The sequence below is a fragment of the Serinus canaria genome, chromosome 1, assembly GCF_022539315.1.
Source record: "Serinus canaria isolate serCan28SL12 chromosome 1, serCan2020, whole genome shotgun sequence".
NCBI classification, from domain to species: Eukaryota; Metazoa; Chordata; class Aves; order Passeriformes; family Fringillidae; genus Serinus; species Serinus canaria.
The window spans coordinates 11,429,816-11,501,904 of record NC_066313.1 but is presented as its reverse complement, the minus strand read 5'-3'; the positions used below and the strand labels follow the sequence as shown (position 1 = coordinate 11,501,904).

The 72,089-nt window shown below is 40.8% G+C and overlaps 1 protein-coding gene and 1 long non-coding RNA gene across 3 annotated transcripts in view; one reads left to right on the top strand and one right to left on the bottom strand.

Moving 5' to 3' along the window:
* Positions 1-9,554, top strand: part of LOC127059812 (uncharacterized) — a 54,450-nt gene extending 44,896 nt beyond the window's left edge. The window contains exons 6-8 of the long non-coding RNA XR_007777975.1: positions 1,566-4,047; positions 4,172-4,242; positions 8,865-9,554. This is a non-coding gene — a long non-coding RNA (uncharacterized LOC127059812). The remainder of the gene's footprint in view (positions 1-1,565; positions 4,048-4,171; positions 4,243-8,864) is intronic.
* Positions 9,555-17,912: 8,358 nt separating this feature from the next.
* On the bottom strand, positions 17,913-50,192 carry CXADR (CXADR Ig-like cell adhesion molecule). Of its 2 annotated transcripts, XM_030234041.2 has the most exons (8): positions 50,103-50,192; positions 34,389-34,558; positions 33,505-33,709; positions 32,980-33,135; positions 31,859-31,981; positions 31,439-31,577; positions 30,904-31,090; positions 17,913-18,495 (listed from the first exon to the last, which is right to left on the bottom strand). In XM_030234041.2, the coding sequence occupies exons 1-8, from the start codon at positions 50,149-50,151 to the stop codon at positions 18,454-18,456; spliced, it is 1,071 nt and encodes a 356-aa protein (XP_030089901.2). In that variant the 5' UTR covers positions 50,152-50,192; the 3' UTR covers positions 17,913-18,453. The 2 variants fall into 2 exon arrangements, with proteins under 2 accessions (XP_030089901.2, XP_030089899.2); XM_030234039.2 differs by lacking the exon at positions 17,913-18,495 and having other exon boundaries at positions 26,590-31,090.
* Positions 50,193-72,089: the final 21,897 nt, after the last annotated feature.

Below are 72,089 nucleotides of genomic sequence, written 5' to 3'. Positions count from 1 at the left end.
TATAGATTCGTCAGGTTGTCGTCTGTAATCCTTTCTTAAGCCTCTGAGGTCCTTCAGAGAAAAGGAGTCAGTATTGGCTCCAGAACCTGTGCCCCTTGATGTGGCCTCTGATTTTGGTGAGGGTCCTTCTCCGGCATCATCATCATCATCATCCTCCACCTTTCGATCGGTCTTGCTTTTACACTTCCCACCTCTTGTATTAGCTGCAACAGCCATGGGTTGAGGCCTATTGTCTGATTCAGCTGCTAGCCTGGAGCCTGGGATGTTAGCTGCAGCCTGGGTCACTGGGATAGTAACCAACTTATCTCCCTGTTCCCTTTCTGCTATCTGCTGCTCCACAGTATCTAACAGAGTACGGTAAACAAACGCCAAGGCCCAGCTCACTGCAGTGATCCTTTCCTCCTTAGTATTACCATGGCACTTCTCCCTCAAATACTTTGCCACCTCGACTGGGTTCTGAATTTGATCAGATGGGAAGTCCCAGTCTATAGGATCAGAAAATTCCTTTAAAGCCTGGCCCATATCCTCCCATTTCCCACTCCAGTCAAGATTTTTCCTGCTTTGTTTTACTCCCGAATCAGGAGTCTCTCTAACCCCTCTAGAAATCTCAGCTTTCATTTTATATACACTCCAGACAGTATAGAAAAGGCTTAGTAAATTAAATGCCAGAAAGATGGTTTCTTTTAAACTCAGGGGAAATTCAATATTTTCTAATAGAGATGTCAACAATTCGGAGGAGAAGAAGGAAGACGAAAGCTGAAAAGCCCCTTCTTCTTCTTCTCCCCAAACAAACTGAGTACACAGCCATGACAACAATCTATACATTCCTGAAACAAAGTCCAGCATTTTAAACCCCCGACAAATCATCACACATAAGGCCAGCCCAATGACTATTCTGGTTAATGCCCCCCGCCTACAAAAATAACTTATTAGGGATAACACCAGAGCTATTTTTGAGTAAGGAAATAACCCTAGGGACCACAAAGGTATTAAAACTTCAAAAACCCCTAGGGACCAGAAATACCGGCAGGTTTTCACCCCAAATGACATTATGAATTACCAATATGCCCACAAAACAACCAAAACCAAAATATTATTGTTATAGGTTTTTTTCCACTGTCTTTGGCCTCCATTTCCCGGCCAATGCACCAAGAAGTTAACTGTCCTGGTTTAGGACAAATTAGGGGAAATCTCCAAAAGGGAGTCCCCTAAAAAACAAACCTCCAACCACCCCTCCCCCAATACCGGGTTCGGGAAGGAATTCCTCGGAGGAGCAAAGTGGAAAATAAAACCTATTTAATGACAAGTAACAAAGGAACACTCCCCAACACAAGAAAAGAAAAAAAAAGATACCAGGCAGTGCTGTGGAGGGTCCTGAGCTTCTCTCGCAGACTCCGGGGGGTCCTGGACGTCCCAGGTCAGGTCCGGAGCCGGTACAGTATCTTCAGGGGAGGGTAAGAAAGAGGGAATGAAAGAAAAGGAGGAAAAAAAGAACAGCGCAAAAAGCAAGCAAGCCAAGCTAAGCAGCAGCAGCAAGCAAGCTAAAAGCAAAAGCCCAGGCCCAGGTGCCCGGTCACCCTCACCCCCTCCCTCCCCGCCCCGCCACGGCAAGACGGCCGGGGTGGGGGGGGGAGAAAGGCGCAGATGCCAGACACAACACACGATATTGGGATAAAGGCTGTCACCCCACGACAAGGAGAATTTCACATATTACCAAAGGGCACAATGTCTTGCAAGGTCAAATCCTGTATTGTTTATGACAACTTTTCGCCTTTCTTTTCAAGCATAGTCTCAAACTCTAGCAACTCTAAAATCTGATAAATTTTTAATATGATCGGCTCTGACTGCATACCTTGTCAATTAAGTAGTGCAGCAATGTTCCTGTCCTCATTGATTCTGGAGTATCACAGGATTCTCAGCAAGCAGCTAGTGCAATGATCACAAACATAACCTCACTCTGGAGTGAAAATTAAGGTGGAATAAATTTAAGAGATCCATTTCTGTTAAAATAAATTTTTGAAAGCTACATTGGAATACGTCTACTGCCACAATGTCTTTTTTGAGCACACAAATAAACTAGAGCCTGCTTCTATACCAGGATACATTCCTAGCCAGAACCACCGAAGTCTGAAACCTTGTCTGTATGAATCCCAAGCTAACATGAATAGCTTAGCTTTTCTAGGACTTCACAAAAGTTTTCGGCTGTGTTTTTATTTATTTAATGACACACACACACAAAATAAAAGCCTGGAACATGGCATTAAAGACAATCTATAATTAAGTTGGCTTGACACAACATGCCAGAATAATTCACGTGATCTGTGGTATGGTCTTGTTCTCCAGGGCTTCTTGCTATTCATGACTACATACAATTAGATTGTGTGGAGTTTGGTCATGTGTCTGGCTCACTTAGAGGGTATGTGTTGCTTTGGTGGCTATTTAACATGCTGTTTGATCTCTTTCCAAAAAAAAAGAAAAGAAAAAAAAAATAGAGTACACTGAGACATTGCAATGAGGTGCATTTAAGACACTAAGAAATTCCTAGGTCAGGCATTCCTAGGAGTTGATGGTTTCTGGAAGAGAGCAGATCCAGCTGCAATTATTCTACCTGCAGTGAGAACTGCTTTACAGGCTTGAACGTGCCTGTTCCCCAGCAGTCCCTGAAGCTTTAGTGTGGGAAGGAGTGGTGTGGCCCAGTAAAGTGAAGGATCTGAATGATAACAATCATCTTCCTCTGAGAACAAAGGACATGGTTGCCTCAGTGAAGGTTTCCATGTGCTTTCACACAGGTCTCAGGAGGCTCACATGATGATGGTGTTGTTCACCTTTAAAACTGCAAATCCACCTCTGCAACAAAAGTGGAGAAGGGATATTTGGGAGAGCAGAGAGAGGGGTGCTTCCTCTCAAACCACAAGGCTGGTGGAGATGCTGGATCCCAGTTATCATCTGTTTTGCCTGGTAATCCTCCTTGCAACACTAAATGCCCAGGAAAGAAGCCAGGAAAGCTGCAAACATGTCCTGACACTTCCCAGAAACAGCTTCAGTGCTTTGACCTACCTGATTCTGTTCTGAGCCAGTGCTGGTATTTTGCCACAAACAATGCCAGTTAAAATACATTCCAAGCTCTACCACACAGACAAATGAAGAAAACAAAACAAAACTTTGTGTGAAGTTGTATCCATTTCATGGAAGCTGTTTTTCTCCACCTAAAAAACCCAGAGCAATCAGAAAGTATTTCAAAGCTCAATGAATATGTGTTTGCATACATGTGACAAATATTTTGCAACTGTGTAATTGTCAGTTGTGGAAATCAAAAGTGAAATTCCCAAAGCAAGATTATGCCTGAGCTTGATTTGTCAAATGTTGGATTTCATGGTCTTGGAGCTCTTTTCCAACCTATGTGATTCTCTAATGCTATGAATCTATGCTTTCATGGCAAAGGAGAGATGTGCAGCACAGGTCCCCACTCAGTTTGAAGGGCACTCCCATCACTCTAAGAGTACCCCACGCTCTCTAGATTGTACCAGCCAAAATCAGAGGACCCAGTGTCAGACCAGGGCCTTGTTGATAGGAGACATTCATCTTGCAGCAGCTTTCCCCTGCAGCTTTCCCCAGCAGTTCTACCAGCTGTCCTAATTGTTTAAAAGGATCAAGTGTGCAGTTAAAATGGTATCAGTGAATTCAATGAAGAATTTCAATTCTTACTCTCCATCTAATAATTCAACACTTGCTTGCAAAACCTTCCATTGCAAGCTGAGAGCTGCAGTGCAGCCATGTGCGGTGTCCCTGATAAAGTCAGCAAGACAAAAGCTCTCTCTGGTGGTGCATTTCAGTCGGTGCAGTTTCCTTTCCCTTCCATTCCAAGCAGGCCGAGCAGCTCCGTGCTGTCCCTCCCTTTCCTGATGGACCCACCCCAAGCTGTACCAGGATTAGTGGCAGCACCAAACAGGGAGTAGGACATCGTCCTGCTTGCACAGAGCTGAATACACCTGGGATAAGACAAGACAGTACAGAGAGCGAGCTGGAAACTATATCTAAAGCTGTGAGGTCAGAAAATTTCCATGTATTGGCATTTACGAGTGTTTCTTACATGTCCAAACACATCCAGGAGCTCAGGAAACAGAATCTACCTCAGACTTTAATGATTTTATTGTTATTATTATTTTTACAGGTAAAATTTCTTGCCACAGCAAAATATAAACTGTCTGCATTTTTAGTCCCAGAGAGAGCTTGGAGCAGCAGGTATGCTTACATTCAAATCCAATTTCTGTGCGTAGCACTGAATGCTGAGCAGCTATCACTATATTCACTTGCCTCTTCCAAGGTGGAAACATAACAAGTAAGCTAATGCCCTGGGAATGAAAAGAGGCAGAATAGCCATTGCTTCTATAATTTGCTGCTGATTTCTCTGAGTGCAGTTCACAACAGTAGAAGATTTATGTTTAGTATGGATAGTGTTGGGCAGCTAGCAATTAATTATAAGGCAATATGCCTTCCTGTCCTTTCACATGATGTCATTAGGCACATTTTGGGGGAGTGTGTCCTAAATGAAAAAAAACCCCTGACTTCTACAAGATAAAAAATGCATTCTCCAAGGAATCCTTCAGTCTCCAAGTCAAAAGCTAAGGCAGAGACTGTGTTGTTTCTTTACATGCATATAATATTCACATCTGTCAACAACAGTCCACTTAGGTTTGAACACCAGAAAAAAAATCAGATGTCACACAAGCAGTCATATTATGGCTGTCTGCTTATAAGGCATTTGTGTGTATTCAGCACAGGTTTGCCATTCACCATATTGTGTGAATGATGGATTTCAGTGAATTGCCTTCTCATTCCAATGACCTATTTGTACCTTTTGGCACACACATCAAAGGAAGTCAGGGGAGCTTGGAGCCAAAAACATCTGGATAATGCTCCAAAATTCATCTGATTGCTAGTAGGCTGCTGTATACATCATTGTCTTTTGTACAGGTAGATACATATGTATGTACTTATATGTACATATAAAATGTGTATGTAGATTGGATTTTTGCTTTCTGTATCATGAACTAACCCATGACTGGGAAAATCACATGCAGAATTTCAGACCTGTGACTTCAGTAGAACCGTTGATAGGTAAAAACAAAACATTTGCTTAGGTACTTGATTAAGCTTAAGGTCAGGGTTAGGTTTATTACTGGCACCTAGGGAACTTGGAATGGTGTGCAGGGACAGGAAGATTTAATAAGAAAACTTTTTATTTCATAAGAAATAGTTGCACATGCCAACATTAAAGAGCCTTTAGCACTTTGTCATGTTTTGGAAGAATTTGAAGACAAACAAATATTTTTGGTAAGAATCTGGTGTTGATTCCATCTCTGTCATAGACAGGTTTCCAGCCTGCCACATGAGGAAAACTCATTCAGTCTTACTTGTTATCCTTCTAAAGTGTGCTATTCCTGTTTGATTAACAATGGTCCACACAGGTGGACTTAGAACACCCCTAAAACAACCAAGAAACTTGTGTTATCAGAGTCCTAACAATTCTTACAAGCCTGAATTTCCATGTGTTTGAAGAAGTTTTTCTTTATTTAAATGGTAGGTTCTGATGTTTGCTTTATGGCAGAGGATCATTGAGTGCTCCAGGAGCAGCATGCTGCAGATGACTGAGAGCACAGAGAGCTGTATTACATACATAAAAGACAGGAGGCATTTATAATGCTTCTTGCAGAAACATACCTGAACATCTTTGTCACAGCCCTGGTGGACAAGGAGGCTTTCAGTGGTGGTTTTACACAGGCAGGCTAGAACATGTATCTGGCATGGCTGGCAAGGGCTGTTTTTTAAAGGAGGATTCCTCCAGCTGATGTAATGCACCGTGCCAAACTTGACCTCATTCCATCCCAGCAGTTTAGAGGTCCAAGTCTCCCTGTCAGTTTTCATAGTACTTTATTCATTGCTGAAACTAGTGTCTCACCTAGGACAGTGGGCACCAGGGAAACAACATTTTCATCCATTTCAAAAGAAGATTCAAGAGTAATTGCAACATTTTATTGTTGTGGCTTACTTCTAGCCTGCTGCAGAGTCCAAAGGAGAGAGTGAGGTGATGATACAGGGAAGGAAACCTCTGGCAGAACTACCAGTCTGGCACTGAATCCGAAGCAGTGTGCTGACCTTTGTTAGGTGCAGACACCAAGCTTCCCAGCACTGGTTCAGGCTTGATCTGAACATAGAAACAGTGGTGCAAAGTCACTGCTCACCAGTGACTCCTGAAATTTTAGCTCACACTTCTCCCCAGTGTGTCAAGGGGTGGGGGCAGAGCTGGGACTATGGTCTGGAGCTGTTACTGTCTAAATACAAGAGAAAATAGTGCTGCTGGATCTGGGCTTGCCTTCATAAAAGCTTAAGTAAAGCTGCCTAGATCTCAAGTTTTAGCATGTGTTTTTTGCTGCCATCACAGTAAGAGTTGGCTTCTTCTTCTCTTCTTACACAGGGTGCTGTCATCTTATTGCAAAAGTTCCATGCCTCTTGGTGGTTTCTCATGGGCTCCTCGCAGCACTAACTCCTTCTTCCTCATAGCAGAGCCAACAACTCCATCTCTCTTCACAGCACAACTGACAAACCCCAACTCTCTCCTCAACCAGCTAACCTACTCTTTTGTAGCACTTGTCTTCTTATTGGACACAGCTGTGGCCTATTAAGGGCAGGTCTGTCCCTAATCTTTGGGGATTAGTACAGCTGCAACTCCTCAGGTGTGAGACTACCTTCTGCACTATCTTTATTTTCTTACATTCTATCCCCCCACAACAGGAGTTTCATATTGTCCAGGAAATTTGAGCTTTTCATCAAAAACTGCTTTCCATGCATACAGAAACAGATATCATTTCACACACAGAATATGCACAATTTCCCTCTTTTCAGTGCATGATGTCTAAGTAAGTTCTTGTCCTTCACTTCTCTTCCAAGCCCTTTACAGCCACCCCACAAACTGGTTCTGGATAGATGGTGCTTCTTAAGCCAACAAGCCAACTTTGTGACTTGGGAAATTCAGCCAAGAATGGCTTTGTCTTTACTAATAAATGACCAGAACCCAGCTAAACAGGGAGGCAGCAAAATGGTTGATTATTGGTTGATTAATGGTTGATTAATAATGAACTCACAGCTACAGCATGATGGAGTTAAACATTAACCTGAAGAAAGGGGGCCTTGTGTTTGTAAATGGATTAGTGCTGTATATATTCACCTTATACCCATCCTGTGAAACTGAAAAGCAGAATAATTTAGCAATGTGTACTATCAGTAAAATGGTATTAAAGCTTTTCTTCAAGAGCAGCCCTGGGAGGTGCTGGTGGGTGAGAGGCTGGACATGCCCCGGCCATTGGGAGCCCAGAGCCCCCCGAGTGCTGGGCTCATCCAGAGCCCTGTGGGCAGCAGGGCAGGGAGGGGATTCTGCCCCTCTGCCCCCTCTGCTGAGACCCCACCTGCAGGGCTGCATCCAGCTCTGGGCTCCCAGCACAGCAAGGACAGGGACCTGCTGGAGCCAGGCCAGAGGAGGCACCAAGGTGATCAGAGGGATGGAGCAGCTCTGCTGGGAGGAAAGGCTGAGAGAATTTGGATTGTTCAGGCTGGAACAGAGAAGGTTTTGGGATGACCTAATTGCAGCCTTCCAGTGCCTGAAGGGAGCACACAAGAAAGATGGAGAGAGACTATTTACAAGGGCCTGGGGTGACAAGACAAGAGGGAATGGCTTTAAACTGAGACAGAGTTGGTTTAGATGAGATTAGGATGAAATTATTTACTATGAGGGTGGTGAGGCACTGGCTCAGGTTGCCCAGAGAAGCTGTGGCTGCCCCATCCCTGGGAGTGTTCAAGGTCAGGTTGGAAGGAGCTTTGAGCAACCTGGCCTAGTGTAAGGTGTCCCTGCCCTTGGCAGGGGGTTGGAACCAGATGATCTTTGAGGTCTCTTCCAACTCAGGCCATTCTATGATTCTATAATTCAAGCATCACTAAAACATCACATTCTTAAACTAGAGAAGCAGAAGAACTAAACCATGGCCAGACGGAATTGTCTCCTCCCTGTCTCACAAATCAAGGTTTAAGCTGAAATGGACATTCGAGACAGAACCTTAGACCAGTGTTTAAACCTGCACCTGCTATCAACCAAAATGCAGCTTGAGCTGCTTCCTACCAAGCCTCCCCACTCTCCTGAAAATCTGGCAATTAAGTTTGCTTAGTGGTATTGTCACATAGTCTGCCTTCTAGACACAAACACTGTCAAAATACTGTTAATTAGTGTATGACAATACATTGATAAACTAATGTTCCTTTAAAAAAAAACCAAACTAAATGAAAAGCAATGAATTGGTTCAGGTTGGAGCTGTCTGCTGCATTGTACAAAGTGCCTGCTTCACTGGACAACTAATCCAAAGTAATCCTCTTTTGAGATCACTGATTCACCATCTGATTTGTACTCTGATTTGCACCAGGAATGCCTGCTGCGGCAAATTATTCCAAAGTGGCAGATTATATTATTTTTCACTGCCTACACTTTGATCTCCAGAAACTGAGACAGCACAGACTTTCCAACAGCTGATGAAATAAAAATGACAAAAAAAGTATGATCCACACATTTTTATGAAGTCTCCTACTGGGGATAAACCTAAAATAAATGTATTTTGGCACTCATAACTCAACTATCTGTGAAGGGAAGGTTCATAAATTAAAAGCTTTGCTTTTAGCTTTTCCATAATCCTATCCTCCAGCTTCCCATTTCCTCTTTCTACCTAATGACTCACAATTCTGTCAACCTCTGCCAACGTATCTATACGTTGACTAGTTCTGTCAACTAATGCCTACGTATACTTTCTCTTTTGCTCCCACAGCTGTTGTTGCTGGAAGAATTCTGACCTGGTGAATGCTCTGGACTTTGATACAGGAAGCCTGGATTGAGATTATTTTTCTGTTGCAGGGCCTGTTGTTGATCTGTGGTATCTCTCTGGACTAATTGCTGACTTGGTTCCCCCTCTGTAAAATAAAGACAACCATCTGCCCACTCCCTCACCTCTCATTAGCATTTAGTTTTATTTATTATTTAGCTTACAAGATCTATGTGGTAGGACAGGTTTCTTACTGTTTGCCTGTAGTGTCTAACATAGTGAGGCCAGTCTGGGTCAGAATATTAGACTCAAGCCTACCACAAAAATAGCAATATTATTTGCTAGTGATAAGAGTAAGTGTTTTTAATACTTTAATGAAGTTAACACCTGAAAGAAGAACATTATTAGATTTTTTTTCCATACTACATCTCTGTTTACTAATTATACCATAAATGTTAACAACAATTCATGTGTTAATATGTGTGTGTGTTGTGTTTTTGTATTTGAAATACTGTGGGGTTTTTTGGGGTTCTATGGGATTGTTTTACTTTTGTATGATTGTTCTGTTATTCTTAATCAAGTATTTCACCCCCCAAATTGCCCTTTCAATAATTAATTCCAGCAGTTCAAGTCTAAAGGGAAATGAAGTCAAGTATCATGAGGTACAGTGAGACTGCAGAATCTAGCACTTTCTTCAAAGTTGTATGTGCCACTTCATTATCATGAATGTATAAAGTCATTAATAAGAAGTTTTGCCCTGTGTTTTCTTTCTCTTCAGTTACATAGATTAAGTTAGCATTAACTAAATCCATAAAATAAAACAGGATTGCAAACTGGGAATAGAGAAGCACAGAGGAGATAAAAGGACAGAAATACATTAATATTTCAGAAAGTTTTGGATTCATGGCTATGACACTTTGCCATATCTTGTGAACACACAGGGTGATGGTCTCTGGGTGAGGTACAGCAACAATATCAACAGTCATTTGAAAAACATTGCTAATTAGCTTGAGGCTGATTTTATGAAGCCTGTCAGATTTCTTAGGTAGGTGTATGATATATCCAGCAGAACTGATAATTGGCAAGAAGTAATTAACTGCATTTCTCTCTTTGGTGCCTGCCAAAAACATTTTAACTTCCAAATAGCAACAGTTCCAATGAATATAAACAAATGCAAACTTGTCGTGGCAGGTTGAGCTGCTTATGTAGTGAATCTGATGGAAATAGATGTTTTCATAATGCACCCAGGTTTGATTGACAGAAACTTCCACAGAAAATCACAGCACATCCTTTGCATTGATTTTAATGAAGCTGCAGTTTTCATTCTTAGCTACATCTTGTTTCCTGGGCAACAATGGTTTGGATTTGGCTTTCTTTGTTTCTCAGTTCTAGTCAAATTAAACGGGGAAAGAAAAGAAAACCAAACCAGCAGCATGGAACTCAGCAAAAAGTGCTGTGCTTTTCTAGCCCCATCTCCCATAGGTTCACTGCCTACCCAAATTGTGCCCCAACAGAAACAAAAAAGAAACAAAACTGCTCTTGCTGCACAAGTTTAGAGGCACAGAGCTTCAGCAGATGCATCTATGGTATATGTTGGCTCTAGCAATGAAGGTGCTTGACAGGGAAAATAGTAAAAAAAAGAGAAAGAGAGACAGGAAGGTAAAGAGGAGAAAGTGGCCAGCAGGAAAGCAGCAGCAGGGTGCATGAGGCTTGGGAGGCTGTGTCTCATGCAGCAGTTGGCTGTGATGAGGGTGATGAGGCCTTTTTGCCATACTCTTCCAGCAGCACAACACACCAGTTCCCAGCAGCCCAGCACCCCTGACCAGCAGCCACATCTGGGTCTGCAGTGCATGCTGAGGTTACCTGGCCGGGGGGGACTGAGTGAGTGGCATAAAGAAGTTTCACACAGGGTTTCCAATGTTCTCCAGTGGCACGAGCCTTTCCTCTGCTCAGACAGAAGTCAAACTGACAAGCTAAAGACAACCCCAGTCTGAGCTGTGGTTTTGCTTTATAAATCTTATTTTTCAGGGCTTGTATACCAGAACCATGTTGTCATGCCTTGGTTGTTCACTATGAAGACAGGAACTGGAAACTAAGCAAAATAACTGTGTTCTTTCTTTTTTCTTTTTTTTTCTTTCTTTTTTTTTTTTTTTTTTCTGGAGGGGAGAGTTCAAATGCAGATTTTCTGAAAGTGTCTGTTCAACATAACATGCTGTTTGGAAATTATGCGCTTATACCCCAATGGAAGCTCTCTACTGAGAAATATGTTAAGCTTAATATTACTTTTCCCATCAGAACACATTAATTGCACAGAGAGAAAATCAGCCATACTCAAATGCACGGCTTGTGCATTCCTATGAATTTCTACTGTGCCTTAAAAACAAGTAACAAACATAAAGTGTATTTCCTGCAGTGCTCATTGCTGGATAGAATTCATGCCAATTACAGGGTTATGTTAACATCTCTAGGAAAGCATGAATAATATCAAAACTTGGAAACCCTTTTATTTGGTTAAATATTAACTCACATCCTTCACACTTTAGATAAAGGAAATAATAGTTTGACATCTAGTTGCTGTTACATTAAGTATCCAGCCCTATTTCAGTAGTATGTAAATATTAACATGGTATTAAAGCAAAGTCATGTAGGAAAATTGGGAAAACACCTCAGAGAGTGCATAATTTAAAATTATACACACAAAAAATTTGTAATATATGTATATGACATCTAAAATCCAATGATAAACAGTATATCCAAAGACATTTCAAAAATAGAATGAAGAGCAGGAACTTTAGCAGAAACGGTCAGACAAGCAATCCAAACTGCTTAAGATTTCAACAGTAAAATCCTTTTGTTAAATCCATTTTTCCCTGCTCAGCTATTGTTTTATTGCTGATTCCTATTACAAGCCTCTCTTCAGCGATGCCCTCTTGAATTCTCGCTGTTTCTGAGCACGCACATTCCCCACACATGAATCACCTCACAGCAGGACAAACCTAATCCCTGTTCTTCCGCATGGAAGCACAGCGCCGAGCCAGAGCATTCGGGACCAACACTGCTCAACACATCCTTCATCTTCTTCCATACATTTCCTCCCTCCAGGCAACCCACTGACATGCCAAAATATGGCTTTTTAGTGTAATACAACAGGACAACAATTTACTTGTGTACAATGCCTTTTATGAATAGTAATAGCATTGTCTTAGGTCAAGAAACAGGCTTACTTTCCAACTAAAAGGATCAGTGGAGTTGATCCTGAGTGGATTCTGACCCCTAGGAAGCAGGGAAAGTGGTTCTGAATCTCCTTTTCCCCTTGGTCCCCTGAAGCTCCATGCTGTGTCAGCCATTATCCTGCTACTCAAGGTAAAAAAAGCAAAACATGAGTTTTCCATCCATTTACAGCAGTAGTCAGGGAGTCTGGGAAAGGTGAAAACCCTCACTTTTGGAGAAAACTCTGACATCACATGTCTCCAAATTTTTTAGAGAAAGACTAAACCAATACCATTTTATCTTCTTATCAGCAGTGTAAAAAGTCATGTGTAATGATTGTCACTACTACAAATACTTCATGTTACAAATACAGATTTTTTGATAGCATTTCCATTTCTTGTTAGCATACAAGCTAGGCCAAGAGCAGCTCCTGCAGAGATCTGCACCACAGTCATTGGAATGTGTCTTGTGACATCAAGATGGACTCGTTGCTTACCACACCTTTGCTCTGCCCAAGTGCTTCCCAACAGCATCTCCTCCTCTTCTGTATCCAGATGGAAAAGCTGAAGGTATTACCTACCTACCTACCTACCTACCTACCTACCTACCTACCTACCTACCTACCTACCTACCTACCTACCTACCTACCCTTCTGCTGACAGATCATTCTGCTGGCATAGTAGAAACTGTATACACACACATCAAATTAACCCCAGTAAAAGCCTATCCAAGCTCATTTAATCCTTCCCCATTGTTGTACTGAAGCCAAAGCAGAGGCCCTAGAATGACAGACAGCCATCAGACACTAACACTGGTCACTGAAATAGAGCATTGAGAGATGATAAAGGATTCCTCTTTCTTTGAGAAAAAAAAAACAAAAAAAACAAAAAAAAAAAAAAAACAAAACAACAAAATTCAACCCCCAGAAATTTGATATAGTAGGACATCTGCTATGTCCTAGGAAAGTAACCATCCCACCTCCCCAGCCTCCTGCAGCACATGGTCCAGGGCAAGAGAATAAGAGCTTGGAACTGGCAATTCACACTTCTCACAAAAGGCCAAGATTTTGATCTGGGGGAGAGGCAGAGAACATGGAGTCCATGGCAGAGGGCATGGTGTCCATGGTTTGGAACTGCCTGCTTGAAGCTAATCCAGGGCACAACTGCTCTGGACCAATGCTTTGCATGTGGAGGGATTATGACAGGGAATACTCACTGTTAAAGACAGTTATCTTCTAAAATTTTGCTCTAAGGTTTGAAACTAACTTAGCTACTTCTAAATGCACCACTTCATAGAGAAATTCCTGATTAAAATTATAAAAACATGTATGAAATTATGGATCTTAAAGTGTGAAACTTTTTTGTCTGTCATAGACTAGGATTTGGTGTGTTAGTGCTCCCTTTCCCAGTTTCAGCAACTCACTCCTTTGAGGAGTCCTGCAAGGCTTCCATGCTTCTCATCTCCATGTTAGTGCGCGACATAAGATTTATTAGAATTTCCACCTTCTTTTCTGTTAACCTCAGAAGCAGGACTATTGGAGCTTATGGAGAAGTTTGACTTCAGATAAGAGGAGAAAGGTCAGAAAAACATTTGTGAAGGGAACACAGTCCCTCTGTAAGGACAGCAAATTCTTATTGCATTAATAATGACTCAGTCATGAGGACAGAGAGAGGACATTGTCAAGTTAGATACTCAGAAAAGGTAAAATGCAGAAGTGACTCAGTGTTAATGAAAACAGCAGTAATCCCATTATTATGTATTTGCCAGCCCAAACTTTCATGGCTTATGTTGTGATAATTGTAGTTAATGTCGTTTACTTTGTAGCAGGCAAATTATTCATAAAGAACATGGTACATACAGCTCATTGTAAATATTTTTGCATATTCAGTTTCAGCTCACATCTAGCTGCCTCCTGAGCATGAATGCAGCCTGCACTGTATTGTAAAAGCAAGCCACTCAAAATAAATTACTTGAGATTTTTAATGTATCCTATTTTCCTGTAAACAATGAAAGTCATGTGAGGAATAGAAATGAACTGGAATGCAAGACACTAAAGTTGCAGCCATGCTATGTTAACAGTGTTGTTAAAACCCAGTGAGCGGGGTCTCCAGCCTGCAGATTTTAACAAGCAATCTTTGAATGTGGCATTGAGTTACGGAGAAAGATTGTGTGGCTTCCTTTTAAGCTATGATTTCCTCCTTTACCTTCCACATACTCCTGGAGTTGAGATTGAAGTAAGTTCTTTCCCTTTGTGTTTGACCCATCTGGATTTTGTCAGTAAGACAGGAGAGCTGCAGCCTGCTGAGGGAGCTGCAGTCACCCACCTGCATGGCTGCCGAAGCCAAAGGTGGTTTGCCCACGTGGATGCTCCACAAGGTGCCTTAGGGAGAGACTCGGGATTACTTCAGAGTCACATGAAATAACTGCATACATTTTTTTGCAAGCTCATCGTTGATGACAACATCAGCATTATCAACTACCGTCTCCTTTAAGTCTTAAAAGGAAAGTGGCAACTGCTGCCAGCGTGCTCTGTCCCGGCACTGAGCGGAGCAGGGTGCCCTGGGAACATGCTGTCACATCTGTGAACACTCAGCAGGGCTCATACGTGTGGCAGGCAGTGGGGTGCACATGCAATACAATGCAAGCTGTGCATCTTATGCAGAATAAAGGATTTCTGCACATGGGAGGAGGGTACAGGTGCCTGGAAACACCAGTGCCAAAAGCTGAGGAGTTTGTAGCTTTGAGCACCGCAGCTGAGGATCACCATTTTTTGAGGGCAGAAAGAATTTGGCTACATGCATCTTTTTTCCAGGATCATAGAGCACTGAGCTGGAAAGTTCCTCTGGAGTTTGTCTGGGCCAATCCCTGTGCAGAGCAGGGCAGTTGAGTGCCTTGGGCCCTTTTAGCCCCACTGCTGAAAGCCCTTTGTTGTCTGCCTTTTTCTTGTACTTTGATCCTTCTTTCCACTTTCACACTGCCTCCTTCCCCTGTTGTCAGCACAAATATCAGTGCAGATGCCTGCTGAACTGAATGATGAACGTACCCAAGTTCAAACTACACTTCACCATATGTAAGCAATTTTAAACCATATCGTGTCTCTGATGTGGCTCACGGCAACTGCACCAGTGCTTATGCTGACAGGATAGGAGGGAGCCCAAGGCCAGGAAAGAAGAATCAGGACAGGCTGGGCCAAATCTTTCTGCAGCTGCCAAATGCTGCAGTTCAAAATGCACATTCCAGAGTCACAATTTGAGGCTTCTTAATTTTATTCAAGTACTTACAACGATGCCACTTCAGACAGGAATACAGCTGTAGCACTGTGAAACTGCCTTGCACTGGCATAGCTTCTGAGCCTGTTGCATCCATACTGCCTGCACTGTTTGAATCCAAATCCCCCCTTGACCATGGGACAGTTCACCTGGTGAGCTGCCTGGCTCATCTCATACTCTACAGTGCAAGATGCCACCTGGGCAGTCTGAGCCCACAGAACCAACCTCAGTAACAACACACTTCTTCTAAAGTTCCACATGACTGCAAGGCCAGGCCACCATGGAGAATATCCCAGGAAACGTGGGAATGGCTGAGCACAGCACTGCTCCTCAGACAGCTGTAATTATAATGGCTTTGGGAGAAACAGAACTGTTTCAGAAGTGGTCTGAACTAAACAGAGATCTCACAGCTCCCACTTGATAGAAAAATGTCATATGCAAGATGGAGGGAAAGCACTTCTAGTTAATCTCCTTGCAGCAAAGATACAGCTGCTATTGGGGACATTCAGGCTTTGTGACTCTCCAGGTCCAGGCCAGCATGCAAAACATCACATGAGATTCCTGTGGGTGTGAACAGGAGCACAGCTACAAAACAAACACATGCTTAAACTCTCCTGTGACAAGCAAGCCCTGGCAAGAAGTAAAGTACGTGAAATGCACTGCTTCTCTTTTAATAGTGTTGGCACAAGAGTCAGGGAGTTTTCCACCTGCTGACCAAGTTGTTCTATGTATTACAAAGGATAAATAGTTGAAAAAATAATCTATACCAGGTAAAACTTTCCCCTGATATTTCCAGCCACTCCTAAACAGCCACAATAACCTATAAAGGCACAACCCCCAGGCTTACCCATCGTATTTTTCAAGCCTAGGGAAGGTGGCAGAGAACAGACTGAGAGTGAGAATAAATCTCCAGAGTTTCTGTGTGGCACCAGACAAGCTTTCAAACTCGTGTCCTGCTTACACCATAACAATACAGCAACATAAAGTTAACAGCTCGTGCTTGGTGACTTCAGGCAGGGTGGACTTCTGGAGTAACTACCCAACACAAAGCACGTTCAAAAAAACTCAGTATCTGGAAGTCTTGTAAGAAGATGGGGAATAGCCAAGCAACTCCTCAAATGACAAGATGACATGAAAGTTTTACAGTTACTAATTCCTTGGGGAAAAAAAAAAGAAGCAAATTTCTTTGCAAAATTGACACATTTTTACCTTCAATGACAGCAATAATTTATATATATTTTTTTTTTTTTACTTACAATATATGCCTATTAATTTGGATAGGAATTTAAGTACAAAAAAGTTTATTTCACTTATTCCTTTGAGAACACATTTTAGTGCAGCAAGCTTCACAAACTTTTCTGCAGAAAGAAAGTTCGACAAAATTAACTTTTTAAGCAAAACTATAAGCTTGCACAGTTACTCCTACCTTTCTCCTACTTTCTTAAGCACCAGCAATTAAATTAAGCACTTAGATGATGGTGATCACTGAGGGCAGGAAGAGACACTTTCTCATTTATATGGAGTACACCATAGCATAAAAGGTAAATGCTGTCTACAAATCATTACCTTACAGTTGCTGCTCCTTGACAAGGCAACTTTCATACTGATCCCAATGGAATTTTACCCTGATTAATTACTTGCCAGATTTACTCAGAGACAAGTTTAGGCAGCGTGGAGTCAAAGGAGAGAATGAGGAATGAAATATTTTGGCACAAAAACAAGTGCTTCTTAAAGGCAAAGTATCTTTTTTTGTAATTACAACATTGAACTTAGATTTGGAACAATTTTTTTTTTAATTGGCCTCTTAAACATATGATATTTAGAAACCCTACACACTTCCATTTTTCTCAAGAAGTTATTCCTGTTTATTAGACAATTTTAGTAGGCTATATGTGAAGAGACAAAACTCATTAAATGGAACTTTTGCTTGACAGCATCTGAGTTTATTCTAGAATTAGCTGTGCTCCTCTCAAAAATAGAAGCAAAAATAAATTAATAACTTTTCAACATTATAACCACCAGTTTCACAATGGATTATGTGGTTGCCCTCAGATCACAGTGGTAACACATGCCCCTAGATTAATGTTTAAATTAATAACTACGTATTTACAATAGATAGAAACCAGCAGCAGTATTTCTCAGGAGCACAGACAGATGTAGTTAAAGGCAGGCTTGAGTCTGCATATGCTCACTGCTACTGCCTAAATTTTGTGTGTCCTTCAGTGTGCTCTGATTTATGTGGACTGTGACAGGTAATGAGCTACCAAAAATGCCCCAAGTACCAGCGGGATACCAGGCTCCAAAACTGACTCAGTGAATTCCAGTCCATTAGATCAGATTACAGTGGTCTCATCCTTACATGGTTAAGTAAATTAATATTTTCATTATGAAATCAGTGCCCAAAGTCTCCACATTGCAGGAGGCAATAGGGACCCCATAACCAGCCTGGTTTATAGAGCATACTCTTCTTCCCTCTGGACTCCTGCATGGTAAATTGGGGAGCAGGAGGAATAAGGAAGTGCACAGACAGGAATTACCACACCACCTGCATTAACAAATTATGCTGAAGCATGTGTTAACTGTAACATTCAAGTATGTTTTATTGTTACAAAATATATACAATCTCAAAACACAGTCCATTTTGCACAGTTTGTCAGCCCTCATGGGTATCACTACAGCATTCAATAGATGACACACTTCCTTATAAAATCAGCAGATCAGAAAGCTAGGAAAACCCAAAACTACTCTATTTCAGATCACAATCTTTTTAACACCCCACTGGTTAAGGCTCTATTTCTGCTACCTGAGTTGATTTTGTTAAATTCACAATTTTTTGCATCTCCAGGAATGGGGTGGGGGAAGCAGAGAGGAGGGATGGTGCACGCTTTTCAAAACACAAAAGTAGTAAGAAAAACGTCAGGAGTGGCTCTGTAAACTTTGCATTAAAAATATGAAAAAGAAAAAAATTGGTACTTACAAAACTGAATACAGCCTACTTAAAAATCTTGAATCTAAAGTGAGATCAAGTAAAAAAAAAACAGCACTTCATTTCATAATGTACTTCAGTTTCACCATACTGGAAAGTCATGCAAAAACTGATGCCTGTTTCTTCATGTTTATACCACTGTTATGTCACCAATCTTGTGTGCGATGTCATACTACAAAAAGAAAGAATATCATTAATCTATAGCAGCAAGAGGCTAGGTACTGCAACATACAGTAATTAAATGCACTATTCAGATTATCACTCAATTTATGGTCATTCAGATTCAGGGTTTATACCAGTGTCTGACAGCAAAAAAGGTGGAGTGGTGCAGCAAATTAAAACTCCATTTATCAGTGGACTACAAATAACTGTACGTTTAACTTGACAGGAAATGTTCAGTTCCTCATGGATTTTTCCCAGTGCATACCTACTGCATTGCACTTTTAAAGTACCTGTCAAAATCCACTAAATGCCTCTTGCCTAAGTTTCATCCCAGTAACTTGCATTGTCAAAGACCTACATAGTTCTATTGTTTACTGCCATGAACACACAGTTTTCTCAAAGTGCCTCATCCCTACCTGCACACCTGCTCATTTCACCATTTCTTTAGAAATCAGTTCTACTTCCTTGACTGCTGTAACTGACTTTTCTGGGGATAATGTTTTGTACTAAGATAATAAAAAATAATTCTTTGTTCCAGTTACAATTCGCTAACAGCTATATATTCTTTGAGTTCATATTCTGACTGGTATTGTAAGAAAAATGATAACTCATCATTTTTGCCACATCTCCATGCTGCAAAATGCGCTTTTTACATGCTGACTTTAACTAAATGCTGCTGACAGTCACCAATAATAATTTTGCAAACATGATAATACACCAGAAAACAACTCTTCCTAACTAATAATCCACAAATGTATATGGATTGTATTGTGTTTACTGGAAACATCTCATTTTCTTACTGAATTTCAGCTTATTACAGGCCTTTGTATAATTACACCCATCCTCACAGATTTTTAGGACGTGCTTCAACGACACAATAATTTCTCCATGAGAGCAGTAATTAAAACAACTGACTCAGGCTATTTCTGCAACAGCTCACTTTCTTCCTTGCACACTGTCACACTGCAATTAGAATTACACATCAAATGGAATCTTCCAGTTGCATGTGACAGTAAAAGGAGCCGAGTGCCTTCCCAAAACTTTGCTTGGATTAGTAACTCAAAGCAGCACCAAGTTCTGCTTGGCTGGAAGTCACAACCTTTGGCTTCTTTCTATTTCAAGCTATCACCTGGCATGAGAACCTGCTGTTCTCTGAACTTCATTCTGATATTGTTCACATAATTATTGTTGAAGGGAATATTAAGAGACTCATTAATTGGGACTGAACACTGAGGCCAGAAACATCCTTTCTGTATTCCTGTCTTATGTACCATGGATTGCATAATGCTTCTATCTTCTACCTCTTTCATTTATAGTTCTCAAGTTAATAATTAGCAAACATATGCCTTCTAAATAAAGTTTAGCTGCTCCACACATAGTTCGTCCTATCACATTCTACTGGAAGAGCCTGAAGAAACAGTGCTCTTACACTCCAAAACATGAATAAATCCAGCTTTTCTCAGGGGTGCAAGCAGGGGTTCATGTAATAGTGTGTCTCCATCAAACTCCTCTTTGCTCCATTTTATGAACAAGTCAAGAGAAAATTAGCACACCCTGCTTATGGAGAAAATTCTGCTACGTGGCACACAGAGAAGAGCTGGGACAGGGGAATAGTTCTTGATACCCCTGTTGTTTGGAAAAGCAAATGTTTTCTAAATCTGATGCTTAAATGAGCTAGAAAGGCAAACACAATCTGTTCTCCCTTGCTGCACTGCCCTGATACTTTCAGTCTTGATTTTCTTTTTCTTTCCTTCTCATCCAAGCAAATCTCTAGCAGTAAAAAAAAATTATTAAAATAAAGAAAAATGCAGTCTGGCAAGTGAACCTTAGCATGCAGCTAGAGGCTGTTTGTGCAGCTGTGATAAAGAATAAATAAATAATAATAATTAAAAAAAAAGTTGAAAACATCCACCCCCCCAGTGTTGGAGCTTATAAACAAGATGTGCTAAGTCCTTTGGATCGTGCAAGAAAAACTATCAGTTAATAAGAAACTACTGTCTGCCCAGGTACTTGCAACCATAACCCCATTAAGTTTAAGCTGGAAAACCAGGGGCCAGTTTGAAATCCACTGTATAAATGTAGTTTAAAGTGCCTAATGCCTAAAGCAGTGACAAAGAAAACTGGCTGGGAACAGAAAACATGACAGAAAGTGACAGTAAAAACAATGATCCTCCACAAAAGCGTGATCAAAAGCAACATACACACAGAAAAAAAGAAAAACCTGCCTAAAACTCTGTCCTGCTCCAGTAGTGAAATCCATACCACAGACAGGAATAAAAAGGCAGCATGTGATAGAAAGAGGAAGGCCAGGCTGCAGGCAAGGAGTATGAAATACCAAACACCAGGGCCAGTGATGCTGAGGAGCTTTCCTCCTCTCTGGTTGTATGTCAGCCTGTCACACACAGGGTTAGGCACCTCCACTGTCAGTAATGGTGAAGGAAGTACTCAAAACAACAAATACATCTGTATTTCCATTATCTCACTTTGAGAATACTTTCCAAGACACCTGCAGTGAGCAGCAGGGAAAAGGTGCTGAGGGAGTATCAAATGGAGTGATGAGGACACTTCCCCTTGCATTGGCAATGCTTTGGGGGATCTTTCGCCCTCAGAAAGCCCCATAATGGGATCTGCTCAACTATTATTTTTCCTATAACCTGAAATACTCAAGGAGCAGCAGAAGTACTGGAAGAGTGACTGCTGTCAGGACAGAATTAAAAAACTGGAAGCAGCAGGGGACAGAGACAACCACAGATGGTCTCATCAAGATAACGATCTTTAAATACATCTATTTCAAAGTCTCCTAGGATTATGAGAGAAATGGAAAGAAAGTACTAGATGGACATCTGGTGAAGACTGACAAGGACAGCAAAAACCCTGGCCAAGGATAGCTTTAAAAACAAATGACAGTGCAATGGGAAACCCTAGCTCCAAAAGTCACCTAGAGTCAACAGAACACTCCATTCTAACAGCTTGTAGAGATGATGAACGAAGAGGATACGTCAGTGGAAAATAAAAAAATAAATAAAAAAAAACATCTCTCAGCTAAGTCATGACAGAGCCAGGACATCAACCCTAATTCTCCAGCTTGTTAATCAGGCTCCTTTGCCTTTGGATTCTTTTGTTATTGTTTTTATTACTATATTTTATTTTATCCTGTCAGGCATTAAGGATGCCCTCAGGCTCCTTGCATGTTCAGCAATTTTCCCCCCATGTACAAACCATAAAGCCAGCAGCAAGTGCACTAGCTCATATGGCTGGCACAGACATGAGATGTTGACAGAAATAAATTCACGTGTAGAATGTAACAACCCAATTGTCACTGTCAGTTGAAATCCCAGCTTGCTCAGGTAACACCAGGGGCAGGGAAATTATGTTAATTTCTCATAGGCAACAAAAGGGACTGTTGAGCATAAAGGCTGTAACCCTTCTTCCAGCCCTTTCATCTAGGAATAAAGGATTTTAGTGGGTTGGTTGAGATTCCTGCCTGCCCACCCAGTTCAGATGTGCAAAGATCATACTTAAAATAATAAACCTAAAATACTTCAAGTAGCAACACAACCTTGATTTTAAAACCATAAAATTGCTGTCTAGAACTTTGATGCCTTTCAAGTATGCAAATCTAGCAAGATCACAGCTGTAGGTTATCTGCACAAGAATCACAATTTTCATTGTGTTGCTGCTAAATAGAAACCAAGAGACACATTGATGATCGAGCTGAGAACTTTTATCCCTAAATGAGCTGCAAATGAAGAACCATCATTGGTGACTTTAACTTCAGTCTGAAAAATACTGACATTTTAATGAGTAGCTCTAAGGTCTGCCTCATACTAGGCAACTGGGCAACAGTTGCACCTATTTTTTTGGTAAATAAAAGGGATGTAAAAGTATGTACTTCAATCCTAGCAACAGTGTGTGTACAGATGATATAAATATAGTGTTTCTCATCACAACTGTTAAAACCTATCAAAAATTACATTCATAACTCAACTGTACATTTCTAGAGCTTTTTGTTAGCACTTATTAAAAAAAAAAAAAACTGATGCAGATTTCTCAATTATTTTCCTGAGTAAACAATAAGAAAATAACCATCTGGCACCTTAGAAGGTTCCTCAGCTTTCTGCTGGAAAACACTCTTGGAAAGTCACTGCAGAGCACCAAACAGTCAGTCACATTTAGGCACAGAGAGATGGGGACAGAGGCTGATAAAGCATCAGCCATGGGGAGCACTCATAATTCCCAAACACAACATTTATTACTCTGATTCCATACAAAGCACTTATATTTAGCCATAATTTTTTTTCCAAATGTGCTGGAGACAGTATGGGAATTCACAGCATTTTTTTGTTTTTTGAAGTTCTATGTTTTAAACACAGTGAGTTTTCCCATCTTAAACAGGAATACAAGATCATTAAATTTAAATAGGTTACCTAAAGAGGTCACCCAAACCACAACTCAAGTCAGAAGCAAAAGATATTGCAATGCCTAAGCAACTTCATTTTGAATTACAGAGTACAAGGACAAAACCAGGGCAAAACCAAACAGTTCATTTCAAGAGGCGTCCCTTTAGTAATGCTGAATTTTTCTCATGTACCAACAAGAAAGAAGGAAGAATATGTGAAAATAAACTAATTGCACAACTTTATTTTGTATTTTACAGATGAGATGAATGGTTTCTGCTCTTGACAGTTACAGGATTGGAAGTGACATGGAAGGGCATTTTATTTATCTGGAGAAGTGCAGTGCTAGCAGCCACAACATAAGCTTTTTGACATGTTTCACAAACCACCAGCTGTGCCCCTGAATTGGCATCTCCTTTAGCAGGGAAAACAATTCAGTAGTGTTATGTATTCCCACCAGTTGCCTTTATTCCTAGTCTAAGGTATCGGCTTCCCTCCCACCTGAGCTATTGTACCGGGAAACAGAAATCCCAAATTAATTTTATCTGGATCTCCTACAGCTAAGTAAGGCACAGCATAAGTGTTTTGACTTCAACAAATAGTTTCTTCGAAACACCACCCACTCAGCTGCCTGAGGAGTCATCTGTGAGTGGCTGGGAGTGCAATCAGAGCCCTTAAAACGTTGGGAACAAATGCTCTGCTGCACAATTTAACTTCCTTGAAATCTGACTAATCCCAACTACTGTCTCACAGGTAAAATATTACCTAGTGACAGAAAACAGGGAGATTCAGATCCCTGGTTGGGATAATAGTTTCAATTACAAATCACTGACCAGGACAAGTCACAAGTGGTAGAGAGGTGTTGTTTCACTGTACAGCAGTGACTGGCCACAAGAAACAGAAGCTCGAGTTGCTTTCCTACTCACACAGAACCTGACATAATTGGAAGCTATTTAGTAATGGCACTAAATTACTTTTATAGCTCTTTACCATCTGATTCAGTACTCCTTCATAGCAAACCAAGTGACCAGCACACACCTGGAGATGTTTGTGCCCAGAGCACCAAAAAGCTGAGCTGTCCCCATTTGCCCTATTTGGAGGGTTCAGGAGAATCTACTTTCTTCTGCTTCCTTACACAGTACTGTTAATAATAATATAACCAGAGTCATCACCTGCAGAAATTATGGATGGCAAGCAGAGTACAAGGCTCTGCAACTTAAGCAACTTAAGCTTATGCTGGCAACATAAGCAACTCTGAATGCAAAAATATTTTGTCTTGAGACTCCTAAGCCAGATCTTGCTATAAACCAGAGTAGGGAAAGGTTTCAAGAATTTAGAAAGTTCATGCATGCCTCCAGAATTCCCATTCCACAGAAACTGATCAGACTCACTGCTTTGCTCTCCCCAGTTTGCAATTAGGAAAAATTCTCTGGGAAGGAGAGTACAATACCCTTCAGGTACAGCACTCAGCTTCTGCCCTGCCTGCAACTCCCCAGAGCCACAGCATCCAGCCCTGGAAGTGGGACAACTGTCAAGGCATCACACAGCTCCCTGCACTTCCCAGCGGACACACTGCCTCCAGAGGTTTTCCCCCTAAGAAAAAATTAGATTAACATCTGAAAGCACATCATTTTATCTTTGCTAATGTCTCTTCTAATATTGCCACTTTTTAAAACTGTTACATAATCAAGTTGTGTAATCAACAAGCTCAACTTCCTTACAAAGCTGCTCCCCCTCCCTCCCTCTATCCATCAACCCTGGCATCATGCAGGTTCCTGTATGAATTGCACTGCTTTGTTTCCCAAATAATATGGTACAATTGCCCTTCATCTGTTTCTCTAGACAGCATTGACCAAAAGAAGCTTTACTAAAAATGAGGACCTAAATAGGAACTGCTACCAGTAAATACTACTGATTTTGCATATCCAAAGCAACCTGACCAGTGCTTTGACAGCTGAAAGCTGAAGTCTTCAAAATACGGACTTACGACGGTGAAACTGACTTTGATTTCCAACGATCTAAAAATCAAAAGATACTTAAAGGCTCCCTATTTCCAGAAACTTGACTTTGAATGAAAATCAGAAGCAGGGATAACACAATCCTCCAGGCCAGTTTTCTGCCAGAGTGGTTATTTTATAAAATTAAAGGTTCATATTCTTCTCCTGGTAGCTGTGCTTGCACCATTTCGTAAAAAGCCTAAAGCAAATTAGGAAGAGCAGCAGAATCATCGCAACTCAAGTACACACATTTTAATATGAGGATGCAAGTTTTCATGTCTTGAGAAATCACCTATGGTCATACACAAGCTAAAAGTAGTTTTAGAATAAGCTGACATTTGTGAAGGTAGGCAACATTCATAGCTTTGTTTCATCCTATTCTTACTTCTGCTACCTAATCAGCTATTTTCTTTACAAACAACTGCACTTTATGAATTTTACAGATAGGAAACAAGGCTAAGTTGCTGTCATTATCTGCTTTTTAAAAGAGCCTAGCAATGAATTGCCTATCAGTATTGTCATACAGCTTTGAAACAACTCAACATCAGGGAAACAAATTAGAGACAGTAAGCTCAAAAGACACAGCCAAGATGTTCAGAGAAACAAGCCCCCAGCCAGACCTTTTATGACACTGTATCCAAGGCATTGCCTAAGACACACAGGAAGGATCACAGAGGTTCTGTAGAGCTACCAGTTGCTGAGTGCCCTCTGTTCTGTCAGGACACTCAGGAAAGTTCTAGCTGTTTTGCTGGAATTCCACAGTCAAGCTGGAGGTAGTATTCAGCTTCTGGTTCACGGTCACCTATTCTCCACATAAAAGACCTGAGGAGCAGCTGAGGCGTGCAAGAGCCATCTGTGACAAAATTGCTCAACACTTCCATCCTTTCCCAAGTCTTGACATGAATGTTAAAAGGAGTGTAAGAAAGGTTTCTCAGAACTCTATGAACAGAAACAAATCTGACTTCCACTTCTATTAGGTTTCTTTTGGTATTTAAGCATGATTCTTAATTTGAAATTAAAAAAAAATCCTAGAGGTTTATCCACCAGTAGTCCATTTAACTTCACATGCTTGTGGACACATATATTGGGTTTTTAATATACATAAAGAAGATGTTCACTGGAACATCTGGTCTGGCCCAGAACACATTAATATATCAAGATAGGCATGTGCAATAACATATGAACATGCACATGTTATGAGCAAATGTAAGTCAATTATGCCTCCAATTATATGAACTTAATACATGCCATTAATGCAGATAGAGCCCATGCCAGACTTTGGATCTCCACCCGAGATGACACTGGAGAAATCACATTAATCTCAGGTAAAATGACAAGGCCAATAATTAGTTGGCTTGCAAGGCCAAGCAGTGCAGAGTATCCAGAGTCAGCTTCATCAAAATTGAAAGAGATGTAAATTAACACAATGACAATAAAACCCCCGAGCATTTTATCAATATACTTTGAGTGCTGTCAACCTGCTTGTTTGAACTTTAAAGGGCAAAGATTAATCAGTTTCAGGAATTTTTAGTTCTACCTAAAATAAAGAGGGATGAAATCTAAAGTTCGTTTCCAGGCTTATGTTTCCGAATAACTATACCTACAATTTAAAACCCCACGTAAAAGTGAATATTTTAAAATATCTAAAGTTTTATTTGCCTTGGAAGGGGGTGGGGGGGGAAGCAATAAATAAAATTATTAATGCCAGCATGGTATACACAGCCATATTTATTAGTTCACTTCCAATTACATAAAGAAAAAGCTGAAGACATATACAAGTGCTACTTTAAAATAAAGACAGACTACTGTTTTCTCCAACAGTTTTATTTCAAAAAGTACACAAGTCTGTCATGGAATTATAGCATTTTAAAATTTTGTTTGTTTTTTTTTTTTACAAATTCACTCACAATACCTGTATTTTAAAATACCATTCCCCCAAAAGTGTGAATATAAAAACCTCATACTGAAATTCATATCAATGTTCAAAGTCCATGCTTTGTGCAGGAGAAATGTAATGTAACATTGTAACATTTTGGATCCCAGGAAGTTGTTATTGCTCTGATTTCAGCTGAGCTATGCCTCAGTGCTAGGGGATTATTCAACAAAGGGCCCCAAAAAGCACCTATCAAGTGTATAAAACACTTAAGTGACACAAATAGCATAATATCTTTAGACTGAACAAAGACCTAGAGTGATCCAGAATATATACACTGCTCAGAACAAAACTAAAAGCTTGTCATGGAAACCAGTAATATACAATATTCAGCATTACATAAAAACTTGCAATTCAGAAGTCTTTTACTTGCACTATTAAACAGGAAGCATACATCTAATATGAATGAGACTATCAAGAGCTGAGAAAGACGTATGCATTGTACATTTCTTTCAAAAGTCATGTTTTACCCCTCCAACAAGGCATTTCTGTGTACCACAGTTTTGGAAGAAGTATTTGTTCTTAGGGAAGGAAGTTTCACACAAGTATCTTTAAATACCCACTGCAGAAAGTTGATGAAAACTCTTGTAATGTAAGGACAAGTGTTATGTAACCTCTACAGTATTACAAGTCTAACACTTTATTCACACCATGCTAAAATTGAGGGGTTTCTTTCTATATATAGTAGTCCTCAACAGGCAAGTTTACAGTCATGACATTAACTAGAGGTTTCTTGAGCTCACTTAGAGTATTTACACAACGGTACCACCCTCCCTCCCCTTTCCCCCCCCCCCCTTTTTTTTGAACAAAATGAGACTTTAAAAATGCCACCTCCTAACTGGTATATCAGCTGCCATTACTTCCTAAAACTGTTCTGTCAGCAGAGCTCTCTGGCACATCAGACACCTCATATGTTAACCAGTTCATCTCCCACACAGCTAGAAATCATTGTTAAAATATAGTAGCTGCTTTTGAGAATCATAATCCAGTGTAAGTGAACAAGCTAGTGACAAAAGAAATAATTCATAGTAGCAGTATTATGTTTTCATAGTAGTGTTGCGTCCACCCAAAAAGGCATGATGATAGCAACTTGAGGCAGAGTTTACCCCAAGTCAGAGGTTCTATATTTCAGATAAGGACTGTGTCAGATTCCATTTCTTTCATTTTTCCATGCAATTACATAAATAGACAGACACTGTCAAGGCTGCTAAGCCTAACAGCCAGGCTCTGAGGGCACATCAGGCTGTTCTTCTGCCCATTTATTATTTTGCACTAGCTGACAGAGCATCAAGCATGTGTAAACTCTGCTCCGTGTGCTTTACTGAGACAGGTTTCTGAGTTTGAGTGTTTTAGGGCTTACCTGACTGTAAGTTACAGGGTCTCAGGCCAAACCAAAAACAAACCGAAACAAAAAATTAATTTAAAAAAAACCCTAAAACACACATAGGCCCACAAACGGCTTAGAACCAAATTTAGTAGGTTTGCTGCCTGGTTCCTTGAGTTTATAGCTCTCTCACAGTCTGTGATTCACTTTAGTCTAGCACTCAACTTGTATTTGTAGTAACTATACCCTTTTCATTAAGAAAGGCCTTAGTTTCAAGGTAAACAATCAGTGTATGATTAACATCTTGGAAGTCTCTTCTATCACAATAATTGGATGCAAAAACATGTCTCCTCATCTATAGTTCTTCAGAAGCTATGTTTGGCACATTTACTAAGCCTATTATTTACCACATAAATGAAAGTCAATCATCTCTCTCATTGGTACAACAACTGAAGAGCTTACAGGAACACAAACACTTGAATCATAATTAACAATTGAAGGAGTTAAGTGACATTTTGAAATACAGAACAATACAGAGAGAGAGACACTGAAGTTCACATCCAAAAATAGGCATGAAGAGGTATAAATAGTACATAAGAATCAAGAAATCAGATCACAGTGTCATGTTTTAAAAACTGTACCATCATCTAAGCACCTGTTCATACAGTATGTTTAGGCACCAGAAATTTAATAAAAACTGAAGTTACAATCAGGCAAATTTTATTGACAAGGCACACATGAAAGATAAAAAATCTGATCTCGAACAGTAACAGTTTACAATCTAAAAAAGTCCCAAATGTGTAAAACTAACTCTATATTACTTAATAGCCATTCAAGTTTCTAAATTCAGTATGAAGGGTATGTTAAAATCATGAAATTGTTTGGGTTGTAAGGAGCTTAAAGATGACCTTGTACCAACCACTGCCATGGGCAGGGAAATTTCTTTACATTAATAGTGCCAGCCAAAAATTGTGCACCTATTTACAGATAAGACAAACATTTAGTAATAAGCCAAATAATTCATCACAGATGTATAGGCAGCTACAGATAAGCAGATACTAAACCTAGAAGTCTGGGTTAATGTTGTTTTCTCTCACTGTTGCTACACACAAATAACCTAAAATCTTTCAACAGGCTATTCAGATATTTCCTTCATCAACATCAGTGCACATACTGTAATGAACTTACAGTTTTCCAAAATACCTTGCAGTTCAACATCTCTAGCTAGAGTCAGCTAAAAGAACTCTCCCCCACCTGCTCCCCAGCACAAGACAAAGAAGATAGAAAACAGGAAGAAAGGAAGAATTCACAGATTCAAACTGTACAGAGTTTTAAATGGAGCTTTTGCAGGTATATAACAACAGTCATCAGAAGCTATCAGAAGTCCTTAAATACATGTGAAAGTAAGACAAGGAATTGCTGTGTTTCTCCTGTATTGCTTTAAGTTTGCAAAATTGGGAAGAAGCGTTTTCAATCTTGCAACATGAGATTTGTATCAGCAATTCTGGGTAATTGTTTTCTCACAGTTACATGAAACGCTTACTCTCCACAGTCTGAACATTGGTTCAGAATATTTAGGGTTGTTAAAGAGGCAAGAAAAAATGAGCTTTGAACTCCTTGCAAATTCATACAGCCAGACATTAGCATCTTGAACAAGGACTGACTACTGCTTAGGGGCATATAAGAAAAGTTGTTTCCACAGTGGTTAGAGCAAGAGGACAGACATCAAATACCAGTTACTTAAAACAGGTTTCATCAAATCCCCATAGAGCTTCTAGGAAATTGCTTTGGAAAAAACCTAAGAGCACTGCCTTAGTATCTAACCAGGTATTGGAAAATGCAAGGTACAACTAACTTAAAGACCTGTGTAAAGATACATTAATTCATTCTTACTGTGACAGTAACAGTTGGTCTGTAAATTTTAGAGCTTAGATACCTCTGTCAACAATCTGATAGGACTTCTTGCATCAGATAACGTAAGTATTAAATTATCTGACAGGACCAGAACTAGTTATTGCAAAAAAATTTGTGTTTCAAAGAATTTGCAAGGTTTTCTGTCACCCTTCTGCTCATTGCCCTTTTAAATTCAGAGCAGATTAAATTAATTGAACCAATCAAATGACTGTCTGCCCCTGACAAATAAGTCAAATAAGAGCTCCAGCACTCCAAACAAACATCACCAGGTTAAAGAACCACATAAACACTCAATTTGAACAGAATTCAAAGTCATCCTTGGTATTTCAGCCCCCTGCAACTATACCAGACAGTGGCCAAGTTAAAATATTTCTGTTATTCCACAACTGAGAATAAAGTCTCAGGAACTCTGAGAAACTTCATGGTCTACACATGAAATGCTTTTGTTACTTCTCACCTGTATCTCACTGTTACACATTCAGAACTGTACATTAGCTGACAGTGTCAGAACCTCCTCAGCAACCTACCAGAGGTCCAAATACCTTCAGTGTACGATATTTATTTATGAACTTCAATGTTTTTAGCAAATAGTTCAACTATCATATGCAAATAAGTTTAAAATTAAACATGAGAATTGGTGGCTTTTCAAACTCACTTGTATATTTTCTTCAAGGAAAATTTCATGCCAGTGTTAAAATGAGGGATGAAACACAGTATTTTTCTATAATACTTACAATGAACACTTTAAAAAAACAGCTTTTAAATTAATATTTTATACTATCGACCCATCTTTGCTTTGTGCTGGAATCATCACAGGAACAGCTCCCATTCTACTTAAATTAGGTGCAGCTACCTTTGAAGGTGCAAAGGCTGGGGTTTGAGTAGGAGCACGTTCAAAGTCTTCACTTGGGACTTGGCTATATGGAGTTTTGGTATATCCTTCCATGTTGGAGGGAGACATTGAGCCCAGGGAAGAACGATTGCTGCCAATGTAGCTGCGAGCTGTAGAGCTGCGACTCTTTGGAGGTGGAACATCTTCTCTGAAATGAGCAAAACACAAAAAAACAATCAGTCGCAGAAAAAGCGTTCAGTCACCATTACCTTAAAACAAATATTCAGTTTGTTTTTATTCTATTGTAGTCAAAAATACCCTTCTATCTTCCTTTAAAGTAACAAAAGCCCCCCCAAACCCTCAATATTCTTTGCCTCTAAAATGTTTGCTGAAATTAGACAAACCATTTAAAGTTCTCTGACAAGCCATTAGTGTTATAATAAGCTTTCCAGATTAAGACAGAAATCTCAACTGTTAAGTAACTTATTTGCAGAAATACACATTTAAAAGTTAATCTTCCAATAATACTGCTCAGAAACTAGAGACACGTTGTTACCTGATATCATGATGTACTTCTTTCTCGTATTTCTTCTCTCTGTGCTTCTTACAAAAACAGAAGATGATAGAACACAGTACAGAGAGACCCAGCAGAGTTCCTATAATAGCTCCAGCAATTATACCAGCTGTATTTACGGCTAGAATAGACAAATAACAATACTGTTTGTTAAATGCCAGAGTTATAGGACCTTTATTTAAACATTAAGCCCAGTATGTTTCACATGAGGCAGGTCAATAATACTGAATCAGAGGGGGAGTGCTCAGTCACGTGTATTTAAAACTTGTGGGTGCCACTTGAAGTGGCACCCACAAGTTCCATAAGAGCATTGGGGTTTTTAACCATTTAGGAGTTTAGAGAAAAAGACTGTTCAGATTTAATACAAGAACACTGTGTGACTGTTACACAGCAAACACTTACGAGGGGTGACATTCAGCTCAACAGAACATTCATCTGTGCCAACTCTGTTTGCGGCCACACAGCTGTATGTACCAGAATACTCTCGAGAGGCGTTTTTCAGAAGAAGTTCACCTGTATTTTTATCTATAAACAACAGAAGGGAGAGGTTTACCATTTTCCTAAATATAACTCCATATTTAATATCAAAGAATAATTAAATCAGCATATACATGAAATCTTAACTTAAAAATGCTATATGAATAAACCAGATTAAACCAGTTCTACCATGCTGTAAAATGCTATCATAAAAGTCTCACCACATAAAAAACGTATGCCACAGTATTTGACTTGCTCTTTCTGCTGAACAAGTTAGATAGAGTCTAGATTCTATAGAATACACTCAGTGTCCCCAAAACTACATTCATAAGCCCAAAACTAACATGGTTTTTGTGAGTGACAAGTCACTCTTGCACAATGTCCCACTCATTCTTGTCCAGCACTGATAGTGCCAATTTCTTTTTGTTACCACGAGAGAAATTTTGAATGTGGAGAAAGAAGGGGCATAACCAACAGCAGCTTAAAGTCTTGAGTGGTACAGAGGACATTAATGACCAACAGATTCACTGACAAAACAATTAATAAGAGACATCAAATAGGAGACCAGGAGTCAAGTCCAAAATGAAGAACAGCATTATGGTTCTTCCTTTGTAGATGATTTTTAGGGATCTGTGTTTTAAGATATTACATACTTTAATAGAATGCAGAAGCTTACAAGAAACTGGATATTTTTTGCTTGTTTTATATCATATTGAAGCCACATCTGAATTCCCTACTGTCCACTTAAGCACAAAAGCAAAATCATCAGCAATCAGGAGAACTAACAACATCTGGGCACAGGTGAGCATGATTCTTAATGACAGGAATCTCAACTTGAAGCTTGAAACGTTTCCAAGCATGAATTAAAAACTAGAATCAACTCCAGCTTGTTTCAAAGTCGGTTTTGTTAGAGGGCAGAAGTGACATTTAATCTTGACTACTCTATAGTAATGCTAACCCAGAGATGCTTACAAGACAGGATAAGCCAAAAATAATATTGCAATCTTTTTAATTATTTGAGAGTAATAAATGAAATTTGACAGTACTCAGCACGGAAGTGGCAGGAAGATTCTGTGTGTCTGACACTCTCCTCCAGTCATAAGATAAAAGTGGGGATCCTTCTTGTGACACACATTTCAAGGTAACGTCTTTTCCAATCTCCTGTGATCCTTCAATGGAACATTTAGTCCGTGCTGGCTTTACTAATAAACAAAACATCACTGAATTAATAACAGTCATAATCAAAATATTTCCTAGCTGTGTTCTAGCAGCCAGTCCATTCTGTGAAAGACAAAGTTTTGTGCCACAAGCCATTTCTAAGCACAGAAGGATTTTTCTACAAAATACAAGTCAGGTGGAGAACTTCTAGAAATGCTTGTAATTTTAAATATCATTTCCTTTATTTCCCAGAACAGAATTATGCCCATCCCTCCCAAGGCCTCAGAAATGACCATAATCACCACAGATTCAGTACAACACTGTCCAACTCCAGCTTTCATTTCAGACATTGAAAATAGGGTGGAATAAGCACATAAACATCACTGAAAATTTAAGAAAATAAATTGTCTTACCAAGTACAGTCAACTGTATTTTCTTGCTTTGAACTCCAGGAGCCTTCTTCACTTTGCACTGATATGTACCAGTGTCTGATGCCTTCAAATTCAGGATATCCAGTGAACCATCACCAGATTTGGGATCAAGACTAGTAAACTGCATTCGCCCAGTCAAACCAGCATAATAATGATTATAAACCCTGTCTACAGCATACATAATTATCTATAAAAAAAAAGAAATATTATTCAGAAATCCACTTAGTGTGCAAACATTTAAAATAATTTCATTTCTTTGAATACTCAAGCTTCTTTCTATAGTTTTAACCCCAGAAATAAAACAGAGTGAGTCAAATATCTCCACCTTCAAAATACCACCACACACAGCATTATAGTGAATACTTCAACTAAACACCTGACCAAGTACCAATATGACAGCATTGACTTCTGACTGAAAAAAAAACTGTTTAGAATTGCTCCAATTTAACTCTGCAAAACCTGCCTACTAATATGAATCATCTTACTGATAAGACTTTCAAAGACAGGAAAGCATCAATAACTAAAAGAGTTAATATATTTAAAAGAAAGTCCTCTCGAATCTATTTTCAATAAGGAAGAAAATGCAGGTACAAAAACAAAGTTTGCTTTTTGGAACTGAAGTATATTTAATTTGGAAGTTCTTCATTAGAAGGCAAGTTTATAGTGAAAAATGTCTTAACATTTCATCCTTAATCTGGTATTTCAAAACTTCCACTAGATTTCATGTGACTGGTGCTTCAAAGCAATTTAAGATCACAAGCATCCCAACCTGAAAAGGTGGAACATTAAAGAGTTAGTAAAAACCTCATAGATTGACCTACTAAAACAACTGAATTAACACTGTACAAAGAGAAGTGTCTACTTACTATTTGTTCCCTCTTTTGGTTATCTGCTGGTATCAATACCCACTCAATATCTAGTGGTCCTTCATCTTCAGCTGAGAGTTCAAAAGTACATGGCAACGTAACTTTCTCTCCTTGTGCTTTTTCAAACATTGACTGGTCAACTGAAGTTATAGTTAGGCTTCTTGTCAGACCTATAGAAATATATTTTTATGTTTTGAAAACAAGTCACACGCAGTTGTTCACTATAAGTGCTCTATGACATACTTTTCCTGTATAGAAATCACGCCATCAGTCAGATTTGTCACTGCTGAAGGGAGCCTGTGCAGACCCTGTCACCCAACACAGTGCAAAGTCCTGTACTGCTCATTTGGAATTACATCCAACAGGCAGCTACATCTTTCAAGCCACACTTGTTGTTGCTTGGGGTTTTTTTCCACAACTCACACAATCCTAAGCTAAACATTTTCAGCAGCAAGTTTTCAAGTCACTATATAATCACTTTACCATTACTCCCTCACTGAAAATGAAAGTATGGAACAGCAATGAAGTCTGCCAGGATAGACAGAATCTTTGAGAAGTTCTGGGTTGGAAGTAAATTACTTTACCTTCAGTTATAAGGGCTCCTCCAACTACAGGGAGATAGAAGGCAAATTAACGTTTTCCAAAAATCTCAATGAGTTTTTTGCATTTGTTTCTGTGTTCTGCTTGTCTTTCTCCTCTAAAAAGGCTGCACAATCCTTATCTGCATGCCTCTAGGCAAACATGCCTCCAAACAACAAATTTTCCTCAATTCAACCCTGAAAATAATTCATATAATGACACAAAAAGAGCTATTCAAGGCCTAAAGCAAGATTCCCCGTTTTCCCACAAACACAGGCTTCCCTGTATCAAGTGTACAGGCTTGCATATCGCAGCCAGCATGTGGAAAGCATACCCTTTGCTCATGATGGAAATAGGTTTGGCATTGTTACATCCACTGTTTTGTCCACCTTGCTGGAAACCAAGCTCAGATTTTTGGTCAGTTTATGGGTGCAGACACACACACACACAGATGTGACCACAGCCACGAGAGCTGCAAGGCCACCAGGAGAGTGGACAGCGTGAGGAAGATAGATGGCTTTGGTGCCTTTACAGAGGTCAAGTACCAGCCTCAGATGAAAAAGCCTTTAAAATAATTTCACACCGTGCTTTTATGTTCTAACTTGCACTTCTCCATATAGTAGAGGAGCTCCAGCAAAGTAGAGGAGCTTCCTTCAGTAGATCATTGAATATGGTGAGTTGGAAGGGTCCCAACAGAGATCCTTCTTTAATAAAATTTTGCTATCAAGTGTTTGCATTCTCTTCCTGATGACAAAACAACAGGATCTTTAACAGCTATTTTAAAAAATCCTTGAGAAATAGAATTCACTTGACATACTAAAATTCCAGACCATAGCCTGCAAGAAAAGCCTTTCACCATAGTTGATTATTAACAAAATAGGTAGGATTATTATGTTTCCTACTATTGATGGTATTGATTTTCATGACATTACCCTCAGTCTGGTGGAAGGAAAAAAAAAAAGAAACACCAACCAAAAAAATCCACATCAGCTTAAGGTAGAAAAGATATTTACATGCAATGTCTCTTACCAACAACGTACACCTTTTCAAAGATAACTCTAATAGATTTGTACCGCCTATTTTTTGACCACAGTAAACAGATCTGAACAATTAATTCTCTACTAGCTTGAATTAATATTGTTCCCTAAATAACAGTGATCTCCATGAATACCAGTTGATTTGTCACAATCCTATCCCTCCTAAAGGATCTTTTCAGATTTTCAAACTAGCCATTCTAAACCTCTGAATAAGCAAAGACAACACTAGTACTACCTCTGTTTATGGGTAGATTTAAAGTACATTCATGTTTCCATAACACACAGTAGCATTTACATTACTAATGTAAATTCCTGAACTGTTTTTTAGCAACTTCCATACTCTTCTGTTTCCCTTTCCCCCATGGCCTCATTAAGGAACTGTAATGCAATACTCTCAAGTTCATCTCCAAATTGCATCTTCAACATTACTATATTAAAGAAAAGGGATGTGAACTCAAGCGCAGTTTAAGTGACTGATAATGAAATACATTATGATGTTACTCACTTCCTTAAAAGCCTCAAATCTGTAACCTGGGAAATTAGCAGCTTTCATTCTGAAGTAAATCACTGAAGCAGAGCTGCTGCTCTGTGGCAGCATCTCCAGTCACAGTCACTTTGCCATCTGAAGTCCCACAACAAAGGATCACAGCACACACATTTGCTTTCCCCTCCCCACAAGAGAGCCTGCTGAGAATTTCACAAATGGGACAATAATTCATGTAAGAACAACACTCTGCCTTTTCACAGCAGATAGTGGGTAATAGAATTCACACTCTGAAGACACCTTGACACATCCCTACTACTAAAAATATCAACCCCTCTGATTTTCAGTTAATACCTGCTGAAACACAAGATGGCCAAAAAAAAAAGTGGACAGATGAATATCCATGTGCTGATATTTTTGACTACTTTTCTAAACAAATGGGACTTGTAAGATCAATGTTTTATTTCCCTCCCTCTTCAGCTGTTGCTTGTTCATCTCTTTGACAATTTCAAAACAAATATAAAAGGAGAAATAACAGTCCAGTAAAACCAGAAGTCGCCCAAGTACCCATTTGTACTGACATAGCTAATAAGCATTAGATTCTTCAACTATCTATTGCCTCTCCATTGCCATTATGTGAGTATAATTTCAAAGTGGACATTGCACAGTTTCATGGCAAAACACTGCAAAAGTTGCAACTGGGAAGAAAAATTATGCTAAATGCTGGAAGTACTACATTTCAGAGACACTCCTAGGAAACTAGACTCCATAGTCCCACCTATCACTGCCTGGCAGCTTGGTCCAAGTGCTTTAAAAGCCAGAAATAGCAAATCTTTCAGTTTCTACTACAGCACTTATTTCTCTGATCCAAACATCTAAATCAACATAGTAACCACATGCCAAATAAAAGCAGAAACCAACAGCCTGAAGAGCCTTGCCCAAAATAAAAGATTGCCATAAAAATATTTTTAAAATTTAATTTTTTGATACTTTTGAAGACCAAGAAGTATTTTCACACACATTGCATGCAAAGATGTCAATGAAAGCTAAAGCACACAATCCTCAGCATAACACCCAACAATCATTCCTGCACGTGAAGCTTCCAGCACATACTAGCTGCTAAGAGAGGTACTCAAACATCAGTTTGAGCCTTCTAATTATCAGGGCTTTTCCATAAATCTCAATTCCTTTCTTACTGCACATCTCCCAACACCTCTTTTTCATTATACCAGTGTTCCACAGTCTTTTCCTTGCAGTAAGGCTGCAAACACAAACCTTTTTTCCACCTTTTTTTTTTTTTTTGGGGTCAACATCAGCATGCAGAAGCAGAAAGCACCTCAATTAAGGTACATGTCAGAGCTAGCTGGGCTTGGACTGAGCATTAGCAACACAAGGGAGGGGCAGGTAATACTAGTTGGAGATTCCCTTCTGCAGGGAAGACACACAGCTACTGCCAGATATGCTGGAAAAGGAGGCTTGGCCAATTTGACATGTCAGAGATTGTCAAGGAGGCAAAGGAGGACATGGGATCCCAGGTCCTCCTTGCTCTTTTCCTGTGGGGGGGAAAGACACAGAGAGACACATTCTTCAAGTTAAGAACTCACTACAGGAATGGCACTGCAAGGAACACTTTAACTTTTATGGCCACAAGTACCCCTGAGAAACAAGGGCTACTAAGTTAGAGATGGGATCCACTCAAGGAAGCAGGATCTGAACAACCTCATCAGAGCTGGTGAGGAGCTCTGTAAATGAGAGATCTGCCAGGGAATGGTAATTGAACTTGGCAGTCAGGGAAGGAATAGAGACTGAGCCAAGTACCTGGTTCAGGCTGGTGGAAGGAAGAGATATCCTGGTGAGGATAAGTCATGTTAAAAGGGAAGCCACCTACAGCACCTGTACACAGAGCTAACACCAGAGTGAGGCGTGTGGGACAGCTTGCATGACTGGCACTTTGTCATCAGTGGACACAAGCTTTTAAACAAAGCCAGGAAGGGAAGAACAGCAGGTGACCTGCCCTCTACCTGTAGGAGTAGCTAGAACACAAAAAGCTGTTCTACAGGACAGACAACAGGCTGGCTAAGAGCTTGTGGGTCAGGGTTAAAGGAAACATCACAGTCAAAGTTTGTTACAAATCACATAGTCAGGATAAGACCCTGATGAAAACTATTTCAGCAGTTCCAGAAAGTTTCTAAAAATGACAGAGACTGGTTACTACTTCACCTCTGTGACATCTACTAGAAGGGTAACACAGCAGGAGAAAAAATCTAAGAGGTTTCTGAAATATTTCAGAGGAAAGCAGTACTAAATGAGTCAATCCCCATTTGATGCTTTCTTGAGATTGCTTTCAAGGAAAAAACCCCAAGAACTTGCCAGGGATGGGATCAACAGCAACCTTGGCCATGACCACTTGGCCATGAGTTGAAAATCCTGAGAGGAGGAAGGCAAATCCAGCACAGACCCTGAACTTCATATGAGCAGACTGACTTACCCAGTAGCTGGAGTTCTGTGGAATCCAGTTCTAAAAAGCAAAAGAGCTCCAGAAAACTGAGGAGTATTTAAGGACAATAACTAACCACACACAAGGAGCACATCCCAAAACCCAGCTAAATAAACAGATTAATCAGCAGCTTGTCCTAAGGAGGAAGAAGCAAGAACAGCCTATCAAGGGAAGAATACACAAATATTGCCCAGGCATGCAGCACCCCTGCCAGGGAAGTCAAAACACAACTAAAGCTGAAAGCAGCATGGGACTCCAGTGCCACAAGAAAACCTTCTACTATTACATAAGCAGTAGAGAATCAGAGAGAAAAATTGGACAGGTGATAGCTGATACAGAGAAGACCAAAGTACTCAGAGTTGGTGCTGTTTGGAGCAGAAGGTTGGACGTGACCGAGGTCATGTCCAACACAAACAATTCTGCAACTGCATTAAAGATCTACATGAAGCAAGCACAGTGAGAGGATGACTTTTTCTCCATTTTCCCCAAGACCTACCCCTTCAGTTTCCAGTCAAATCGGGAGATTCTATTTATTTATATATGCTCCTCAAAACATAAGAGGATCCACTGAGGTATCCAACTGCTAGTACATGACAGGCAGACATTTTATCACAAGCTGAAGGAAAGTCTGTATCTGTTTTGTTTAGCATGGTTTAATGGACAAAATTTCAGACCCTTTTCAGACAACTTTTCTGGTTTAGATGCCGATAAGTGACTCAAGTAATTCATCCTACTTACTCAAATATGTCCAGCATTAAAATATCTAATTTCTAACTGCAGCAAATAAATCACTGCAAAGTGTAGACTCAGAAGCACACAAGCTCTCAGAAAACCCCTGAAAGTCAGCTTTGAAGTGCACCTGATCCAAATGACTGCATTTTGTTTTCAAACTATTTTGCAAGGAGAACATGTGCTATATTCAGCTGTGGCAAACGAATGAATATTTGTGACTGGTTGAGAAGAGAAAAGCACCCTTCCCTTGTTGAAGAATAATAAGTATTATCCCTTACAGAAGTTTGTATTAAAAGAAGTACGAGGCTAATACACTATTTAGATTCTGAACATTCATATTTACATTTTTTAAGGTGGAATAAAATACTGTTTTTCTGGGGAACTGACCCTAAAGACCATTGCAAACTACATCTGTATGACTGAACAAGTTTTTCATATGATTTCTGAAGGGGTGCAAACCCATAGCAAGTCTTTAGAAAAACTTTCCTTATGAATATCTGAATTTAAAGTATCACTCAAGTAGAACACAGTTTAGCAAACCACATTATTATTAAGAATAATCTAGGGAAAATTAAATATTTTATGGAATCTGATAGAAGTTGCTTTCTACTATAAAAGAATCTTCAAAACAGAAAGCAGACAAAAAATTAAAATGGAGCAAAGCTTTCTTCATTCCAACACAGACATAAGCAGAGCTGTGATATATACTAATAAATAACAGAAAGGTAATTACTCTATGAACTGCTTATGCATTTAGTATTTTCTTATTTAATTGGGGCACCTTGAAATTCTGCATTGCTGGCTTACACAAATGTAAGTGCGCATCTAAATTTGGCATGAATGTTTGTGGCATCAGATAGGGCTGTGCCACAGAAGGGTTATGTAACCTGGCAGACACAGTCCCTCCCTACATGGGGAACAGGACAGCTTCTACACAAAGTAAGAGTTGAGTTCAGAGGTGCTGTTCTAATTAGGGTGATCCACCTGCAACTGCATCTTCAGAGTACTTTACTACCAGGCTTTCCAAAAGCAGTCTTGCTTGCCAATACCTGACTGCAATCAAGCAGAGGCTCTAAATATAAAAATGTTTTTCCCACAGAATGTGGCCTTAAGTAACAAGTAATGATCACAACCAGAAATACACATTAGTGCTTTGAGAGCTATAAGCTATAAAATTCACTTAAAAGACTTCAGCTTAGAATTGTATTTCAAATGCAGATTAGAGATGTGCCTGTGATAAAATCTTTTCACCGGGCAGATTTCAGTCTCAAAAACTACCTCCCCAACAACCCCACTTTACTTCTGAATATGCCCCTTCTTAACAGTTCATCTCCTACTTTTCTCAGCTAGCTGTAATGACTTTACAGAACAAAGTTGTCCAACTCTCCCCCCTTTCCCACCTTCACTCAGACAGTTGTCCAACATCTTATTTCAAACCTGCACTTCTGAACTCAGGCCCTGTAGGAGTGAGTGAGTCAAGTTTACACCCTTAGCAAGCAGGGAGTGTGCAGGGAGGAAAGTACACACTGAGGAGTGCCTGGCTGAGGAGACGCCCCCGTGTTTAGTGACACAATCTAACACAAACAAAGTCTCCAAGGCTGAAATCCCCACAAGCAGTCACCGTCCCACAATCATCTCCTGCTTCCTCGCAATGCCAAACATCAGCATCCTCGGCAGCCAAAGGGAATGCCTGCAAGGCAGGTTCCTGCTGATCAAGTAACTGGATTAAAAGCTGCCTTCACGAAGGAATAAAGGAAACAAATATTTGGCATTACTTATTTTAGTCGTTTTTGCAGGAGCTAAGTCACATCAGCACAGCTGAGATGGCCAAAAAAGCTGCAGTTATGGTGTTCTGCCACAAGTGAGAAACAAAACCACATCCTAAATTTATCAGTAAGACCCCTCCCCAAAAGGTAAAAAAAAAAAACCAAAAAGTTTAAAAAGAAAGGCTCAGCTACAGATTTGGATTCTCAGTTTCTACATCTTACCTCCAAGAGGAAAAAGACCCAACACAGTTACAGCTTTCAAAAGCTTGGGCCCAAAACACTATAAAGCTTTGTTGACTCTAACTCCTTACATGTCATAAACTCTGCAACACAAAGAACAGTTCCTAAACAGTATCCTCTAGCTTAGTAAATATTAAAGGAACAATGTCAATAAAAAGGAAGTTTAATAGAAGGATTAAAAAAAAAAGTCTTCTCTTTGGAAAGCAAATTCAATAGACTTAGGGATTTTTGATATCAGAATGAAACTCAAAAATGTTGCATGACAGATTCCAACACACATATTAGTTCAACACACATTAATTTAGCCAGGTGTCTAGGTATCAAAGAATATTCAGGCTTCACAGTAACCTCACTGGAGGTAAAACAAGCAAGAGATGTAGGACAGAAGCAAGCAAGCAACTGGTCAGGAACTAACAAAAGCTAGGTAATAATGCAACAGAAAATAAAACAAGAAAAAAGTCCCACAGCATTACTGCATCTGAATCCATGTATGTAAAGAGATTTGGTTTTAGTACATTCTATTGTAGAACTCCACAAAGAATTCAGTTTTTAGGATAATCCCATGCTGATAAAGGCAAATCACAAAGCTTTTCCTGACAAAGAAAGTACTGTCCTGCTAATATCAAGTGTTAAACAGTTACTGTTTAACATGCTCCACTGACCACATTTTTTCCATGCTTCACACCCTAAGTGTTATCATACAATGCAGTGATACAAATTTCAGAGATAAGCACAGTTCACTGCAGTGGTAAAAACACCCAAAACCACATTTTAGCAAAAGGAACAAAAGGAATAAGCCTACTTAAACCTAACATTTTCAGGGCTAGTGACATTACTGTACCAAGTATTCTACTTATACCTCAAAAAGGCCCAATGCAAAATGGTTAGAGAGAAGATAAAGACTTACCTTTCTACACTAGCCTAAGTCCACTAGGCAGAGTGCTGGTTAATCCTCAAAGGCAGTAAAATTAAGACAAAAGATGTTCACACCTGCATTTCAGACTTTCCAGGTCAGTGCTCTCTAAACTGGAGTCACAGATCTTAGCGAAACTCTCCTGCTGTGCAGAAAAGTTACAGTTTACAGAGCCAAAATAAGTTTACAGCACAGGAATAAAAGCACTCACCTAGCAGAGACTTGGCTGCACACAGTTTTCTCCTTCCTACTTTAGTCCCAAACTAAATATAAAAACAGTTCAGGAAACTACATCCACACAGCAATTTTTGTAGAAAAGAGCTAGAGTTTTACACACTTATTGTTAGTAGGGGCATGATTTTAAAACCCTCTCTTGCACATTTCCTCCCAGCTACCTCACCAACATCTTGAAGAGGCTGAGTGACCAAACTCACAGTTTTAAGGACACTTTTTCCACCGATGGTGCAGATAAAAGACTTATTTGCATGAAATATGTTTTTCCCATAAGCTACAACAAGAAGGCTGATGAAACAACAGGGCACTTAAAAAAAACCCCAAGCAAGCAACAAAACAACAACAACAAACAAACAAACAAGAAACAACACCACCACAAAATCAAACACACCCCAAAAATTTCCCCCTACATATAAGAATAAGCCTGGGAAACTATTTACTATCCTGGATAGCCAACTCTGCTGCTGGGTCTCAAAACAGTGGGCTTGTATTTCTAACTTTTACTTCCTCTGAGCAGGGTGAGAGAGAAGCACCACTCCTCTGAGGCACATTTACTTGAATCCACAAATCCTCTGTCAAATCACATGAGTTAAAAAAAAAATCTAGACAGGAAACTGACTATGCACACTTCTTCAAAGACATTTTTTAAAAATCTCTATAATTCTGGATGGCTTCAGACAGCATTAAATTAATAAATAGCTCCAATTCGTGTAGTGTAGCATACCCCTGCCCCAATTTAAAAGGTACTGCGCAATTAAGGTAGAAGTTAGATATCCTCCCAATCTAATACAAAATTCCTAACTTAAAGGCTCATATAAACAAAACTACCAATAATTTCAACTCTACAAATACATAGCATGAGTTTGATTTCACTTTCCACCACAATTCACTGAGATCAGCTGAAACAGCTATGCAACAATTAAAACCTAAAAATCACTGGCTAAAACTTGAATTATCTTTCTCTTTTTTTCCCCACAACTTTGTTTTTTCCTCAACACACCCTTCGCCTTAAGATTCTCTTCAACATCCCTTTCTTTTGCAATTGTCCTTGTGCTCCTAACTTGTTCAGCACATTCCTGAAGCTTTTGGGTTGCTAAACCCAAAGCCACCAGCCCGTATCCTAGCAACTGCTGGCTGATGACCTTCCTGAGAGGGACGTGCTTATCAAGTGGAGAGAGGGGGCATTCAGATCTCCTTACTGAAGGGAAGGATAAGCTTTCGGGAGGCAACCGAAAGGGGGAGGGGATAGTGTAACACAAACTGGGATTAAGATTAGTTTTAAACGGAGGAGGAGTGTTTAGCCCAGTATCTCCAGAAGACCACAATGAGTTCCAAGTATCTGTGGTATCAGCTGAATGGGCTTTGGCAGCAGCTGCACGAGGCTGCTCTGGCACAAGGGAGGGGAGAAGGAATCCAATGCCACCGCTGGAAGGGGCAATAAGCAGAGGAGACATGAAGCTACCCAGAAGCTACACACCAGATGTAACTTCATCACATCTGTAATGGGGGCAGGTGTAATGTGACACTGTACCTTCAGACTGCACTTCAGAGTCTTTAAGGAACCATCCAGAAACAGTACTGAGAAGTGTAAAATGCAATGAAGGCCAACCTTGCAAAGACTTTTTTCAGTGAACACAAAACATAAAAAGATCAGAGCAGAAATTCTGACATGACTTACACGAAATCCTGCCCCTTCTCTCCCAAGTCTAGGCCAGCTACACAGGTTGTTTTGCCTTTAGCTCTGCAAGTCACTTTCCCATTACGGAGGGATATTGGAGGCTTACACAGTCACTAAGCAATCAAGCCACATGATTCGATCTTTTTCCTGCCAATTTGATGGCATTTAAAAGGGAGCTGAATGAAGCAGCTCACTGGCAGTGCGAATGCATTGGGCACATCTGTCAGTCGATGCATCAGGGAGTTCACTACAATCCAACACTTAACTGAGCAGCCATATTATTTTCACTTGAGTAAAGAGGCTTTGGCTCTTCTGAGCTACTGAACACGCAATGCTTTTTTCCCAGTACACGCAGGTTTTGCATTAAGATTGACAACTACTTGATTCAGTAGAACAGAGTTGATTTTGGGCTCTTTTCTTGCTACTGTTTTGCTTCTTCTAAATATAACGGTGAAGCACCATAATGTGAGAGAAAAGCATCTTGTCTGCCTGCTCTTGTTTCCCTCCCTGCCCCACTCCCACCATGTAACAGACTGAAAGGAATAAGCTCAAAGAATTAGCCAAGAAGATAACTAGTCATTTAAAAATTTAGGGAGACTAAAATATATTTTTTTACTATACACACAACATAGAGGTTAATTTTTACATGCCTTAAAACATCTGAGATTGAATATTCCTTGTAGTTTATACTGTTAATACATCTATAACGAAGAACTGAAGATGCAGGATAAGAGAATACAGGAAACTTTTTTATGCAAACTAATTCTGTACAAGTTCAAACAGTTGAGAATGCATCAAATCCTCATCTTTCCCTCCAACACACCAAATAGTTCTTGTTGACTAATCATTTTTCAGCATACTAAGCATATAGGCTTCAGCTGTAGGGCACGAAAAACAAATCTGTTTAAAAAATGTAGCAGCAAGTGCAACTGCCCAACTTGCAACCATCAAGTACCTCAGATACATCCTGACAGCAGCTAAAGGACATCAGAGCACCAGTGAATGGCTCCAGTGTAAAACCAATAAAGCTCCAAATTTTGCCTCCTAATCACATTTTGAACACATGACCCAGTAAGCAGGTGACATTTATAGAAATTAATAAATAAACAATAGCAATATTAGATTCCACCCATGTGCATTTGAGGTTGCAGCTGACACCCCCTTGCTATAATTCAGACTTGATCTCGTTGAGTTGGATCAGGAAAAGGAGCAGGCAGAAAACTGACCTCACAGAAATTTATTCTTTTTTATAACTCCCCTCATGGGGACAAATGAATTCCAGGTACAACTACAAATGGGATGCAAAAATAACCTTTGAGGTGACATCTAGACATTTGACTGATTGCCTGATTAAATGATGTAGTCTTACTCTTAGACTAAGCTTTCTCCAGCCCAAAGTTTTACAGATATTTCCCTACTTTGGGAAAGTACTGATCAAACAGACCAAGTTTTCCTCCTAATGCTTTCCTGCATCCATCTTGTCACTCATTCTTGCCCTGTACCAAGACAAATTGGTGGCAAAACACTTTTTTCTTTCAAATCATGTGATCCAACCAGTTAAAAATTAAGGTTTTCAGCAACTGAGACCCGTTTACAACTGCAGTAAAGGAAAGCACCAGCTAGGATGTAGGGGCTGCTTATATTGCAGCTGCTACTGAAACAGGTTTACACTGAACTGTGACTTCCGGCCACTTACTCCCATGGCAACTGGTTGAAGAGACTTTTCTCGGAGCCATCTCCTGAAAGGTGCAAAGGAGCAAAAGAGGAATTCCTTAATAAGGAAGGGGGAAAAAGAAAGAAACAGAAAAAAAGAAAGTGTAACTAAATTGCTGTAGTAGAGGGGGGTGGGGACCCATACATTCTTCCCTGCCGGTGAGCCACACAGTTGTTAAAATTTCTCCTTATTTATTCTGTTTCACACAGTATCTGAAAGTTTCAAGAAATCAATCAGAAGTTGCAACAAGACCAAAAAAGATCCCTGTCATTAAAAGCTTACCAAACACACAAACAACAATTGATTAAATTATTGTGGAAGTATGTTGAAACAATAGTGGCCCCAAAAACAAGCTTCCTAGTCTGTACGAATTTCTGCAGGCACTGTGGCAAAGGAGTTTTAATATGCTCCAACACTGAGGCAGATTTAAAGATATTCAGGATTACTTTCTTGAAGTGCGAATGGAATTATAGCAAAGCAGACATATAAAAGCATGAGCACAAATATTTTTCATAAAACAGCAACAGAAGCTAAACCAGGCATTCAGGAGGGGTATTTTCATCTATCTGTTAGGTGGGCTTGGCTGTGGAAGAGGCAAGAACTGAAACTGAAGACAGAGAGGCAGCTGAAGTTTGATGCAACACAGGGGGGCAGTCTGAGAAGACCAAAGTCATGAGTTATAATAATCTCTGTGGCAGCATTCTCAACACATAAAATATCTTCTGGAAAACACAGATAAGCCAAGGCAAAATCACTTAATTCAGATGTCATGGTTGGTGTTACAGCAATTGACTAACAGTGGATTAAGTAATGTCTGGTTAAAGACTTTCATACTTCTTAAAATTCTAAGATTCAGGAAACGGGTCCCAAATTTCAGGTAACTTCTCACATCCATGGACACTTTAGAAGAACCTGAACCCTGCACCTTGTTCAATTACTGCCCAAGAGATGAAGTGTCCCACGTTTAGCAATTAAAAGACTGGGAGTCATCATTAAATTCCTGTGGTAGTCACTCTTCTAATTTAAGGTTCTGCAAGATCCTATTGCATGCATAAAAACATGAACAGGCTTAAGTTCCTTATTATACTTATTTGGCAAAGTGTATTAACCACCAAATGCTGACTTACCATGCCTGCATTAGGTTCTACTCCTGCATGCATGATATTGGAATTACTTTTGCAAGTTTAACAACAGGGCAATAACTACAGATTTTCCTAAGGTTTACCAGAAGTTTTACCTTATTTAAAAGCTTACAATTCTATTAATAAAGCATCACACATTGCAGAATTTCAACAGAGTACAAAATTACCAACTATTACCACTGCAAACAAAAAACCAAAATGCACATAAAACCCACTACAAGAGCAGCAAGATATCACTACAGACTAAAGAAGTTCCTACCCAATTATTTACCTTAACACTCTACTCAGACTCATCCTCAGCTGGGGCATCCACATGCACAGCCATTACTGTTTTGAAAAACCTCCCTATACCCAGGGAGACAGTGCCACACCACAAGATGCCATAGTCACTGAACACAGCTGGGTGAAGAAGGAAGTGGGGATGTTCAGAGTGACAATGTTTCTCTTGCCAAGCCACCCTTAAGTGTGACAGAGCCCAGATTTCCTGCGGACAGCTGAGCATCTCCCTGCCCATGGGAGGTGGTGAATTCATTCCTTCTTTTGCTTTCCCTGCATGCATGGATTTTGCTTTCCCCATTAAACTGTCTTCATCTCCACCCACAAGTTTTCTCATTTTTACCTTTCCAATTCTCTCCCTCATTTCAATACAAGAACAAGTGACCATGTAGGTGGTCCTTAGTTTCTTACTAGGGTTAAACCACAACCACCACAAATTCAAGTAACTTCAGCACCTAGGCAATGCTTCGCTGACAACTGCTCTCACTCAACTGCACAAAAAATAGCTTCCTCTAAGTTTGGTCCATATGGAGAACAGCAACTTACTGACTGACATCTGTTCCTTCAGTGAAGGAAGCAATGTCTATCTGCTGCACAGATACAGAAACTGTAACTCAACCTGATGGGAAAAAACACAAGCTAGCTCAGAGGACATATCAACTCCTACGATACACAGATTATTCAATTATTTCCTTCAGAGGACTGTGAAATATACGTGTTTTAGAGTACAGTCACTCAAATAACTGTATCAAAGAGGTATGTGTGTTTTTATTAGGAATATTTCTTTATTTACAAAGTCATCCAATTTCACACTGAGGTCTGAAGTCACCTGTATCCTTCAGCAGAACTAAAGCGTAAAATTCTGTTATGGATTGACATTTCCTCAGACAATAATTATTCCTAATTTTTAGAATCATAGCCTTTGATAACCTATCAGTGCAAATGCAGTACATATAATTCTACTCACAATAACTTCTTTTCACTGTTTTCATTACATGCAGCGTTTCAATATAAATCTTGATGACTAACCTTACCAGCTCCAGCTAAATACTAGTAACTCACAGCTCTTACACAGCATCTACCTTGTTTCTAACTCTGCTTCAGGAAACACATTTAATGCAGAACTATCTATTCCCTTTCATTCAGGAGATCAGAGTTCACCATTCCATTACAGACACACAATTTTGATCCCATGAGTAATTTCCCAAAACAGCAGTGACATCAACACAGACATTAACATTTCAATAGGAAATAAAACCTGACCTCCTGACACAGCTGATATACATTTTACTGTGAACCTGAACCTCCATGGGTGTTTTCTCACCTTTTATAGTTTCACATAAGTTTGGGTCAACTTTAGTGAAAACTTACTTTTATTTTAGAGATATGTTTAGGAAACACTGGTATGGCAGCCAAGTTCATCACAGGAACCTAATAATAGCTAGGATTTGAGATGAAAAACATCTGCCTACTTTTTAGCAGCCTAGGCACGTTTGATTTGGTACGTGTGGGTTCTGGGTATGGTTGATTGCTTTTTTTGTTAGAGACGATCTACTCCTTTGTTTTCTTTCATCACGAAAAACAAATGCGTTGAGGTCCATCCAATTCAACTGCTTTCCTCCCACCCTCAAATCCCCTCACGTTTCCCCCGCAGGGCTCAATCGTGTCCATCGGGTCTGCACAAACGGGTTCCGAGGGCTCTCCGGGAGCCACCCGGCCCCTTCCACCTCCTCATAAGCAGAGCCAGCCTGGATGCTGGAGGTGCTACGCACGCAGGGCTGGGGTTTGAATTTTTCTTTTTTTTTTTTATTTTATTTTCTTTTTGCTCATTCCACGTCGGTTTTCCCTGACGCCGCCGCCCGCCCGCCGCGGGAGCCTCTCCGGCCGGGAGACACCGGGCGGGCACGGCGGCACCGAGGAGCCGGCCGCACCGGAGGCTGCCCGGGAGGGCGGCGGGGGAAGGGGAGGGGGAGGCGACAGATAAAGCTCGGCAGCCGCGCTGAGGGCGAACAAAGCCCAGGTCGGCTCCACGGCGCGGCCCCACCGCCGGCGCCCGCCCGGGCACCGCGCCCCGGGCTGAGGGCGGGCAGGGCTGGCGGGGACGGGGAATACACGAGCGATAGCGACCCGCACCCGGCCGAGACCCGCACACACAGTCTCGCACACACACACGCAGGGCGGAGACCCCCCTCACGCCCACCCACACGGCGGGGACCCCACACACGCAGGGACGGAGGTGCGGCGCACCCCAACCCCCGGGGCGGACACCGTGCGGGCAGCAGCCCCCTCAGCCCCGCCGCGCTTCCTCCCAACCCCACAGAGCCACCGCCTCCCGCCCTCCCCTCTCTCTCCCTCCTTTCCTTTCCTTCCCTTTCCCTCCCCGTCGATCCCGTCCCGTCCCGTCCCTTCCACCTGCCCCCACCTGCAGAGCACAGCAGCACGAGGGACACGCCGAGCAGCGGCAGCTCCATGGCGCGGCGGGCACCCGGCGGCGGCTCCGTGCCCGGGCTGCGCCCCGCGCACCGCCCAGCAGGTGAATCAGCCTGGCCCGGCCCCGTCACTTCCGGCCGCTCCCCGCCCCGCCGCGGCTCCGCAGCGCCCGCCCCGCCCGCGGCACCTGCGCCCGCCGCCGCCCGCCCTGGGCCGCCTGCAACGCGCGCCCGCCGGGGCTCCCCGCGCACCGCCCGGCGCTGCCCCGACTGCCCGCCCGGCCGGCAGCGCGGACGGGGCGGCGCGGGGGCCGCCGCGCCCGAAACACGCGGTGCGAGCGGCGGGAGGCTGCCCGCGGTAGGCGGAGGGATGCCCGCGGTGCGGCGGGCAGCGCTCCTCTCCCGTCGGGAGCGCTTGTCCCTTGCGATTAGTGCGAGCGCCGAGCGGACGTGTCTCGGTCCCCATAGCAACGTGGCTGTAGCGCCTTGTGCGCTCCTTGTGCAGCGCACACGTCTTGCCCGTGAAAGATCTGGAATTGTGGAAAGCTAGCTCAGGAGACAAAAGGGAGACGGGAGCGTGTGCGGAAGGGCACAAAGCAGACTTTGGTTCTGTAGCGTGGTGTCCAAAATAGCAGCCCTCGCCGGTTCCAGAAAGAGCCGCATCGTGCTTCATGTACAGCAAAACCATCAGATACGTTTATCAGAAGAGAAAGTGAAATTGATAAGGTTTATTTTCCATTAATTTATTCCCCTGTGTGTGTTACAACATACTGCAATAGCAAAGCTGTTTGATATAAATCTGCTTCTTACACTTGTAAAGGGTTAAGAGTTTTGGTACCCTTCATTATGTCCACAGCTTTCTCTATTGGGAAAATGCCGCCATAACCAAATATTTACATAAAGGTTGTGCAATCCAGATTTTCATTCCAAACAAATTTTTAAAGTGTTACCATTCTTTTTTCTATTTTTGCTTTTTATTTATTTAATAAATAAATTTGAAATATATTTTATATGATTACATTCTGTATGTATGAAGTGAGAGTTTAAAAAACAAATTTTTCTGCCCTTGTCAAAAGCATTGGATTAAGTGGTATCACATAGGGTTTGTTTCAGATGCACTTAGCTAAAAAGGAGGTGCTAGACCTTTCATTCAATAAAGGGCTCCTAGTGCTGAAATTGGCAATGTCTCCATTTCTGCTGGAATTTTGATTATGTGAACATGCACTTATGTCTTTCAAAATGGTTGGTTACTCTGAGTAAAGCAGCAGCTTTTACCTGCCAGCTCAGAATTATTTTTTTGATAAGTAGGGCAAATGCATTGTCATTTTCCATGAAGGTTCAGATAAGTAGTGCTCACATCTTGTAAGGACATGACAACTCACAGTGTCTGTTAGATCTCCTTTTAAAAACAAATCTACCCAATAAGATACTGGATGCTATACATAAAGCATAGAATTTCAATTTTGCAGGTTTCAAGCATTTTATTTAATGATAGAACAGAACTGTCTTTTCTTGCTGTGAGGGAAAGAAAATATTCATGTAATCTGAAGTTAAAGGAACTATAACCTCAAAGTAGAGGTATTAAGATTTTGTACTCTTCTGGTTTTTTATATGTGCTTCAGACTTTAAAGGGTAATCTGAGTCCAGTCTTCCAGGCTGACTGGATGAGTGAGGATTTTTGCTGTACATCCACTTGTGTCAACACAGAAATTATACACCAAGGAAAGTATAATGAGGCAATCACAGTCATTACAGAAAGAGAAAATGATTCGTCATTAGAATGGAGATGCTCACTCTCCTGTGAAATAAATCCTAGCTAGTAATTAAAATTAATACTGTACTGCACCTAGAAAACATGAGCTCCACATTTTGACTAGCCTAGACAGATCTATTTCTGGTCTTCTTTAAATCAAAAGCAACACTGATGCAGTCAAGTTCACACTCCTGAAAATTTTTCACACTCCAGAAAATGAACAGGGTGTAATAATTATTTTTAAAAAAAAAAAAAAAAAAAAAAAAAAAAAAAAAAAAAAAAAAAAACCCAAAAAAACCAAAAACTTGCTTCCCCACTGCAAACATTGGTCCAGCTGAATAGGCATAAAACTAGCAGGTTTATTAGAGGATGTGACATTCTGTACATTTTTAGTGACCTATACTTCCTGGAACAGTGAACACAATGGGAGAAAGAGATAACTGTGTAAATGACCACTCACAAAAGAAAAGGTCAGGTTCAAAACTTTTTCAACAGATTTCTACTAGTGCCAGTGTTTTGGATCAAGCCCAAAAAAGGCTTCAGGATGAAGGCAGAATCCAATCAAAAAGGAAAATGTGTCCGCCAGAGCAGAGGTCTGCAGTCTAGACCCACACACAATTTGCAAATGGAAAATTATTTCTCATCTCTCTTATGGAGAATACTGTCCCATGCTCAAGAATCTTGTGTTTTATGTTAAATATAAAAAAATCCATCTCATGTGTTTAATGGTTAAAAAACCCTTCAGTACTACCCCTACATCAGCCTCAGCCTGAACTTATAGGTAACTTGAAATAAAATGTAAAATCAATATAATCTTCTCTAAATTTGATATAATTACTTACCTGCCTGACCTTCCACGAAGTGAGGTTACTATGGGTTTAGTTTCTTGAGGGGATGGGTAAAAGAGCACCAAATGAAGTTACTCACAGGTTTGACATACAGAAGCAGTGAAATGGAAATCATCCATGCTTGTGTTACACAGATCACACAGGACATGTCTGTGTGATCTGTGGAAGGAAAACAAGCTTGTTTTCTGTTTCAGTTTCTGTCCTGTACAGGAGGAGCTGCTGTCATCAGCCATTGCTATACCTGAGACAAAATTCCCCAAAGGACCACATAGTTCCTAAAGTGGATACCAGCATCTCTCAAGAAGGGCAAGAGGAAAAACAAAAATAGGGAAGAAATATAAAGGAGGAGAAAACAGTACCCTTGGGACTTTGGGTCTGGATTTCTAGTTATAGGAAGAAGTCACATATGGGACACATATTCTTCTGGAAAAGGGATGGATCAGCAAACCCCATTGCTTTACTCTGTAATCCAGGCCAGAGCAGGCATGAGGGAGTGTTTGGCCAGGACTGGGGAGCTGAGGTAGGAGGACAGGACCATTTCTGTTGCAGGCTGTTGGCGTTCAGTGTGAACCCACCTGGATGTTGCTCATTTAAATTGGAAGTGCCACAGTCCTGCTGTCCCCCAAGCTCCAAACTCCCACATGTGCACTTGTGCTGGCACTGGAGCTCAGGACACCAGTGGATAAGACAGTTTGGGAAGTCAGGCTGCCCAAAGATGAAGACCTTTTCTTTTCAGCCGCTGAGCTCCCTGAAGTGTTTTCCTGGTTATTTGCCTACCTGCCAGCTAGCATAAAAAAAAAGGGAGTGGCTGGGTGGCAGGAGGGAAAGGGAAGGACTGAGAGTCAACTGGGTTCAGTTTCAATTGACACCACAATCTACAGCTGTGTGAACAGGAAGGTCTAACTTGTGCAGGCATTTTTTCCAAAATAAAATTTGTCATTGCTTATACTGGCATCTGTGCCCGATGTGAGGAATGGGCACTTGCCCTGCTAAGCTTTATGGAAGTAACTGCTCTTATCAGCATTAGTTAAACCAGCCCGGGGCCAAGTCAGGCTGTTATGCTGAAAATAGCAGCCAGAGTCAAGAGATAGTCTACATAAAGTTCTCATCAGGTCGGGATGGTTACAGCAAAGGATTTGGGAAGGCAAAGTTACAGAGTGCTGAGTATTTGATCATAAAGCTTAGAGTGCTGCTCTCATGTTTAGTCCCAGCCAGCAGAGCCCGGAGCAGAGTCCTGAGAGCAGCTTTCTAACCTCCCTACTGGGACAGGTCCAATGAGGGATCACCCCCCCTCCTCATCTTCCCCAGGGAGTGCCTTTTCTTTAACAACTTTGGGCTGTTTCCAACAAAGCTTTCATGCACTTACAGCCTTTTTATAACGATAACTAAACACAATCCATTACTGGGGAGAATAAGGAGTAAAGAAAAAATTATCCATCGGTAGCTGAGGCTTAATTGTCTTTAATTCGACTTAATGTTTTTGAGAGCCAGTCTAGTTTCTAATTCAAATAACAGCTTTCCCATTTAGCACCTCAGTCAAGTGACAGTTGCACTCAGGGTAAAATTCACACCTTGCTCTGCTCCTCTTTTTGGAGAGACAATTTTTAGAAAAGACGTTTTAAGAGGGCAGCAATTTACACCTTTGTCTCTTCGTAATATTAAAGCTTAGAAAAATAATTTGCCTCGAATAATTTTCTCTCAGCGGTTACTTGGACGTTTGCATCATTTTGGAACAGAGAAAGGAGAAAGGATAAAGGAGGAGAAAGGAGAAAGGAGGGAGGAGAAAGGAGAAAGGAGAAAGGAGAAAGGAGAAAGGAGAAAGGAGAAAGGAGAAAGGAGAAAGGAGAAAGAAGGAAGGAGAAAGAAGGAAGAGCAGTCCACCACCATTGGTGGTTAGAGTTAACCCAGGCTTAAAGCTTTATATTTTTGCTGTGAAAAGGAAGCAAAATCCATGTAATACAAAATAGATTTGCTTTGTTTGAAGTCCAGTAGAGGAGTACATAATGTGAATCATCTTTATAGAAATATGAGTGTTATCTCTCCTTAGTTATATTTTTGTATTTGAATTTATTTATGTTCAAATTTTCATTGTCCATGCAGATGGTAGTAAAAGTGCAACGTCTTTGGCTGGAACATTATTGCAATAGACAATACACACCCGTAATCTTGCAAACTATTTTTTTCTGAGCTTATTTTCACCACAGTGATGATTGAAGAACACTTTTCTTAAAAGGACAAAAAGATGTGATTTGCAGAAGTGATGAGGAAATTCAGTTTATCAGAAGAGAAATCTTATCTTAAACACACCATTAGCAGCTGAGCTGAAGATTTTCTGGTTGAACCCATTACTCTTTGTCTTATCTTTATATTTCCTGATGAAAAGTCTCTCTCTACCTTCTTTGTAGTCCCCTTCAGATACTGGAAGGAACTCTTTGGGGAGTACAATTGAACGGAAAGTTAATCACAGGTATGCCAGAGGCAATGGGCTTTCATACTTAGTCCTGCTCAGGTCAGTTCTAATAGTGCAGAACCAGTAGCTGATGGTGGCTTGGACTGTGTTATGAACTTCCAGGTTATTTTATTTGTGCAAGGCATTCATAAAGTCATTTAGCACTCACCAGTCTCTTCGGGGTCTGTACCTACCACTTAAGACTCCCATGGCATTTCCTGAACTGCTACTCAGCTGCCACTGTCCTGATAGGCAGCCAAGTTTCTCCTGCTTGGCACTGCTGACATTGCCTGGCCACAAGCAAGCTTCTCAAAGCCCTTTCCTAGGATGAAATCCCAGAACCCCTGAAGCAAGGTTCTCTGTAATCTGTGGAAACTACCCCTTCTTAGGAAGCATGAGGCCTGAAGCATGTGTGTGAAGAGAGCTCAAGAACAGGCAGGAGGGTGCCATTTCAGGTCTGTCAACTCTTCTGTGGAGTCAGTAGCTGAGATGCCTTCACTCCTTGTCTCGCACTTCACCTCTCACTCTTGACCAGTGTGAGACACTCTGTGCTCAGCTGGCTGCTTTCTGTTCCTGACATGTTTCTTGCGTAGGTGTCTGGCACTCCCCTTTCCTGGGAAAGCCTAGATGGATAGCTCAGGGCTGTGAAATCTGCTCATCCCAGGAGCTTAGGTGTTTTAGGATAACTACAGCAGTTCTTACAGCCAAGCTCCTTAAAAGTAGCTAAGTATTACCTGCTGTTTTTTCCAACAAAATTGTTAAGTAACACGGGAGATCTCTGTGTTGGGGTCCACACAGAGAGTTACAGAAATTCTGACAGTACTTCCACTGAATTCCTGTTGTCACTACTCATGAGGTTGTTGCAGAATTATAATTTTCTCCAATTTGATTGAAACTTTGTGCTGCTCAGTCTTTGAAAGTATCTGCTTCTACTGTCATGAAAACAGATATTTTATTAAAAAATGAAAAAAAAATACCTGTTTGCAGCTGATAGACTGGGAAGAAGCCCTGAAGAAATCATAAAAATGACCCAAATAAAAATACTCTTAGCTTCATTTGTTTCAATAAGATTTGTTTTTTTGTTTTAATCCAACCTATGTATTTGGGGGTATGTGGAGAAGGATTTTACTCATAAGCTTTTGGTTGGCTGTGTCACTATAGGACATGAAATAACGCGACGTGGACACGCTGCTCTTTCAAGGTAAAAAGGGAATTTTAATTTCTGACTCTAACATTTATAGATTTCCAAAAGTGACAGTGGATTGGAGGGTGAAAGTGCCACCTCTACAATGACACTGGACAAACTAACAGTCTATCAAATTTTTCCTTCCATAAAAGAATACAAAACAATAAGTTATTTACATAAAATTTGTGAGAAAGTTCTTTACAAGAATGTAAACATCAGAAGGCTTAAAAAATCTTTAAAAAATCAGGGTGACAGGCTGTACTATATAATTTTCCTAGCTCAGTCTGAGGTGAATGCCACTTCCTCCTCCATTTCCTGTACCCTGGGTACTGGTGATGTACCCTGGGAGCAGCTCCCCTTTACTGCTGCCCTGACAAGGGTGACACAAACCACCCTTTGCCCTTCATTGCTTCCTTCACAGCAACCACACCCCGCTGGGTACAGCAGAGACCTTGGCACAGGGAACCCACACGGTTTTTTTCAGGGTGATGTTTCTGGTTGTCAGAGTTGGATGCTCTGAAGGAGCCTTCCCTTCACCAGTCTCCCTCCTTTCACACAGGAAGGGAGTGCATGATGTGGCTGCTTGAGACAGCAGTGGTGCTGCTCGCTGACTCAAAGAGAAACCCTCCCCTCTCATACATGCAGTTGTCCTCTGTGGAGATTTTCCTTCGCTGTCCAGTGCATTTAAACTGTGTCCTGTTGTAAGGGTGAGTTCTAGTTTGTGTTTCAGGTCCACTTGGATGCATTTCTGGTTGCTGGATTTTTTAGCATCACATCATTGTGAAAATCTCACTTGGTTTTGGGGTTTTTTTTTTGGTTGGCTGGTTGGTTTTTGTGGTTTGTTTCAGTTTTTTAGGTAGAGTTATGTAATTTCCCTTCCTACTGTATAAACAGGTTGGGTTGGTTTCAATAGTGCTTTGTAATTACATTAGCCCAGGAAAAAGATGCTGACAGTGTAGGGAATACATATTTTTACAGCTAATGACCTTTGTGAAGTCTTGCGTAACTGTTTGCCATGAAACCTCTTCAGGATGGCTCTCCAGGGAGCCTGTGGAAAGTGTTTGCCCCGGGGAAGTAGCACCTAGCTGGAAGTCTGGCACTGTTAATCTCATGGCAAACCAGAACAATGTCACTGCTTATTGTGTGTGGCAAGCATTGCAGAATTCTGGTGTATCTGGGGACATTCTGTGAGTAGTCCTCTACCAAAAAAGAAAACTGCTTTTCAAATTATGTACTTTAGGGTTTTTTTTTTTCTGAAAGCATTTTCCCCCATTTTTCCATGCTTTCAGCTTATTGCCTCTTGTTAAGTCAGATTTCAGTGATGAATGTCATCCTGAATTATATTTTAATGTTTCATCAATTAGTGAAATGCTCCAGAAGGATGAGCAAAATGAGGAGTTCAAAGCTAAATGGCCTGACGTGGAGGGGAGAGTGGAGAGGCAGGACAGGCAGAGTCTTAGTTTTGCTGTTTGTTGAAATCTCTGGATTATTTGCTTCGTCTCTCTGTTCTGAATTTGCTTCATCTGAATAATTGTGTGATTAAATATTTGTTTGTCTGAAAGGGACAGTATGAAAAACTAAAATCAATAGTTTCTAATTGTCAAAACACTTTATTTAACCCTCATCATACAGGAGACACTGAAGTGCAAGAAAAGTTATAGGAGCTTGTAAGGTCCATTTCATAGGACAATTTAATGCATTTTATGACTTCTCCCTGGAAGTTCAGAGATCTGTTTACAGTACCAGCTAGCAAAGGCTGACGCTGTGTCTGCAGGGCATGAAAAGCTGCAGTCCTGGCCCTGTGCTTTCACTGCTCCCTGCTACTCTTTTGTTCCTTGGCAGTGTTCAGTGCCTTGCAGCCACTGGGGAGATGGGATTGGGCAAATCCCACAATTTAGCAAGAGAAACAGACTCATCAGACAGATGAGGGTTGAGACCTGCACATGAGCAAACTTTTATATCATCAGTTTCAATGATGGCTCTTGATATTTCACCTTAGCAATACTTCACTTAGCGCAGGCTGCAGGAGAAGTCCTGGCACCTCTGGAATGAAGGGCTGAGATCCCACAGGGCTCAGATAGGTCAGAGGATCCCCTTGCAAGGTTTAGCTTCCTGTCATCCCCCAGGCATCAACTTGTAGTGGCTCAGGAAGCTGTGACACAACCCCAAAGAAAGGTCAGGCAGGCAGTGTGGTTGTGATTATTATATCAGGTAAAATAAGCATCATCATTGCCCTGTGCTGGGCACTGCTGAGGCCACACCTCAAATCCTGTGCTCAGTTTTGGGCCTCTCATCACAGGAAGGACATTGAGGGGCTGGAATGTGTCCAAGGAAGGCAGTTGGGGAAGGCTCTGGAGCACAAGGGGGATGAGGAGCAACTGAGACAGCTGGGGGTTTAGCCTGGAGAAAAGGAGCCCAGGGGAGACCTTATCACTCTGTACAACTCTCTCGCAGGAGAGTGCACCAGTGGGGATCAGCCTCTTCTCCCAGGTCAGACCAGAGACAGGACAAGAGGAACTGGCCTCAAGTTGCACCAGGAGGGTGGTTTAGATTGGATATTAGGAAAAATTTCTTCACAAAGCACCAGAACAGGCTGCCCAGGGAAGTGGTGAAGTCACCACCCCTGCAAGTATTCAAAAGGTGTGGTTATGACCCTTGAGTTAGTGGTGGTGGGACTAGGCTGGCAGCTGGACTTGATCTTAGAGGTCTTTTCCAACCTTAACAATTCTATTATTTTAACTAAACCTGTTATTAAAAGATTGACATAATTATGAATATTGCCTGCTTGTGCTGCCTGAAAGGTTCCAGTTATGAGTCATGGCTTTGTTTCTTCCAGTCCCTATGCATAGCAAAATATTGATCTATGTCCTAAGTAACATCTACTCTGTTCTCCAAAGCAAGTGTTTCCTTTTAGCACTCTAAAAGGTTTGCAATTAATCAGTCATCATGAACCCAACTAGATAAAAGCAAACTGTTCAAAATAAAGTGTCCTAGTGGAGATACAGCATTTTCATTTTACCACAAAGTAACATTACTCCAGTGATAATTGACCTGGCATTGCAACCTCACAGCAGATCAAAGACAATTCATTTTTAGTGTGACTTTATTACATAACAGGCCCTTCTTAGGGGTGTAGCAGCCTGGTATGTTTTTGTCTGTCATTTAAGATGGTACTACTCTGAATGCCTTTCTTTTCTCTCTGTTGGAGGTTACTATCCCAGTAGCAGAAAAAAGCAAAACAGGAAGTGTGCCCACAGCTCAGCTTCTCTAGTTTACACCTTGAAATCTGCAATATCAAAGTGTGCTTATCTTATCAGCTTCAGGGTGAACAGAAATGACCAAAAAAGGGAAGGAAGGAGAACAGCCCTTCTTTTTATTCCTGCTTTTTCTCTGTGTTGTAACTTTTGGTGGCTGAGGCTGGGGCAGGGGTGAGATGGGCAGGGTGCTCTATAAACTACCCCTTTTATTTGTGAGCAAATTTTTATAATTTGCTTAGCTGGCTTGAAGTATTTTATTTCTATTATCCTTTAGCAGCACAGACAAATCAGAACCAAACCAAAACATTTATAAATCTTGACCAGACATATAGAGACCTCACTTCTCCCTGCAAGTAGAGAATATAATTTTTTGGGGAAATAAACAACCAACAAAAACAACCAAAGGTTGTCAATTAGACAATTCATGCAAATAATTAAACAATGTAAGTAAGGGAAAATAATAAGTGCCTCCAAGGTGGGTATGAAGCAGATGGAAGGAGATGATTATGATACAAGTAATAACACATAACTGCCTACTTACTAGCAAATTGACATGTTTCCTGGGAAAGACAGCCTTTAAGCAAGGATATAGGATAAATTAACTTAGTGTCCTTACCTTTTTTTTGGGTGGTAATGGTAGGTGTCCTTTGATGCTACTTTGATAACCAAATAATGTCCTTTGATAATCAAAGGAGAAAGCAAAAAGGTGTTATGTGCAATAAAAGATGATATCATCTGAAAAGGCAAGGACCAAGAAGGTGAATCAATTGAAAGGATGTAAGAAAATATAGATGAAGTCTTGACCACTGCAGAACTAAAACATGAAGTATTTATGACATGCTGGAAAAAGGAAGTAATGGAAAGACACAAAAGGAAATGTGCTGTAGACAAACTGATGAAGCTGGAAGTAAGATGTGTTAATGCATGGAATTAGAAAACAAGATTGTATCTGCTGAACCAGGGAAAAAATGATGGCAGCAGCTTGTCCACAAGATTTTTCTGTAATACAGGAAGCAAACACTTCACAATTTATAACCTTACCATGAAGCTCCACAACAATGATTTAAAATAAAAATAAATAAATAAAATAATAAAATTAATCCAACAGAATCAGTTTCTTTTCTCTATAGGTGTAAGTCTCTCAGAGCAGTTTAGAAATGGTTAGTGTCTCTTCAGACAGTCAAAACAACCCTAGTATTTTGATGGACTTATGTTTTGCACCATGGATTTAAAGTGAAGGCCACAAAATCTTCCCCTCACCAATTCATATTCAGGTATATCTGCCCCTGTCCTGTTCTGCTGTCTCTTTGCTCTCATACAGATGGGAACTGGATGGCTTATTTTGAATATTACAATATTTATGTACATCCTAAGCACAGCAGTTCCTCTCACCAACCTTCTCTTCCTCCTCTGACATCAGTAACTGTCTGTCACTGCCATAGGGAGTGTTGTTACCTTTATGGAAAAAAAAGAGATTTTTTCCTCAGGACCTAGTTCAAGACTCATCACAGAAATACTTCAAACCTGCCTGCACTGGCATAAATATAACCCTCTTATTTTTTTTATTTTTTCCCAATTGTTTCTTCAAGATCACAGGTGAGATACACACATATACTAAAAAAAGCTCACATGCTATTCTTTCTTGACAGAGAAGGAAAAGATCGACCCAGATGCTGACTCTTATGTTTCCACTGCTTGTCTCTTATATTTGCTATCTCTTAGATTTGTTAATGGTTATAAAACTATCAAATAATAGATGCTGAGTGGAACACACCATAAAACTATCAAACACTTCAACACTGAGCAGAACACAGCATATAAACATCAAAGGCTGGTCAGGCTGGAAACACAGACTAGGAAATTATGGCACTTGTTTTATGTGCCTTAGAAATGCACTATGACCCTGTGAAACTCCCTGGCTGGAGAAAGCTCCCCGTGTGGCTGCTGTGCCACCAGCTGAGAACAGCCCTGGGAGAGAGCAGGCTCAAGAGCCAGAACAAAGCTTGTCCTGGGATTCCCAACATCCCCAGGGATGGTTTTCTCACCCCATTCTCCCTCTCTGGCCATTGTGACTTCAGGCAGACAGTTCAGGAAGATATTTTAGAAGAGGCAGACTTTGCTGTCTGGAGGTCATTCTCTCTGGGTGTGATAGGGGAAGGTTCAGTGCAGCGTGCTGAACAAACACTCAGGGACTCTGGATCACGTCTCCCTCTTCTTCAGCTCAGGTCTCCTCAGGGAATTCTGTTCCCACACAGCCTCTCAAAAACCTGCTGGCACCACCATGGGGACAGTGCTGGAGAGTGGGAGCAGCAATCAGATGGAGGGAAGGGGGCAGGAGGGACAAGGAAGTTCCTTGGGCTCAGCTGGGAAATGTCTCCTGTCCTTCCATTGCCCTGGGGAGGAGTATGGAATATGTTGGACTGGGCATGGGGGGATCTAGGAGAGCAGGGGAGGCAACACAGCCTGGGAGAGGGGTTTGTCTCCTTAAACAGTGCAAGTAAGGTGTTGTAGTAGATATGGAGGTCTGTTGGAACCCAGGACATTCCTCTGACTGCCCTGGGTCCCTCGAGACCCTTGCTGGGGGATCAGAGACCTTGGCATGGAGTCAAAGATACCTGTGCCTTTAATTTTAGCCCATGGAAACAATTACCAACTTTGTGTGAAGAGTTACAAACCACAAGAGTTTGAGTAGAACAATAGCTAATTTGTCACAGGGTGAAAATGTAGAATTTTGGGGTTTTAGAATGAGGGTTCAAGTGGCAAGATGGAGGAATCTGGGCATGTCCTGTCCTTCTTTGTCTTCTTGTCCTCCATCTTCTGCTGTGATGGTGGCACTTTTGGATTGGTTTAGAGACAGACTGTCTAAAACAGGTGCTAGGTATTGGAAAATTATTGTAAATGAAGTGCATGTAGTTCTTAGTATTAAAAACTAACACCACGCCAAGGGCAGTTGCTGTGCCTCAACTTGACCTGCCAGACAGATCTCAGCAGGTCAGAGAAAGAATGTTAAAGACAAGAGAAAATAAACAACCTTGAAAAGCAGAACCAATGAATCTTGACTGAATCTTGATTTCTTCTTTGGCCATGGGGCTGGGAGAAAAAAGACTTTCTAATACCTCCAGAGCCATTTCAACCACAGAAACCCGAGAGAGGTCAGGCACCCAGTTAGAATCCCTTGTATTTGGAAATGCTGAGGGCAGGCAGCACAAATGAGGGCTGTATTAATAGGAGCAAATAAAGCCATACAAACAATGTTTGACACTTCCCTGCATCCTCTGCTCAGCTCACTCGGTGCATTTCCTCATTCAGAGTGCTTATTGTTAGGGATACACAGGGAACAATCACGGCACAAAATGCTCCAGGTAAAATACAGTGATAAAGGCAAACTGTTCGACAATTTGAGTGCATTTTTTAAGCACTAATAAATTCGTAAGCACTGGTGAAGACATAATCTTTTAACAAAGCTAGGCAAGTAAACAAATACAAGAGCTAGGTTTGTAGTTACCCTCCGGGAAGAAATGAGAAACAACCAAATAAATAAAATAACCCTTTAAGTTAAAGAGCCTGCAGGGACCATTTAAATTCAAGCCAACACAGATGCCAGCTTCAGTTTTGAAAGTCCAGGAGGGATGCTTAGAAATGCAAACATTTTTTTTTAATTTTAATTTACATTATAATATTCAGAATAATTCATTTAAAAAGCTCTTTTTCTGAAGGTCTTCAGATTCTTAGTTGTCTCTAAAGGAAGTGAGGCTGTTTAAGGAAAAATCAAGAGGCAAAAGCAGAGAAAAAGGAGACAATAAAAATGCAGCCTTTAAAAATGTAAAAGAAGCCCATCCTTCCAAGAAAAAAAAAAAACAAACAAAAAAAACCCAACAAATAGCTAACACAAATGTTATATTGCATGCAAAACAAAGCGGTTCTCTGATATATGAATCAAAATGTGGTTCTACTTATTTTATAGATGTAACTTCCAAAACAGAAGGATGCCCTAATGTTTTGGGGTTTTTTTGTTGTTATTATCATTACTGACATGGGCAGAGGGATTTTTTATTAAATTATTATTAAAAATGTTTCTGGTTTTCTTTACATTAAGAATTGGTTGTCTACAAAAACGGCTCCTTCAGATTTTCAAATGTATGTCAGGAGTTCACAGCAAATACCGTTTTAAAGTCCTTTTCCTTCGAAGAATTAGTCAACACTTTTGTCACTTCATAGTGACACCCTAATTATACTATCTTGTGCCCGTGAAACTACATTCAGACAAAAAGCTACAGTGATGCAAATGCTGCTCCTCCCCCTCGAGTGCCTTCAGAAAAGACAAATATACAAAGACTAAAGGCAGGGGAACAAGCAGCATTTAAAATAAAAGATATATGTAAAAATGCAAGCTTTAGCTACGTGCTATAAAAGATTCATAAATAAATACATATAAAAATCCAGAGTGTTTTTATGATTCTCAAATGATTCAAACAGCGTGTCTAGCATGAGCTACTTCTGTCATGAATTACACCAAAATGTGAAAGGTGAGAGTTACAGCTGTCTTCCAGAGTAACTTTATTATATATACTGAAAAAAACAAACAAAAAAGGGGGTTTTGTGATTTTTCAGATACGTAGAGGAAGGATTTCTTCAGATAAAACCAGAAGTCAGAAAGTAGAATCAAACCGAAGTAAATCAAAGGTTAAAAAAAAAAATGTAGGACACCAGCAGTAAAAGGAAATTAATATAATGGATGGAAAAGTGGAATTCGGCATTAAAAAAAAAAAACAAACCAAACAAACAAAAAAAAAACCCTGAGGTGATTTTTTTTTTTCTTCCTTTTTTCCCCCCTTTTGTTTCTCTTCCTTTCTGAATAGGATTAGTCTTTCTAAGTATTCCATCTATTTTACCAGGCAAAATCGAACACAAAGGGAGTGCAAGGCAGTCAGGAATGTAACACTTTCACACTGAAATCTGATACCACCTAGCTGGATGAAGGGTCCGTAAAGCACTTTTTGGTCAAAGGAGGACTGATTAGCAAAATGAACTCTGAATCACATTTCATTGTGCAGGGTTCAGGGGAAAAAAAAAAAACCAAACAAAAATCACAAGGGCTGGTAAGTACCAGCTTGGTGGAGAAGAACAGAATGAAGATAAAATATCCGTGTTGAATTAATTGAACAAGTTTCTACATTTTTCTACTATTTTTTTATTTTCCACATAAACAAAACCTCGTTGCGAGCTCAATGTGCTGACCCGGGCACAATATAGAGAAGGAGCGCCGGCCAGACAAAAAAACTTCCCCAGCCTGCCAAAGCACTCTCATCCTCTAGGAAAACAAATGGAACAGCCTGAAACCAAAGGGCTGGAGGCAAATCCTTCCCCCCACCGCCTTCCCCCACCCCTGCACGCCCAGACACAGCCTGGGGCTGGCAATTCAGCCATTGAAAAGGTGCAATCCATGGAATAACAATGCCGCTATCTGCCTCTGGTGCCGATAATGAGATGAGAGCCTTTCTGGGAATCCTGATTTCCGACCGGGGTAAACCATGTTATTCCCACCTCAGCCATTCAATCACGAGCTAAAAGAAAATGACCGTCTCTGCTGTGTTTTTAGAAATCTACACGGGCTAAAAATGCAGGGAGTGGCTCCCCCACCACGTGTCACGGTAAAGCGGACCAGAATAAGGACATGGAGGCAACCCAGCACCTCATTGCCACCCGCCAGCTCTCTGTCCCCCCTCCCAGCCCGAGGAAAAGGAGCTCAGCGGTGTCACTAAGGGGACAAAGATGCAGCCTTGGTCCGCCACCAAGGGAAACACGCGAGTGCCTGCCGCGCATGAATTTCCATCAATGAAGGGGGATCACCGTGCTTTCGGGCTGCCACTCAAGGTTTGTCTCCAGGATCACACCCTGGAGCCCCTCGCCGTCATTTGCAGCAGCCACACTGGTTTCCCCACTCCGGTGCCCGTCCCCAGCTAAAATAAGCATCATCAGAAGAGGGGCTGCTCCTGTCAGCCTCCCCCGCGCAGCTGGGCTGCTCGCAACAGCAGGAGCTCCAGGCATGTGCTCTTTACAGCATCATTAGCACCAGATAACAGGAGCTGAACCAGGGCTGGGTTGGTTTTTTGTCTTTTCCCGCCCCTCCCTTTTTTCTCCATTCTTTCTGGCGGTACTGCCCAGAACATCAGAAGAGAGAATCAAAACGTAAAAAAAGCAAAGAGAGGTCGGTGGTCAAAATGTGAAGGAAGAAAACAAAAGAAGAGACAGAGGAGGAGGTGCCATAAAGAATTAAAATTATTTTTAAAAATGTCACTTCATTCCTGCTATATGGAGTGTTTCTCTAGAAAGATTTAGTATCTTGTTTACATGCACCCCTGTCTCCCAGTGGAAAACTGCTGCGCTGAAACATACTCAAAAAATAATTTTGAAGTAGTCTTATTAGTTAGATTCATATTTCACAGTGCAATAAACCGATTTAATGCATTTAGGTTATGCATGTAAATGCTGCAAGTAACCCAGGCTGGGTGTATGCCTTGATTTCATTTGCCTGCTTCATCACGCGGTGCTGCTTATTCGCTGTCTTGGCCTGGGTGGAGTTCTGTGAGAACTGGTTCTTTCACAAACTTTTCAGTTTTGCTGCTTGTGAAATGTACGTACCTCATCATACATACACATTTACCTTCTAAATATACCTCTGTGCCCTTTGTTATTCATCCTAACCCGGCAAGAACTTCCTTGATTTGTCAGACTGGCAGTGTGATCTTTGTGTCTAATGGCTATTTCTCATGTTTACAAACTTTCCCAGACTACTTTTATGAGTCAGAGCCGGGTATGAAGCCCAGCCCAGTGCAGTTCTGCTGAGCTACTGGTGCTAGCCCTGCCAGCCAAAGGTTCTGATCGGGACAAAGAATACACAAAGCATATCAAGAGGAATGTGGACTTTTATTGGGTAGTGGGGTTATCTATTAAGAGAGTGCTCCAGCAGTTTTGCATAAATGCATCTTATTAAGCGCAGAATCTTACAGGCTTGTTTGCTTGTCACGAAACAGCCCTTTCATGTTGGGAAAAAATGCTGGAGGAGAGATAGCTGCTGGTGGTGTTTCACAGCTCCTTGTTTGTTGTGGTTTATCGGGTCACTAGAACAACAAGGAACCTTTCTGTCTACTGTCAAAGTAATGTCAATTACAAAAGGACTTGCTATGAGGAAATGTTTGGGCAGAGATTGCTGAAATGAACAACTAAACCCATCTTTGCTCAAAACCTCCTGTTTTTAAGAGTTCCAGGACCTGGTTAATTCCCACCCAGCAGAAGGATAAGAATTCAGCTTACATTAGGAAAACATACAAACTTACTTGCAAAGAAAAGGAATGTCTCACTGAGCTGACAGTACAACTTGCTTTGTTTTTTCAGTATATTCATCAGTGGGTAGGAAAGGGATGGAGCACCTCTCCATTAGGAAAGGCTGAGAGAACTGAGACTGTTTAGCCTGGAAAAGAGAAGGCTTTGGGGGTGAGCTAATTGTGGCCTTCCAGTACCTGAAGGGAGCCCACAAGAAGGACTATTTACAAGGGCCTGGAGTGACAGGACAAGGAGCAATGGCTTCAAACTGACAGAGAGCAGGTTTAGATTAGAGAGAAGGAAGAAATTCCTTACTGTGAGGGTGGTGAGGCTCTGAATAGAAAACCTCTTACTTGGAAAAAACTGCTCCATGAAACTTTACTACTTTGATAATGTCAGTTAAATGCTTTTATCATTCATCTATTGAAACACAGTTTTACTTCAGTCATCAAAACATCTGAGTAATTAATGAATATATTGTCATTGTTTCAGACTTCTTTTTGGATTTGACCAGTCTGATATTATTTTGTCATTAATTTGCTCATTATTCTGACTAAGATTTCGTGGTTATCTGTGATCACCCATACTTCCTCCTCTCATGGTGCACTGCAGTGATATTACAGTATATGTGCCCACACCCATGCTTTTGAGTTGTTTCATTTCTTGCATCAGCTCCATGATGATTTTCCAACAGAGTTCAGCTGTAGGCCACAATAATAATAATAATTATATATTTCAGGGTCAGAGAGTTAGATGAGTGTGGAGTACAGGACTCAATGTTTTGAGTGCTTGACACCAAAGTACAAAGCTGGGGGAGGAGACCTGTGATGGATCTGAAACCTGACATATTGTGAAAGAGCAGGAGTGCAAATGAACTTTTTCTATCGGCAGAGAGCATCCATTCCTGGGTGTAGGTGTAGGTCCAGTGTAGGTGTCTGTGAACCTGAAGTCCTGACATTAATATATTCTGATTTTCATAGTTTCTTTTGTTTCCCAGTTATTAGAAAGGCTAATTTGGGAAGGCAGTTCTGTGCAACAGCTATGTCTCTGGTTAGAGCAGTAAATGTTGGTGTGGGCAGTTCATGAGAGGGAACAGGTTAAATTAACCATGCAGTAAAATGTATAACAGTGCACAAGTCAATGGAGGCACTTTGCATGTACAGCTGGGCTGCTGACAGCACATCTCTCACCATTATTTATAAATGATGTGGAAGATTCCCCTCCAGCAGCTTATTGATTTAACAGCCTATAAACACACACAATATAATACATTCTGTTGTTCTCAGCCCACCATCAGAGCAAGTTCAAGGACATAAATCCCAGGTATTACCAGCTAGGTTACACCACTGAATTTATTCTATAGCCGCTAGTAAATGAAATAAATAGGGCAGGAGATCTTTCTCCTTTTTAATGCCTTTATTAAGAATCAGCCTGGGTAGGAAGAACCGACAGGTTGCGCTCACGCCGCTGCTGCTTCCAGGAGTGTCACGGAGGAGGAGGAAAAATGCACCTTTGTCCTCTGGTCTGCAGACAGAGCTGGGGGTTCCATCCTCACAGAGCACCAGGAGATTCCCAGTTTTTCTGTTTGACATTCAGGGTCCTCTTTCTAGCTCACTTCTTTTGAGTTAGGGTGAAAGGTAAAAAGGGTCTCAGAGGGCATTGGATTCTGTTCCTCACATCTAGACATCACTTCAATCTCTTAATTCTGTGGTGGCTCATTGTTTTTAGGGTTTTCCTGCTAGGTTTGGTGAGGGGTTTCCTCATTTGCCTGCCAACCCTGTTGCCGTCCTCCAGGAAGCAGCAGGGTGATACTCGACAAAAAGGGGATTTCCACCATCAACAACAGGTAGTAAAAGAAAAACTATTAACAACAGGTGATTACAACATGAAATTATTAACAACAAATAGTTAGAACTCCAACTTGGCAGCAATTAGTTTACCTTGTGAACTCTGCAACCTTTAAAAAAATGGACAACTTTTCTACTCATAACAGGAAACTTCATTCTACTCAACTTTGTGCAAGACCAAGGAGTCACTTGGAGAAGTTCAGAGTCACACAGAAAGTGCCATGGCAGAGCAATGGCTGGCCTGGGTACCTGACCACTGCTCACCGCCACCAAAAAACAGATAAGCAAAGTCAGACCAGTCTTTAATCCTGCTTGAGAAGCACTGGTTTCTAGGGAGTGTACTGGGACCAGAAAGAGCATCATGTACACCTACAGGCCACCCAAGGAGCACCAGAACTAGGACAACTTGTATTCCTGCATGTTTGTCATGTGCATGACTGATGTGGGTGCTCTTCCTGCTGCTGGAGAGTCCTGCCCTTTGTCTCTCTTACTTCCCAGGTAAACTCAAGTGTATTGTAAGGCCTGAGCTCACACAGAAGGCTCTGAAGTTCATTATTAGGGTCTTTAGATGCTGTAATGACACTTAAACTACATGCTTTCTCTTGGAGATCTCTACATCTATCTGTGAAATTAAACTGGCTGGCATGTCCTGAGCTACTGAGGAGCAGGGAGGACTCACAGACAGAGGTATACAGAAATTGAAAGCATAATTAAAAAAGGCTTGCTTCTGTGGAAGAACAGCTAAAAATGGGCAAGTTAGGTCAGTAAGTCCCTGAATTGGAGTCTCTTTTTATGGTAAAAAGGTGCCAAAATCACCAGGCTGTCCCAATGTACATATTGGTGAGGTCAAATGGAGGGAAGGATATTTCTGGCAATTTGAGAATTTCCTGTGACATTGAGACAACAGCAAATATATTTTCATTCTGGAATTATGCTGGAATAATGTGGTCAAAACCAGACAGACAAATTTGAAAAAACACCACACAAATGCACATGAAATAATATAATTTTCTATTTTATGCACACACACTTGCAGATAGATGTATTACTAGGAGCTTCATTCTCTTGTGATTAATTTTGAGGAGTTAATTTATCTTTGCTTACAGATGGAATCGAGATTATCAATTTAAAAGCAAGGGGAATGCAAAATCTTTTAGTATAATTCAGTTTAATAAAACTGACTTTTAGATTTACAAAATATTTCATTTCAAAACCATTCTTATAGATGACTCCATCTCTTAATTAAGATAGGGTGTTTAATTTTTAAGGTTTTTTTTTTTACAATAATAGACTCTTAAAGGATAAGGATGGTGTTAGTTCAGCTGTTAACATTTTAGAGTCTGTATTTCTAAACATGTGTGTGTTTGAATGGAGGTCAGTAACAGGAATTGGCAAACTTGAACTATCAGTAGGTTGATTGAGTTTGAGAATCTAGTTTATAATCTCTTGGAATAGCCACAGTATTAAATGAGATAGCAATTGCAGTCTCAATCCCAAATTCTTAAAAAAAATTCCCAGAAATGACCTTTGATTGCTTGTTCAGCAGCCATTGTTTCCTGCTGACAAGGTCAAGGTCTGTTTTGCAAACAACTTCTCCCCACCCCACACCAACCCCCAGTGAACTGAGGGAGGAGAAGCAGGAATAAGGGATATCAACTGATCCTAGAAACTCAGTCTCCCAAACCAGCTGCAGCAGCACCAATGTCATATTTATTTTGCTATGTCACAGATCTCACAAGCTCTCACAAAATTACTCAGAACTGATTGTTTGATTGTTGAGTGAATCAAACTTTGCTAGTTGCAGCACAGAGGTAGAAAGGCCTGAGATTTCAGAAGGCAAATTTCACTTATACAAGTTAAAAAAAAACCAAAAAACCACAATAAGGATATAAAACAGAACTGCAGATGGCCATTGGGGAAGCATCTGGTGATGCTTCTAGTTTCTAAAGGCAGATGAGGCTTTGTGGTAGGTTTGACATCAGGCTAAATTGTATCTTTTTCAAAGAGTGAGGTGCTGTGGTTGCATAGAAATGGCATTTTGGCTCCTGAGGAGCCTCACCTTACCCAGGGTGGCACTGTTGACTAATAGCTGAATAAAATTCCTGAATAAAAGCTGTAGTCCTCAGGTTTCAGGTTTAAATGCCTGATGATGCTGCCTGAGAGTGTTTGTCACATATGTGACAGCTCTGTTTTAGCAGCTAGTACTTATGCACAGATACATTTTTTAAAATACAAAAATCTCAGTGTATACACATGAATGGTTGCCAAAATGAACTCGGCACAATTCTGCTGCTGTCAGTTGCATTATCTGGATCTTTTCCCTTAGCCTGTACCCCTTGGCACACTCTGCACAAGCTTCTAACAGAAGACTATTAAATGTAATTAATAAGAGCCTGCTAGCAAATCTATTCAGCTGTAAAATACTGGAAGATAATTCAGTTTGCTTACAAAAGGGCATGATTGTAAGTTGAGAATTTGGAGTCAAATTCCCATCTGGGAATTTAAAAGCATATACTCCATTTATTTTTTTTCACTACTCCTATTTTTCGTTGTCCACAGTAAGAACTGGTCCATTGCTAAAGGCAGATAGCAGATGGTAAACCTCCTCTGCCATATGACTCTGCTATTATTCCATTCCTCTGCATACCTAATCTAATAAATTGAGTGTAATTGACTGTAAGTGTTCACCCTACATGTGAACACTTCCCAGTATGTTACAGCTTTAACAGGAAGACTGAGCAGACTCCTGGAACTGATGATGCTCTTCCAATGTTTATTTATTTACACATCTAGAGTAGCCAGGTTAGTTTCCATGTGAGATTCAGTGAGGAAAGTAAGCTTCTCAACACTGGGAAGACCCCACTTCCATCAGCTCTTCCAATCTCAAATTAAACAATTTATCAGACATACCCAGTTCTTGGGTTAAAAAACACAACAAGCAAGAAAATCGCATCATTGAAAAGAACCTTGGGATTAATTCATACAGCTCATTTAACTTCATTGGGATGCAGCAGATCTCTGTGATATCACTTTGCTGACTCTCAGAGAGGGGTAAGGTCTGCTCACAGAGTGCAGGGGCCAATGAAAAAATTGGAATTGAGATCCACCTTCCAGCTTTTAATGCTGCTCTGCCCAGAGATGGTGCTAGGCCAAAATTCCCAAAGCTAGCATCCCTCTTTGGACAGCTTGTAGCTGCACAATAATCTGTTCATTACTCAACCTTCAGTTATACAACCAATGCATTTCTGTATGTGCTCTGATTAGTGACTAGTCCATCACACAAAAGCAGTCTGACATCATAAGGTCCCTTCCCAGCC

Excerpts from the sequence above, each read along its gene's own strand:
- CXADR (XM_030234039.2), bottom strand. The coding sequence starts at position 50,151 with ATGGAGCTGCCGCTGCTCGGCGTGTCCCTCGTGCTGCTGTGCTCTGCA. Across the intron at positions 33,710-34,388 it reads ACCAAAAGAGGGAACAAATA|ATAATTATGTATGCTGTAGA; the intron begins GTAAGTAGACAC and ends TTTTTTTTATAG. Across the intron at positions 33,136-33,504 it reads AATACAGTTGACTGTACTTG|TAAAGCCAGCACGGACTAAA; the intron begins GTAAGACAATTT and ends TTTGTTTATTAG.